The sequence below is a fragment of the Lonchura striata genome, chromosome 1, assembly GCF_046129695.1.
Source record: "Lonchura striata isolate bLonStr1 chromosome 1, bLonStr1.mat, whole genome shotgun sequence".
In the NCBI taxonomy this organism is placed as follows: domain Eukaryota; kingdom Metazoa; phylum Chordata; class Aves; order Passeriformes; family Estrildidae; genus Lonchura; species Lonchura striata.
The window spans coordinates 38,534,085-38,596,646 of NC_134603.1; the positions used below are offsets into that span (position 1 = coordinate 38,534,085).

The 62,562-nt window shown below is 39.1% G+C and overlaps 1 long non-coding RNA gene across 1 annotated transcript; it reads right to left on the bottom strand.

Moving 5' to 3' along the window:
* Positions 1-23,049: 23,049 nt before the first annotated feature.
* On the bottom strand, positions 23,050-49,471 carry LOC144247161 (uncharacterized). Its single transcript, XR_013340865.1, has 3 exons — positions 49,392-49,471; positions 24,832-24,926; positions 23,050-23,065 (listed from the first exon to the last, which is right to left on the bottom strand). It is a non-coding gene; the product is annotated as an uncharacterized LOC144247161 (long non-coding RNA).
* Positions 49,472-62,562: the final 13,091 nt, after the last annotated feature.

A 62,562-nucleotide genomic window follows, 5' to 3' on the forward strand; every position in this document is an offset into this window, starting at 1 on the left:
GTCGTGGGGCTGTTCAAGACTGAGATGGCAATTATAAACAGCAATTAGTGGAGTATGCTATCTGTTCACTTTGACAAAGCCTCTGTTATGAAGCTCTTCATATATGAAGAGAAAGTAATAATTTAGTATCTTTTGCGTGGCAGTGTTTCTGCAGTAATCCATTTCAGAAACAAAAATGGAAGTGGGATAAGTAGGCAGAGGAAAAAGCCCAACCCTGTTTGTTCATCCCTTCCCATGAGGCACCAAAAAGGCAGGTATTCTCACTATATCTATGCTTAGGTGTAACACAAAACTTCCCTTTCTATTAGAAATCTCTATTTTAAAAATCAATTTTAAAAAATTAATTGCAAAATGGTATTGCAGCTAAAATTAAAAAAAAAAAAAAATTGAAGATTCATTACACCACTCATTGCCCATTTCTTTCTGATAACTGCTCAAGGAACCAGGATGATTAATTCAGATGTAGAGATATGCACTGTAACTCACAGGCTTTCCACCTTCCAGTGAAATGGAAAAAATTGGACTGAGTTCATTGAAAGCAAACTGTCTTCTATTGTTCTCTGTTACTGACTGAACCAAGACTGTTCCACTAAGGCCTTCTGCTCACACTGAGAACTGGTGCAGTTTTGTTGATTTTTCTCTCTTTTTAAAGAATCCAATTTGTAAAGTAAGTCTCAGTTTGCTTGTAAACAGGTTTATTTATGTTTTTATCAATACCTTCTATCAGATTGTACTCTCCTAAGGGAACAGAAATATAATTTCTTTTCCAATCTGCTGTGCTAAACAGACTTTTTCCTTTACTCATTCAAGGTCAGGTCTAGATCCAGACATCTGTTTTCAACATCATGTTTTGCATGATGCTTCTCAGATTACACTCTGTGGTAGCAAGAGTGGGTGGGACACGAGCACTTTACAGAGTATTTAAAAAATCAGTTGCATCTTTCTTGCATATTGCTATGGCCAAGTTCCCAGAAATCTGTCCATGTCCAGCTTAAAGACCAGAAGCCACTCTCTTTGGAAATGTTTGACATATGGGTTACTTTGGTACTTTGCTCTTTACTGTGAATGTTTTCCTGATAAAATTTCACAGATTTTCCATGAATGCACATGAACTAGTGAACTCAACGCTTTCTTTTCGGGAGCCCTATTATCACGATTGCTTGATGGCAATAAATACGGACTTTTAAGTCCAAAATATTGCTTTGGAGTGATAAATATGTGATTTAGTGCTCACAGGAGATAAGTGGCTATAGCTCTGTGTCTGATTTTGTTGTCAGCCAATATGACACGCCTACTTCTGGGTTACAGGTATGGCACACATAAAAGGCCATCACCTTCCTCTTTGCTACTCCTCTATTAGTAAATACAGGACTGTTTAGCTAATACTGATACATTAATAGTGAGTTCCTTACAATGCTCTGCTGTTTAGGGATAATACTTTTGTGTTCTAAACCCCATCAGAAAGAATACTAAGCCTCACATCAAAAGCCTGAAAATTATCCTAATCTGGATAAATAATTCATCCCAAATTTGACTTGATTTCTTTGTTATACAAGTGATACCATTTTGTCTTGACCTGCAATCTTCTCTTCTGACCTTCAGAGCAGCCACTTGCAGTTCTGCCTCCAGCCTGGCTGCCTGCTCTGTGGGGCTGGGCATGATCCCCTAACTGTGGCCCTTCTGGACCAGGGCGCTGTACACTGTCCTGTACTCATCTGGCATTCATGCACCCCAATTCTCCTGCTGTGAGGCTCACATCATGATATTTCTATGTATAAATGACAAGGTAATACTTCTGGAGTTTGTTGCACAAAAGAGGCAGAAGACACAAGCCTCAGTGTGATTTGGCAACACAAATAGCCTATAGAGCCTTTATGAGGACTTAGAAACCCTGCAAGGCAGATCTGACTTACAATCCCTCTTTCCCATCCTGACATTTCCAGCTTGGTCACAGCAGTCATGAAATAATTATGAAGGGCAGAAGGACTCCTGTAAGAATTGATCTATATTTACATGAGATTGTGTTGCAGAAGAGGTTTTTCAGATTAGAAATCAACTGTACTCACAGTGAAACAAAATCATTTATTATTTAACCCTGAGATGACAGAGGCAAAGTAAGTTCATCATTATTATTTATCTTTAAGCTAAGAAAAATACATACTAATGTTGGAATTTAGTTTCTCTTCTGCTACATCTTCCCCCATTTGAATACTTTTTTTAACATGCCCGTCTTGATATCAGATCTTTTCTCTTCCTGTCCTATATCATCATTAACAAGAGCTGAATCAGAAAACCCCACTTGCTACACCGTATGCATATGCATTAGTATATCATATACACTCTATATACAATAATACATTATATAGACATTATATGCAATAATAATTGAGTGGCCTTCAGGGTTAATAAAAATGCCAACTTCTACGTCATTATTGGCAGTAGTATTTTTTCTATAAAAGGTTATGATGCTGTTTTGCAGCATCTATTTGGTCCTTGGAAGGAAGAAGGAAGGGAGGAGAAATGGACACTCAACAGCTTTTTGGGCATAGTCTCTAGCTGCCAATCATACACGACATCATCACTTTTGGGATGATAAATACATGGAAATACCCTCTCTGTGGTGTTTGTGGGTATTAGTGCAGTTGTCTGACTACTCTGTTCTGCTTCAGCCTCAGGTAGATACCTTTCACACCCTCCACTAATCAATAGCAATCACACATGCCATCTGCCAGCTGCACAGATGCACAGCAGGAATTGCACTTCCACCAGTGCTGGCTGAAGCACACATCGCTCGTGTGTCCGGAGATCAGGCTGCTCAGCACCCAACTCTTCCCTGAGCACAGTAAAACCCTGTAGCTTGCTGCAGTAGCTGCCATGTGGTGCTTCAGGCTTCTTGCCATCAGAGTGACCTGGCTTCCCAGAAGCTTTCCAAGTTTTTGCAGTGGCAGCGTCCTCCCACAGTATCTGGTGCTGCTCAGACATGCCACCGACAGAAATAAAAACAGGAATAATGGCATTTTTTGAATAGGTCTCTGTTTCCACAAATAAGGTGCAGAAGAGCTATCTGCTAACAGGATATTTGAAACTCCTAAAACTTCAACCTGACCTGCAAATAACCCGTGTGACATCCCCTTTTAAAGAATTACCGACGTCTCAAAACAATAAATATAATTTATGAATATATTTGAGACCAGAATTCATAAAGTTCATCCAAAGTCCTTTCAACCTTCAGCTTTTAATTTTTACCAATTTTACAAGACATTTATATTCCTGCACATTCTGCAGAGAGACAAGGATTTTTTGTTACGTGCTGTAATTTACAGGATCATTGTTCAACACACCTGTGTTTCCATAATTGTGAGAGTCCAGAATTTCTTGTTTAAAAATTTAATAACTTCATTTACTATGATACTCAAATTTTACAGTGCACATTATATGCAACTTCGAAGCACTGCATAAAATATTTATACCATGCCTAGATGTGGCAGCTACATTTGCGATTACATTTTTATTCCTGTTAATTATAAATCAAACATGAAGTGGTGATTGCTTTTTTTGTTCCCTTGGCAAGAATATTTGCAATAAAACTATCTCTGTGCAGAGTCCTTCTGACAGCTCACCAGCACATTAAACTCCAAATTACGAAGAAAATTCCTATATAAAATGCACAAGATATTATTCTGTGGAAGTTTTCAAGGTCTCCTTCAGGCCTCCTACTTGACTTTGGCTTTGCATAAATTGTAAAGCTTCATCTGAGTGGTGTTCATGACAGATAATGGCATCATAACTCTTTATCAGTACTTTTCTGGATCATCCAGTTTTCCTGCTAGAGGCTGCCTGCAGCTCAGCCATCAGCAATATTGCCTGTGTTCGTGCAAAGATACATTGAAACAGGCAGCAAACTTTTAGGTGAATGCTCTAATGGTATTCCACTGAAAACTAACCTGTTTGCTTTGCTGAATAAAGTAGGGATTGTGAAATCAGTAATCCTGATTCTCATTCTGCCAGCCCTGCCAGCTCAAACCCAGCCATTCCATCTCTTCCTCTAAGTATCTGAGGGGCATTTAGCCTTGTTAACACATATAAATAATTTTGTTTTGCTATCCTACAAGTTAAGAGTGGTATGCTCATGTAACTTTACAGTCTGTTCTCCAGTTATGACTGATTCAACTTAACAGAACTGCAAACTGCTCTATAAATTATAGAGAATGACATCTGTGGTAATGCTGGTGTACTTGTTATAAGTAAGTCGTCTGAATCCTTCTACACCAGCTTCAATCCTATTTCTCCTTGGTCTAACTGCATGCTCTCCATCTTCACACTTGTACAGCTGCAGAAGAAATTGTTTAGTCAGATTTTATTTTTTTTTAATAAATTTGTACAAATGGACCACCCTCTACTCACTGGTACTGAATAGCAAGTACATAATTACTGTAACAGTGCTAAAAGCCTTGATGGTACATGTATGTAGGACTGGATGTCATAATTTTAACAGCACACACTGTTTTATGCATCATTAACATTTCAGCTGAAATCCTCATGTCCTAGAGACCAGCTTAAAATTGTGTTCTTTGTAAGGTTGAATGTCCTATTATTTTAGGACATAATTCTATTTGAAAAATAAACTCCTAAGCTGAATTTTTAATTAGAGTTTCCATTTAATGACATGAATTTTGTTCCTAACTGGAATTTTTAGTAACTCATTTAATTACTGATATAGATCTCATTTCTTTCTTTTTTTTTTCCTAGTAGCAAATTCCACAAACATATTGATTTAAAAAATTCAATTAATGATTTTTACACACAAATCATTCATCAGCAATTCATTATAGGTGTTTGCTACTTCAAAATCAAGATAGCAGTAGCTTTGATTAGAAACATGAGCTTATGTACCATAAAATGCTTCCGAGCCTTGATAGGCTAAACTACATTGCTAATGCCATGTGTCATAAACAGATAGTAAATAAAAAGCTCATTAGCTTAATGGATTTTTTCTCCCCAAATGCTATTTTACTGTTACTGTAGGCAAGAGAAAGGGCAGTAAACAGGTGCCTAGTACAGGGATACTCCTTTCTGTATTCAAATAAATTCAAATGCTGAAATTCTATTTTTTATCCTTTTAAGGCTGAAGACAAAAGGCCTTGCACAGCAGACATCATCATACCAAAACCTTCACAAACCCCCACCTCCAGCCAGCAGTGATACAGTGAGAAATATTTGGACAATTCAAAGAGCAGTCTGCAGTGAAGCCAGCTCATGATGTAACTACAGCCTCACCCCTCTCCTTCATAGTTTTAGGCTGAGATTTCTAGAGTCCTAAATGACTGTGCAAATGGGAAGAGCAGACTCACTGCAAGCATTCGACCAAAATTCTCTAATGTAAATCAATGATCAAGGCTTTGCAGCTTGTTTTAGGAACAGGTTTTAGTCAGGCTCTAGAACAGACAAAAATCATTGAACCAACTTTGATCTTCTCAGTCTCTGAAATAATGAGTTGGTGTTGGACTGCAGATTTATGAGCAAGTAGCTGTTAGGCAGGTATGCCTGCAACAGAATATAAGCATTTATTCCTACAGAGAAAAAAAAAACCCAACTCATCAACGAAGTTTGCATAAAAAGAAAGGAAAGATTAAATAACCATGAATTAAAAATCATTTCCCAGAGGGAGCTCCTCAAACCCCCCTTTAAAAGCCTGATGTGTGATAGTATTTGATCATCAATAAAGGCAATAAAATGCAGAGTTTTGAGTCCTCAATCCCAAGTTCAATATTAATTTTTATAGAGAAATCTAGGTGTTACTTCTTGATTTGTAATGTCAATATTTTTACAGAAAAAAATACTCAGAAACAAAAGGAGATTAATTAAAAAACTCATGTTTGAAATAATATTTTGAAGTGTCAATCAAGGAAATTTGCAGATGAGACAATCACAGCTATCTGTGCAAGGAGTGCACCTCACATAATTTCTGGGATGCAATCAGAATGGAAAGGGTCCAGGAGGACTCCAGGCTACAACTTGTGCTTGTTCTTGTCCCACATTGATGGTTTTCATTAGGTCTCCTACTCAGACAGGCTGGGAGACAGAACTCCAAGCTTTCCCCAAGACTTTCCCCTTCCCCTTCCTGCCCCTGCCTATGCTGAGCAGTGCTATGGCCCAGAGGAGCACCTTAATAATGTGGATTTTACTGGGGAAAGGGGTACAGAGTTGTTTTAGAAAAAAAAATAAATTAGCATAATCCAGGAGGTGTTTCCTAGTTGTTGTGCTGTTGCTCAGCATGGGCAGAGATCACCTCCAGTGCTGTCTCCACTGAGGTCAGAGTTGGGCAGTTAAGTAGAGCAATCAATCAAGAATGTATTCTATACCTGGGAAACAAAATAGACCATGAAACTGAATTCACTGCTATTAAAAAGGACTCTTAGTACGGAATTGTCTTTGCATTTATTTCAGTTGGGAGTTTCTGCAGCTATGCTGTGAAAGGTCAGGGTAATTTCAACAGCATGGAGCTTTACCCTCTGCTCATGTTTCCAGCTACAGCTTTTGCCTATCAGCCACACTTGCAATGCTGAGAAAAGGTGAAACTGTACTTACACAGCTGAGGGAGGAGTGTTAGCTACAGAAAAGGATGCATTTTGCACAGTGGTTGCATATTATCTTGGATTAAATGCTTGAAGGGAAACTTGTACCCCAGGTGCCTGGGTGGGTAGAGAAATGACAACCACAGTTGTATGGGGTTCCAAGTGCATGTCATTCTAAGAAAACAGTCGTGAGTATTGTGACAGCTGCAGCACTGGAGAGCAAGGAAATCTTACAGTCAGGGTGACAAATGGAACTTCTACATTCCCTTGCAGAAGAGAATGTCTGTTCTTATGACAATTCCTGAATTTCTAAATAATAACTATATTACAGAAGAGAACAAAAAAGTCTCTTCAATGATTAAGTAATTAACATTTAAAGTATTGAGGGAAATAATAGAAGAATAGATTTCTGAGTCAGTTTTGATGACAATTATTCTGGTGGGAAAAGGAGGTGGATTCTCAGCTTTCAGGGAAGTTCCATTTGGGATTTCAGCATGATTGTTCCTGGTCCTCCACAATGGACAGCAAAAGATATGGCTCCAACAAAGGCTTTCCTTTTAATTGCAAATTCAGACATTAAATGTCTTCGTTCAGGAAGGCAAGATGAACAATCAAAAAACCTTGTGCTGTCTGGAAAAGGGTAAGTTCCCTACAGGAGGAGAAGTGAGGAGAAGACTCACCAGCACAATTCTGAGCTATGCCCCTGCTCTGCCCTCCCCCCAGGCCTCCATGGGTGTTTTCCACAGGACAACTCTAGGGCACAGTGTCCATTGACACCACAGGACAATGCAGAGTCCAAGCAGAGAAGGATTTGAAGTCTATCTGATCTGCTAAGACTTAAATAAAAGGACAACAGAGAACAACCACCAAAATAATCCCAAACTAAGTCAATCAAAGTCTCTTGACCTTGTAAGAGGTGAGGTATGGGTAAGGGGATAAAAGCAGAGCTTACTGGTACTTACCATCTACCAATATCTTTGCCAACAGGGTAATTTTGCCAGTGATTGCTACATTTATCATGAGTGTAAAGTGCTGGACCATATTCCTTTCATGGGGACATTTTGTTCCCCCCAGCTCTGGCTGTCAGTCACATTTTGGTTAAGCTGTTTCTTCTAACTGTCTTTCAGAAAGCTAAAACCCTAGCAGCAGCCATTAAAATTATGTGTGTTAGCATTTGAGAAAGGGAGGCCACATGTGAGCTCTTCAGCTCACAATTAGCCATCACTTCAGCCCCCAAAAGTCTTTTGTTATCCTACCCAGTGAGTCTGACCTCCTGGCACCCTGGTCAGCACATCCTGTCCTTTCCTCCAGCTTGTCTGTCCTCTTTTACATAAAAGAAGGATCTGCAGTGCTAGTGCTCTGCAGGATCATGGGGCTGAAAAGCCAAAGCTGCTCACTTCTGCAGCCCCCACACACCTCTCGGATCTGCATTCCAGACCCTCTGAAAAGGAGGCTAAGAGATAAAACAATGTCTTTGAGAACAGGCAGCACGCAGAGGCTGGTGTAATTTGCATGACTGTAAACACAGGAGTCTATTTTTCACACATTGCACAGAACAAATCCCTGAAAGGCAATGAAAACAAACACCTCCAAATAATATTTTTGTACTGTGTGGAAGCATCTCCATTGCAGCTGTTTTGATATATGAAACCATCAGCAATAAATATTTTTTTTTCAGAGAAAGAGTTTTTCAGGTCAATGTGGTTTTGTCTGCAATCTCAGAAAAAGGAGGGAGAGACCTCCCGATGCTTTTCCCGAGCACAGTATTCAGTGCTTATTAGTAAATCAAAATTAATTGTCCCATGATTTTGCCATTTCTATTATTTCACCTCAGAGGAAAGCAACTCCTGGATTTTTCTGTAGCACCCAGTTTTCCTACAGTACTGATGAATCAGACAGCAGTGATGAAAACTGGACAGAGAATAAACTGGAATGCTTGTCCTTACAAATACCTTGACATTCCCATGAAAAGCAGTGGCCTGCTCTAATATGTGTCATATCATCATACTCTTCTGAGTTTTGCATCTGTTACCCATGCTTGTCACTACTTCCATGAACAAAATTCATTTTCTACTGCAAGTCTGAGTAGGCAACAGGAACATCATAACTTTGCAATGGAAAGGGAATTTTTTTCATAGCTGATTGAATGATCCAAATAAAATGCCAAGTCAGTGTTTGGTTATCTACCTGTAATCATCTATTCCTAGTGCAAGGACCTGAGAGGGCAGCAGAAGACTAGCAGTCGAGGGAAGAAACAATCTTTGCTCTCTGATGCACTTTGTTACACAGAGGACTAACATCCTTTCTGGGAAGGGGCTTTCTAATAAAGGTAATGACTTATTTCAACTTGCTTTTATAAAGAAGAGGCATTGCTGGAATGGAAGGTACTTATCAATTTATGTTTATCTTCTGGAAATTTGCCCCAGGCAACAAGTTTCTTTGATGCTTATCATGAGCTTCCCTTTTACAGCACAAGTTGTTGACACCCATAATCCTAACACAGCCCTTTCAGAATTACTCCAGGCCTATTAATATTTTAAATGAAGAATGCAGGGTATACAAGAAGTTTTGCAACACCAGAATTTGAAAGTTCTGGTCCAATCTATTCAAAGTTAATTGAAAAAAAAAAAATCCAAAAACTGAGGAGCAACTGGCTGGGCTATCTAATCCTCTACTGTCTAGACTCAAGAATTGCTGTCCACCACATATTACAAGAATGTAAATTGCACATCTGAAAATGTAAATGGAATCTCAAAATATGTGAGTGTACAAAAGATGCCATGAGAAAAATTGAAGGAAACTGATTAACTGCAGAAGTATCAAAATGCAAACCTGTTCTCTAATGAAAGAAAAATAATTCAGTTCTTTCTGTCCTTTTCTACTGTGTGGCTTTAATAAACTCCAAGAAGCTGTTGGGGAGGGGGAGCTATCCATGTGCCCACACAGCTTCAAGCTTATCTTTCTGTAAAATAATGAATTGCTTTATATCCATCCCCTACAGCATGACCCAGCTGCCAAGTAACAAGGTAGTAGACTGAGTGGGTTTCCTGTGCTTGATTGCTTCTTAATCATATTCTGTGCACAAAATGCCTTAGAAATCTATTTTACTTTGTATTGTGTTCTCTGTTCAGAATGAGAATTAATTCAGCACCAAATTAGTACCTGAGAAAATCAGTCACAAAGCCCCCTGCATATAGCAGTGCAGACATACAAAGCAAAAAAACCAATCAACATATTTTGAATGTTTAATCCCACATAAGAATCTGGAACAAAAAGTCATTCATTATATTGTTTCAGAAGAACAAGTAGAAACTTACCTTTCAGGTTACTAATTCTTTGAAAAAAGGAAAAAAAAATCCAACTTCATTACCTCACATATCCTCTATTTGTATGGTTACAGTTTTAGCTCTTAATCTGTGGCTTTTCCAGATGCATTTCAAGAACAAATGTGAAGCATCAATCATCTGGCAGTTAGCTGTGGAAATCTTCCGCAAATTAAACAGTAACAGTAAGATAGATAAATCTCATCTGTGTAAATGTATGCAGGACACCAGGTGATTTAGGAGTGCTACCTTTCACAATATATCCATTCAAACAGTATTTCTTAGGTATATTGAGTGGCATTAATTTGCTTAAGAACTCGAGTTCCCTCAAGATCATAAAAAGCATCATTTCTTTTGCAAAAGGCTTAGTACACCATTAATAGAGTTTTCTTTTGCCTTGCTAGTTTAAGTAAACTGACTGGTGTTTTACAATTATTATACTTTTGTTTCTATTTAATTTTTTTTCTCTCAAATTTCAATCAGATTTGCCTTGCTTGCATGAAGATGCTGACAATAACCCATAGACTGGAAGAAATGGACAGTCTCCCATCAGGCACTCAAACTCCTCTCTAAACAGAGTAGAATTCCCAGGGTGACAGCATGTGGGTTATATCACTGTTCCACAGAAAAATGGAAAGGTATGATCTGTGCCTGGCATCAGAAATCCTGACTCTCAGAATGGCGTATGAGCATATCCTTTAACTCTGATTTTGGTCAAAAATTATACACCAGAGAGAGACTCACAAAAGCCTGCACTGTAAGTAGAATCCTAGGAATTTTCTCTAAAACATCCTAGGAGATTTCTCTGTAAAACCACTTCATCCCACTGGTTTTCCCAGCAGGAACCAAGCAGAAACAAGAGAAGACAGGTCACCTCTTGCCCCAGGGTTGCTGTTCTTCCTTTCTTGTGACAAACACCTGAAGGCCTCCAGTGACCATCCTGACAGGGGCAGCACTTTAAGAACAAATCTTGTCACTCTGCTTAAGGGAGCTCAAAAGATTAAGAGGGAATAAGAGTTAGAGGACAAAAGGGAGGAAAATGTTTTCAAGAGGGAAATACCTGGCTGGGTGTGGAGGAGGGCAAGGGAGCAGCTGCAGAGATGCTTCTGTAAAGCTCTACCTCAGTTTGGAGGATATTCAAGAGTATGGGAGGGATGCACATGGCACAGATGCTTTACATGATTGCACATCCATTTCTTAAAAAACAGAATTCAGGCAATTGCTGTGTGTCTTTCAGGTCCACAGGACATTTTCTTTAACTTCTCTTTTTCCCATGAGACTATGAACAGCTTACAGGAGTTTTAAACTGAGTCGAGCAGGACTTAGATGTAGAGAAAGTATCAAATTAACCTGAGCAAAAGAAAAGATTACACTTTAGATGGAGGATAAAAGTGTCATAAAAATATATCTGTGTGTGTGTGTGTGTGGTGCATGTTGCCTATCTATATTTACAGATATGTGGAGAACCATATTCATTTTGTAAGTGCTACAGTGAGCCTGGGAGGTTAACAACATTCTTATCCCAAAAAGCAGTCCAGGAGTTGTGGATGTCATTTACCCAACCTACTGAATATGGACTCAGTGATGATATCTGCGTTATCAACATAAAACAGTAACACACAGGATTAAAATAAACAAAAAAAACCAACCAAACAAACAAACAAACAAAAAAAAAACCAACAACAAAAAATGGAAAATTATATTAAAGAAAAAAAAAGAGAAACAAACTAGCCCACTGAATGATTGTATTCTGGAAGGAATGAGGAATGGAGGTAAAGTTACTGCTTGACTATAGCAAAAACACTTGCCAGATTTCCTCATGTATTTTATTTTAATAATAAATTTAACAATTTGTAGCCTATGATTTCTCATGTCAACTTCCTTATTGTCCTAAGGAGTTCCTGTACATAACTGACCCATCTCAAGACATATCTTTGTGTCAGCTGTCTGATTTCACTCACTGAGATGGCCAACTTAAACTTATAAGTTCTTGCCATTGTCCTTATCTGTGGTCATCTTCTTCTGACCAAATGCTGTAGTTTTGATTTTTCCTTTGATTTTCTGGTTACAGTCCATCTTCCTAAACATTCACTAAACCCAGTAAAAGCAGGACTTCAAGTAATTTCACATGGGGAGGAGGTAATCTTTGACATCAAGGTCAATATATGCATATATAACTGAATGCTCTTTTTGCCAAAGAAAAGGCATGTTAAACATGTCAATTATTAACCAAAGTGCCACACTTGTGCTGAAACATTCCCTCCTTACACCATACTGTAAAAATAAACATAACTGCATGCAGTACTAAGGGTTCAAGACATGCACTGATTCCTAGTTATCATAAATATGCAAAATTTGACAATCAAGTATGGCCAAGGCAACTGCAGGTCTTAAATCCTCTTACATATTCAACAGAGGCACTTTTGCTAAGTCGCTGCATGAAGTGGAACCCAGGCTTGGATTTTCTGCTTCTCGTGTCCTCTCACTATGTTAGGCAGTTAAGTGAGCACTCCACTCAGGAGGATTTCTGCATGGAGTTTCTGAGGCCCCTCCTGGACTGCAAACTCCCACCAGCATTCAGTCTAGAAGGCTTCTTCTGACTGAGCTCCTCTGGTCTTCATCTGCCTTAAAAACCCTGTGGTGGAAAAGGCAAAGAGATTTGCAGAGTGAGTGAGTGAGTGCAGAGGGCTTGGTGGGGCCAGTTGGAGTGCACGGGACTTCAGCCAGTCAGCAGCTGTTCCCTGATGGCTGTAAGGTGTTTTGGGGAATGTTGTAAAGCAGACCTCACAACATCTGATGCTGCCTTGTGAGAAATTTATATTGCAGTTTTGTTGGATTTTAAAACCCTTGTTGTTTTTCATAGAATTTTCATAGTCTCAATAAATGCATCTACTAATGCTGTTGTACCTTTATTTCATATCTTAATACAAAAACACAGGAAATTAAAAATGTTATTAGATGATACATCTTTTACTCTTTAATTACCAACAAAAATATAAGGACACTCTGGAATGTTGATTTTTAATGAGATGATAAAAATATTCAGGTTGCATCAGCCATTCCAATATTACAGCAATGAAAGCCAAACAACCTCCACTAACTTTTATATAATGTATAACTTGTACATAATGTATTAGGTGATATGAAGCCAAATTACCTACAGAAGACTTTTTTTTAAAGAGTGCACACACAGACTGAATCCCTGATGAACATTTTAAGAGTGCTACTCAGAAGAAACCAAAGGAATTGTGCTAAAACTCACAAAAAAATTCCCACTAAGTTTTCTGCAAGTTTATATTTATTACTGAAACCCTTCCACATTTAAATATTCTAACAGCCCCTGTGAAATAATGTCAAATCCATTGAAATAACATTGGGAACCTTTCTTACAAACCTTTACTGATAAGGAGGAATAGCATAGGAGCCTCTGGCCATCATGGCAATGGCATCAGTCAGGGACATGACTTTTTGCTAAAGTTCACAGATAACTGAACTCAAAGTAGCATTCACATGGGTACAGCAGTGCCTTCCAAGATCTGAAACAATAGACGTTCAAACTGTAAAATATTTTTCTGCAGAGAAAAGCTTTTAGGATCCAGGACTCAATGCAATCTGCTGTTTTCCTTGGAGAGGTGTATTATGGAGTCAAGGAGGAGAAAAAGGTTTCCTGTTTGGAGGAAGAAACCTGTATCCATTCATCTGCAGCTGCACTTGCTCACAAAACTAGATTACCTGCCACTAAGATAAATTCATGGACTGGTGTGCTGAGAAAAAAGGCAGTATTGTAAAATCCAAGATAAAAACATGGTATTAAAAGCATGTTATTATAAGGAAATTGATGCAAATGACATGGCTCTGAAATCTGCTGTGTTTAGAGAATGTCTTTTTGTAGCACAGCCACACTTTTATGTAGGTACTTGTGTCCACTCTTTCAAAGCTCTCACAGCTAGGAGCCAGATGAAGAGGTCTCAGCTTGGTGATGGGACAAATGTCCTGGTTTCAGCTGAGATAGATTTAGTTTTCTTCCTAGAAGTTGGTATAATGCTGTGTGTTTGGAATCAGTATGAGAATAACGCTGATATCACACTGATGGTTTAAGTTGTTGCTAAATAGCAATTACTTATCCTAAGTAATCATTATTATTGTTTTTATTATTATTATTATTAGTAGTAGTAGTAGTAGTAGTAATACTACCTTTAATGCAATTTTTAAGCTGTTCTTGTCCCAATCCATGGTTTTAACCTCCTTCTGATTCTTCTCCAAATCCCACTGTGGGGTGGGTGGGGAGCTGAGCAAGCACTTGTGAAGGGCTTAGTTGCTGGCTGCAGTTAAGCCAAAACAATATAGATTTAAAATTCTGGGGAAGGAGTCAGTAAAAGAAGCTGGGGTATACAGGCTCCATTCAGGCAGCAGTAAACCTTTTGTACTCTTAAATCCCATGTAAAATATTATCCTTTAAGGGACCTAAACTCCACAGCAGCCTCTGTCATGCTTCGGCACGTTCTCGTGTTAACAACAAGAGACACACAACTCTACTCAACCACCCATTTAACTGAAGTGCTGGATAATATATTAAAAATTACAAAATACCCTGCACTGTTGTGAAGGTGGAGGAAGAGCAGATCCTTCAGTAAATGCTAATTGTCCCAAAGAAACTTTCTAATGTCTCAAGGCAGGAAAGTTTACTAGCAGGTACAGTAAAATCTGGCAGGAGGCACTTTATTTCATGTTTCCATCTGCCAGTTATATTTCATGAAATGAAAGATTGTCCCTTCACCCCATAAATTCACCTTTTTTACTGCAGAAATTTTACATTAAATACCAATAACATTGTTTCAGAGGATCAACCAAAGGACATAACTGGCAATTAAAGAGCTCAAATTATATAATAATTTTCTGTGTTTACTTATTTCAAGAGTTTACTGAATTTCTATTGAAATGGTATTCCTAAGGGGCTTAGAAATGTTTTAAGCATATGTTCCAGAGCTACAGTCCCAGCACTGAATACTAATATCCCAGTTTGAGATGTGTGCTCTCATGTGTCACAGATATCATAGTTTCTGTTCATTTTCCATGAATTATTGAAATTAAGAATTATTTCCTGTTTTCTTTATCAAATCAACACTTACTACCAGCAGAGCTGGAAGGACTAAAATCCAGGAAATGTGCTGCAGTAGATAAGAATTGAAAGCAGTGTGTTGGGGATTGTACCTGTATTTACATATTTGTATATTATTAAGTAATTGAAAGAGCCTGCCCGTGTTGTATAATTCATGCATCATAAATAAACACAAACCAGATAACTGGAAGCAAAGGCTCACAGTAGCAACAATTCATTCCTCCCCTGCAGTGACTGTCTGGGCAATTCTCCACTTTGTGCTGCAAAATTCCCACTATCCAACCCTTTGAAAGATTGTTTCAGCTATATATGGGAAATACTATACAAGGTCTTCTTAGGATCAAGAAGTAAAAACAAGGGGTATGAGAGTGCACACAAATTCAAAAGTTAATCTTAGGAATTTGATTTGTGTACTGCATAGGTTTTGAATAGCAGGAATATGAAGAAAAAAGGAGTAAATAACGTCAGTGTAAGAGCTAGTGTAAATCAGATTGTACACAGGTCCAGAGGCATTATGTAGCTATTTAAAGGTGTTCACGGGTTTATATCACCTGTCAGTGACTTAAAAAGGCAGCCCAAAGCTAAGAGTCTAAAGCAATATGTAGCCACGTAAATCAGTGCCTTTCCCAGCTTAAGGCATGTTGAAGAATGTGGATGTATGCGTGCAGATTTATTTAAAAAAATGAAGAACAGAAAGAGTTCAGAACAAAACCTTGCACTTTCTATGCTGTTCTTGTAGGAGACAGCATGGAAGGTGCCAAGAGGTAACAATTATTGATCAAGTTGTCCAATACTTGCTCAAGACTCCTGTGTGACCTAGCAGGGGGTTTTGGATGGAGATGGACTTAAATTAGTCTGGAGCATTCCACAGCTCTCTCCAATATGCACCACAGTTTTTGAGCTCTCCATACTGTTAATACATAGGCAAAATACATTAAAATATGTCTTCAATTAAAAAGCTTGATCAAAACAGAACCTCACTTTTTCTTTTAATGTGGATTTGATGCAAATTAGTTTTGATATTACATGAGACCTGTCTATGACAGACTGCATATACTTAGAGAAAAGTTATATTGAAAATATCTAAATCTTCAGTCAAAATTTCAGAAGGCACCAAACTGGTGAAGAGCCAAGCTTAGAACCTGAAACCAAAGCATATTAAGGTGATAAAAGGTTTTTCAACAACAGCTTTCCTTTCCAACAGTTGTCTTTGTTTCAATTATTTAGTCTAGACTGGTGCTATAGCTACATCATATGATGTCCAGAAAAAAACAGCAAAGATAATTTGTTTTCCTCTTCCAATCTATCAATTAAAATAAGATACTAGAAGATGAGATACACTAAAATTCTGAAAGTTGTGGCAGAGGGACAAAATGCCTCAGCTCACTGAAGAGCAGTAAAATCTATTTAAGAAACAGAAATCATTAACTGCAAAACACGGCCTGATATACAGAAAAATTGATTTATTGCGTATATTTATTGTACTTATATCAATTATTTAGGTATATTTTTAAGAATTTTCTTTATATCTATATTTTTTTGTAAGCTTTATGGTCTTAGTGTCTAACAATTCTTAACTGTACCAATCATTTTCATATTGCAAAACTAAATAAGGTTTTGTTTTTTTTTTCCAGTGGGTATGAACAGTTAAATATCCCAGATCACAATCTTATCCAGGCAATCTAGATTAAATTAAAGATGTATGTTGATGAGAGAGAACAAATTTTAACAGTTTCTGGAGGCAAGAAGTATTTTTCCCAGGCTGGTCCACATCAGGATAAGAAAACTTCCTCTCAAGCTTTCATTTTTGTAGGCCTGACATACAGAATCTGTGATCCCTGCATTTTTTCTACAGTCAGTATTTTTAAAAGCAGGTTTGTTTCAAATGGTCTCTATGTCTGTTTTCTCTTTTTCTAAAAATATAATTCCCATTTTTCTCACCCCTTATTTACAAAACCTGACTTGCCATTTTGCATTCGTTCATAGCACAGCATGACAAAGAACTGCCAGCAGGAAACAAGGATTAAGGTCTTGACTTTTCTCAAGTTAGCAGAAAGTGAATATTTTATTCTTTTACTCAAAAACCCTGAGCATATGCTACATCTTTTCCAAGGACACCAAAATATTTCATTATGTATTTTAGACAGCTATAAATATATTTTACTTTCCAAAACCAGTGGATATTTCTTCTCCTAAAACCATCCTGGGCTCTTGGTTAAGTCTATATTCAGATATTCTTCAAAGAACTCCTTGGAGTCCCTTTTTTCAAAAAGGAAAACTTATTACAGACCCAACGTTTGTCCCAGTTGCTACAGTTAAGTGAGAATTGAGTTTGAGTACAAAAATCCATTTTAATACAACCTAGCAATTTATGTTTCAGGGGATATTTTTTGAAAATTATTATTATATTTGCATAAAGAAGCTGGGACAACTTTACAGACCTTGGGGCTTAGAAAGGCAAAAATAAATATGATTAGTAGAGAGAGAAAATGCCTTTTCTGAAAAATTAGAGAACACCTAGTTTGACTCACATCTCATAATACAGGGGTGCATAGAAGAAACTTCAATTAATCCTTCCTCTCTCTCACACGAGGGTGACACCACAGGAAATCCTGCACATGGTCTGGTACTACTGGCAGAGACAGTTGCCACAGGCAGAGGCTAACTGAGAAAAGTCCATGTCACACCAGTAAACCCCAGGGGCTTTGCTGTAGATTGGGGAACATCATGCATCATCTTAGGCCAGTGAAAGATCTCAATGAAATGATTGCTCAGACTCAATGCTCTCCAGCATTTTGCCATTTCTGTGCAACAGGAGCTAATGTGGCCAGATTTTGGATCATATAAAGCCAGTAATAAAAGAACAAATATTGAAGGTATTCTCACAAAAGCCCAATTTACCGGAGAGATTTTTGTGTAAAAATAGTTATTTATTAATATTCTGCAGCAGGGAGTTTAAGGTACATGCAATCTTTGCAAATAGGACTCATTTATTTTTCAGAGTGATTCTACTGGGCTTCACTGGAAATACGGAATAGCCTTTACCAAGTATATTTCTGGAATAGAACTAAAGATGACATTTGAAATTAAACTGGTGCCAAAAACCTATTTTCAGACATCCTGTAAGTCTTTCCTTGCAAAGTTTAATAATGCTCCTGTCTCTTTTCAGTACAGCTTTTGTGTGTAGATTCAAACTGTCTCCTGAGCACAAGAAGCAATATTCAATGTGTAGCACCTGAATATTCACTTCTCCATATCCCAAACACCTGAGCAACTCAAATAATCATTTCTCACAGTGATGTGAGAGGGGTGTCTTGGCAGAGTCTGTGGGACAAATAAGCACTCGAACACATTGCACCAGTGCTGTTATGATCTTGACTTCCTAAGTGCTGAGCTAACACAAACTGATAACACTGCCACTTCATCACTTGGCAGTATCTGCACACTTTATGTTCCACAATGCCATAAATGATACCTGTTACCAAAAATAACATTCACACAACCAGCCATGAAGACAACACATTTGACTACCATGCTCCTGACAATCCAAATAAGGTTTTGAATATTTCCCAACCTTGGAATCAGGTCTTGCTGTACAACCCTCTTTCTGTTTGATATTATCAGCCAGTGCCAAGCCAGTAGTCACTGCTGAACTACTGCACTATTTGATTGGTGAAATGTGGTTATCCTGGGCAATCCATTAGGATGGGCCACTGCAGTCTACCAGAGTTCTCAGAGAGCTTTAATATGTGAAATTACTTCATTTCCTGACCTGGATACCCAGGCTGCTGCCGACCCAGACAACGTGTTCTCTGGATACGCAGCTTCCCTGAGGTCCAAGACTGATAACGTCTCCAAGAGAGACGTCTCAGCAGCACAGCAAACCTAGATTTGCAGCTCAACAGCTTTTTTTTTTTTCTTTCATTTTCCAGGGTCAAGTTTCAACCTCAGCTGGCTTAGACTCCCAGATCTAACCCACAGCATCAGGAAGCCAGCAGGCTTGAAAACAGACTCTGAATAGGAACCTTGGATTTTTTTCCTCCTTTCCTAGCTCTTGCAGATGGACCCACTCCATTTGCTTACACAACAGGCTTCTTAATCCAGGAAGCATTAAGTCATTCCTGCTTCACCTTCAAGATGTAGAAGCTTGGTCCAATTTGTTTGGTCTGTTTTTATTTTTTATTTACTTTATGAGCTAACAAATTCTGCTTTACATCATCTCATTATTAGAAGTACATAGTAGTAATACATCCATAAACACAATTTTTATATATTATTAACAAAACACAGGCAGTTTGTAGTAAGTCTTACAAAAACCCCAAAAAGCTAAATGCCAGTGTCACATTGTTAATGAGAAAGACAATAATTTTTCTTCTTCCAATTTTTTCTCTTTTTGAAGGACTAATATACTAGAAAGAACTAACTGAAATGCCCGTCTAGGTAGCTATTAGGTTGTAAGACAACAAAAAAGCATTATGAAAACATTAGCTTAAGCAAACAATAATTATAACACAAATGAAAAGTTGTTTTAATTTCCTATACCCAGGAATAATATTGCTGGTCCTCATTTTTGGACAGAAAAATAGAAACATGTGGCTTCTCAGTACAGAAGGAAAAAAGGACTCTTCCAAATACAATATTAATTTCAGTTCTAGCCATACCAAATAAGTATGTTAGTGATTTATTGTCAGTTTGATTTATGGCATCAGCAAGGTCCTGCCAAATTACCAGTTCCTCAAACTGTGGTTTCCATTCAGCTCCTCCACAGTTCACAGGAAAGTACAGCTCAAAAGATGTGATATGGTGCCTAAAGGGACTTGATGTAAGAGAAACCAGGAGATAGCAGAGAGCAATCTGCTAAGGAAAATGTAGCTTGGCAGGAAATGCCCGGAAAATGTGAAGCAAAGGAAGACTGAATCAGACTGGAAGCCAAGGCTGTTATTTATGAAATCAAGCCTAAATTACTGCATAATGTTGTATCTTCCAAACCGAAGGAACAGCACACGCAAGAAAACTTGCTCAAAATAACCTTGCTGTCTTGTTAGAGACTTCCTCTCCTGAATCACCTACTATCCTGAGCTAGTGGGTAACCTGAGGTATTAAACACACACCCATGCACCATAATTTAGAGCCATGGTTGCATTCCTTTGAAGATTTAAAACTGTTTGACGGGAGAAAGATCTGCAATTAAAATCTGAGTCAACAAGTAGAAGTCAAAATACAAGATAAGGTCACACAGATAGAAGAAAACAGCTGCTTTATACACTTTAAAGAACATAATGATACCATGTCTTGGAGAAAACAACTGTTTCATTTTAATTTTAGAAAATAAAATAAATAATGATGACTGAAAAGATGCAGCATGATTTATAACACAAAGACAGGAAAGAAGAAACTGTTTCTAAGGCAGTATTAGGACAATACTTTGCCTGAAGCCCATGATCCACTTTCACAAATTTGCTGTTGTGAAAATGTATTTAAAAGTAAATAAATTTTATGTGGTGTTTGGAATCTGAGCAGATAAAAGCTGATAAACAAAGACTATATCACCAATATTTGAATCTTGATAAATCTTACAATCAAGATGCCAGGGGTCTTAATTATAAATAATGGTGGGGTCCTAATTATAAGTAATTTTAGTTCTCCTTCATGTATCAGCCACAAATAAGCTGCAAGAAAATCTAGTTTCTAATTGTATAAGCACATTTTTGTCGTTGTGCTGCTTGAAGTCAGCAGTGGGGTTATGAGAACACTCAGCAGTCGTAAGGGACCTTCTCCTGCAAGAGTGAAAAAGGTGGCAGAAGTCACTCAGCAGAAGTGACAATGGCAGCAGATTGGGAACCCTGTTAGGACAGGTCCAGAGGGCCATGATGGTAAACTGAGGGCTGGAGCACCTCTCCTGTGAGGGCAGGCTGAGACTGCTGGGACTGAGGACATTTTGTAGCAACCTTCCAGTACCTAAATAAGGCCTATAAAAAGGGAAAGAGAGAATTTTTACGCAGACATATAGTGCTAAGATGAATGGTTAAGGCTTTAAACTCAAAGAAGGCAGTTTAGATAGATATTAGGAAGAAATTCTTTACTGTGAGGGTGGTGAGGCACTGAAACAGGTTGCCCAGAGAAGTTGTAGGTACCCCACCCCTGGAAGTGTTCAAGGGCCTCTGAGTAACCTGGTCTAGTGGAAGGTGTCCCTGTCAATGACAGGGGTATTGGAACTAGGTGATCTTTGAACTAGATGATCTTTAAAGTCCCTTCAAATCCAAACCCTTCCATGGTTATATGAACCTAAAACCAAGAACAAACCTAGACACAGCTCTCTATGAAAAGCTAACAGCCTGATGTAGACTTACCCATGGTTCAGCCAGAGTTGAACAAACAGCCCTTCCCTGACAGATAGCATAAACTGGCAAGGGATCTGGCAGAAAGTGCAGCAGCAGCATCTGCCTTTCTTTGAACTAAATTTACAAATGGGTTTCTCATTTCCTTACTATACATGTAATTTACAACCCCAACAGCTTTGTCCCTCTTACCCTACTTAGTTTTTCAGGTTTGGGGGTTTTTTTTTGTTGTTTGTTTGTTTGTTTTTTTCTCTTTGGTTAAGGAATGAGTTGTCCATGTTTTTTTCTCTTTGGTTAAGGAATGAGTTGTCCATTTCCTCTTTCAGTTTTTAGTTCCCTCATACCCTTCTTGCACCATAATTTAGCTATGATTTATTTTATGATCCTGTTCCAAACAGGTGTCTGTTTTCTGGCTGCCCCTGCAAACGTAGTTCCAGAGACCAGATGGTAATAGTTAGCTGCCTTCTGCACCTGCATGGATGAGAGCAGATCTGAAGAACCTCTGCTGTATGTTGAGAGCTCAGAGCAATATTTAAATAATCCTGTGGTTAAAATAAGAAGCCAACTGTATCTGTTTTGGCACTGAAACTGTGGTGATCATTAGTGGAGCTGAATTTAAGACAGAAAATGGGTTTGGGAAACTTAGATAAAGGCAGGAAATTTTGACATATCATCAGCCAAAAGGGCACCTCAGGAAAACAGTACGAATGAACAATGCCTGCCCGCATCCCTTCTGTCACAGGGTCTCTTACTGCAATCACACAAATTAACTCAGTTACTGTATTTCAGACCAAATCCAGATGTTAATGTTCAGCTAAGGGTTTAGGGACTTCTTAATTAAGTACAGTAGAGCAGTGTTAATTTTCCAAACACACAACCGCTTCAATTGGTTCCTGGACCAATTTAACCTACAATGCTCTGACAGAGGATAAGAAAGGTGTGGGAGAGAGATTTGAAGCCTGAGGTTTTTGAAAGAGATAATCAGCCTGAGAACTAGTGAGCTAAAAAGAGTGGGGGAGAGAAAGAGAAGCGAGGATTATAAAGGAAACTAAGGAACATTCTTCAAATCCATGCAGCATAAATGTGGGAGACAGTTACTGAAAGAAACAAGTAAGAGGTTGGATGGTTGGATAGGGCTTTGAGCCACCCAAAAAAAAAAAAAAAAGAAAAAGAAAAAAAAAAGTAAAAAAAAAAGCCAAATCAGTGAAGAGTAAAAAAAAATCTGGAAGTAATCATTAGAAATTTCAGTCCAGGGAAAATCTGTACACTGGAATTACATTTCCAGACACAAACTGAAGGAAGATATTTGTCTCTAATTCATGCAGAACAACAGCAGTTCTAGGCACCAGGTCAGCTATTCGGCTGCACAGCAGAGGAGTCAGGTTCAAGGAGTAGAAAGTCCCATCTCTAAACCAGATCAACAAGGTTCACAGGAAAAGACTCCTACCTCCACAGGCACTTATCAACAAGGTTCACAGGAAAAGACTCCTACCTCCACAGGCACTTCTCCATGGAAACCTTTGCCAGCTCTTCTGTGCTGAACATTCAGGAGGTTAATTTCTTGGTGGGATTCAGGGAACTACCTTCTTGGTGGGATTTCTGCTCCTGGGTGTTTTTCACCACATTGTAGAGCTCCCTGGGAGCTAGCAGCAATGTTGGGTACCTCACTGGGTTCTCCAAGTCAATGATTAGAGGCTTCAGGTACTTTTCCTGGAGGAATAACAAGACACCAGCATGTCAGTAGCTCTCTGCACAGAACAAGGACACTTCCTCTCTGGCATATATTTTTTTGTAATTAAAAAGAAGAATGCAGCATAAAAAAACCCCCAAACTGTCACATAAATAAAAATATATGATCTTTCTAAGACACTACAAAACACCAGTAGCATACACTGGCAAAAGTGTGCACAGATTCATTAATGCAGTGTTGAACTTTATATTTCAAAGGGCAATTCCATAAAAGCAGGTAGTTTCTCCTGACTGCTACACTTTAGAAATTCACTGCCAAAGTAATCACTCTTTAGATTTGAGACTCATATTATTCAGTGGGAGAAAATAAATCTCTCTAAGAGTTCTGTTAGCAGAGAGGAATTATAAGTCTTTAGAGGTATTACTGATTTCAATATTAATAACACTATTCCACAAATCTAGTTTTCTAATAATTTTCTGAATCTGTGATCAAAATTTTCAGTCAGGTATTTCTTTTTAGACCCCATAGTTTTCTAATTCCAGGGAGAGAAGATTATAATAACATTTCTTCAAATCCCTGTTAAGAATCACCTCACGTACAGAAAAAATAAGTGCCTTGTAAAGATTGATAGGTTTAAGTAGTTTTTCCTCTATTAGAGTTGAATAATATTTAAGACTTCCTTATCTTGAAATTACTCTATTTAATAGAAAATCTCAAAACTCATCAGTGCAATTCTATTTTGGTGGAAACAAGCAATTTTGCTCAAAATTTTCTCACATGCTCTAAAACCTATGCATTTTTCCATGTTTGTTATATATAAAATTAATAGTCATTTTTAACCTGCCAATCACTTTATTGGCACATTTGCATTATAGGACTCCTGTTTTGGGTTTTTTTAAATGTTATTTTTATGCCAGAAAGCATGGCTTGAAGGTAGACACTGCTCAAGAGTGATTTGATCCTCATGGAATTTATGAAAAATGTTATTAGAAAGGACAGGATACTAATTATAAGAATCTGTATAGACTGGTAATAGAACTGGTAAATATGTTAAGTCTCAGACTCTTGGGAAGGACCAAAGTCAAAACAATTTATTCCTTTTAATTATTAAGAAACTTCTTTAAATATTTTTTTTCTCCTTTGCCTTGTGTTGCCAAGAAATCTTGTGATGTTATACACCAAACTAAATCAGAGGATTCATGTTGTCATGGGAAATACACAACTATGAGACAGACTATGCATTTGGTCATGGGTTAAACCAAAGGTCTATTTTGAAAAGTGAATCTTGGAAATAGTCAGCAGACACTTTTGGAAGGACTACGGGGGTGAGTGAAAGGTCTGTCATGCATCTGCAGTAGATGCATTCAAGAGGAATCCAGAAATGTCTCTTTAAGAGCCCCCCATTATTAGTCATGATTAATTTAATGAACTTTTGAATAAACTGATCTCTAATGTAGAGTAGCTTTTTATCATGCATTGTGGGAAATACTAAATAATAATATCATGCAAGATAATACCTCTTATATATTTGCAATAAGTCCACTAATCTCTAGCTCTGTATTGTTATGCCTTCTCTGTGTGTGACTCTTACATAAAATGGTCAAATACAATTTTTAGCTCTTTATCATTTGCTTCCATTTTGGATTAGCAGGCAATATAAAGGTGTGTGTGATTGTCTCTCTTTTGCAGGGCTACTCATATAAGAGAACAATCAGATCATCAATTGCCAAAAGAGGTACAGAGTAGAGGGGAAGAAAAGTGTAATGATTCTTGGAAGAGTCCTTACCTTTCAGAAAGCAGTTCTTCCAAGGACTATTTTCTTCTTCTCCTTCAGCATTATGCACTCTTTTTTCCTCTCTTCCGCATCATAATCATGAAGATCTGTATACCAAGGATTCAATATTTACAAGCAGGATGAAGCAGAAGTTATTTATTCCTCTTATTTCAAAGGGCAGAGGGGAGGTTGGACCAAAAGCCAGAGGCACACTTGCCAGAGTTATCTTAGGTCAATACTTTAGGGAGCCAAGGGACATTAGAGGCACTGGCACATGCCCCTACCCCTTCCCTCCCTACAGGCTTCTCCTGGCCAAGGGACATTTTCCCACCTGTTTCAGATGAGATCTTACTAGCCATCAGTCTTTTGCCCCCACTACTACAGCCCATTTCTCAGCCAACGGGCTCCTGAATCCCAGCTATTCCTCACTCCAGTTATCACCATGTTTCAGCTATGAGGGAAAACATTCCTCTGAAAAACGAGGCACTAGAGGTGGGTGAGAGCACTTAAAGTGCTATAAAGTGTTTGGACAAAACACAGACCAAAATGCATTTTTCCCATGGTGCTTTCAGCCCAAAGATTACTTTTGGCTGAACCAATATCGAATGAGAGCTATTCAGCTCATATCTGCAGAGCTGCTCTAGGCTGACACTGGTAGAACCAGAAGCAAAATGCTTACTTTTCTGGTTGAAATTATTAATTATTTAGAAACAAATCTATCATAGGCAGAGCATTTCAGTAATAAGACTATCACAGGCAGAGCATTTCCTTCAATTATTTCAAATTAACATTTTGTTTATAGCACAGAGTAGGCCTTTTCCTTTCCATAGTTCAAAGTGAACCCTGGGAGTTCTAAATATGCCTCCCGGTGATTTAATTAAAAGATAAATATTCATTCAAAAAAAAAAAAAAAAAAAAAAGAAAATATGGAAAGAAGTAAAGCTACAATTAAAAAAGTGGCAGCTGTCAGGAAAGAAGTTCACTGAATAAGAAGTGAAAAGGAAAACAGAAGTGACTAACAAAAGTGTATGAATTCAGACAAAGAAGAAATGAAAGAAAAGAAGTTCTGAATGTGAATGGGAGGTAAAGAGTAAACAATGCACAGGGAATATACTGTTTTGTACACACAGGTGACCAAGTGAGGGACAGATCCACCAGGGCTTGCTTCGCTTTGCAGGGCGGAGGAGCAGAGCTATGGTTCCCCAAAAGGTTGTTGTTCCCCACAACACAAGACTTACAGCATACAACAAATCCCACCCTATTCTGGGGTAAAAGGCTAACCAAAGGAGGGTTCATTACAGGAGTCAGGATCCTATCTGAAGAGCCTTTGGAAGCCAGTGCCAGATGCTGAGGGGGAGCAGGAAAGCAGCCAAGTCTGATGCATGCTGTGTGCATGAAAGCCTTATGCACTGATGGCCTCTACCACACTATGAGAGCAGTAGAAGTGGAGTATGAAGTGAAGTGGGTGTAGATTGCCAAAGACAGGAGATGGGATGGAATCTTAACTGAGTTAGAGGGTATGTCCTGATGCCAAGGTCTGTCCCAGTGCAAAGGTGCATTGCACATGCACAAGTTAATCAAAGACCACCACAGTGCTTCACAGCCTACCAGCATGCTGAGCTCCACATGCTTTTGAGGAAGCAGAAATGATGAGCAGCACCAGCCTCACACTGGTGTGCTGAGATAAAGCTGCTGTTGTGCTGCCTGAAAAGCTTGCCCGCAGCCTGTACCCGCAACAGCATGGGGGGAGAATCCCTCCACTTCAGCCTCTGCTTCCTGGAGAGCTTCAGGTGCTCCATCATGATGCATTTTCCTGCTGTCAGAGCTCCACCACTACACTGATGCTGCCAATGAGTCAGCCAGCCTTCAGTTCTCTCAGGCATGTAATTATAATTGCCTGTAATTTCAAATGACTACAGAAAATTGTGTTTCTGTTGATGATACAGTTATGAAGTAAGTGTTCTCCTAGCTCACATTCTTTTAACTGCTTAGTTTAAAGATTTTCATCTCTTAAAAACCACATCAGATGTTCTATTATTTCATATTGACCACTGAGTGTTCACAAAAACCTGTTCTATTTCACAGCTTTCTGGTGATACAACTCCCTGATATCCTTTTTGTCTGTCTCCTTTTTGTTCAGTCTCCAGATTGTAGTCTTTTCAACTTAAACATGGAGACATTATACTGGCCTAAAAAGGAAAATTTTAAAGCACCACTGGTAGAATCAACTATACACTTAGTTCCAGAAATCATGACTGAAATACATTTTGCCTTTCTGTATGGTATTTTCTACTGGTTGAATCAAACAATGAATTGTAATTAAAAAAAAAAAAAAAAAAAAAAAAAGGAAGAGAACAGATTTACTGTCAATATTAAATTGCAGCAGTGAACCTGAAATTTAAGTTCCTGCCATTTAATACAGTCACTAATTTTTAAGGATGGCGGTATTCCATCCATCACCATGTCTATGGATGTCACTGACCAGGTCCAGTGCATGATGCTAAGCTCTGCTGTTCATGCTCCCTTTTCAGAGTAGCTGTGTTAAAAACAGTGTGAGTAAAACAAATGGGTCCTATGGATGTAGAAAGCTGAGGTATTTCTGGTCCTATCCAGTGAGTATACACTCCATAACCGGTTTTGGATTAAGTCAGCAAGCAAGCTGATTTTCTCATTGTTTCTCAGAGTAAGAAAGGTTTATTCTAGAAAACAATAAAAGTGTTAAAAGGAAGACCCCACCTAGCTGAACATTCCCTTCTCAAAAACTTTCTTCCACAAGGACATTTCCACATAGCTTCCATTAACATCAGGGGAAGGTAAGCACACATGGAAACAAACTATACAGCCTGAAGAATTGTAACATGCACATACACTTGCACAAGAATATACACTCTTCACATCTCCACCCAGAAAGTGGAAATCTAGCAGAACAAGGATATTAAAAAGCCTAACTGATCTTGTCAGGAACTCCAGACAATTTTTAATTCTCCATCTCTTGGAGGAGAAGATTAGGAAACAGTTTTATAACTTGGGTGGGGAGAAACTGTTGGATTGCAATAAAGATTCTGGGCTGATGCAACAGCTCAGCATTTCTGAGTTCCTGTCTCTCTGGTTATGATGAGGTTCTGCTCATGAGTATCCCAGCTGAAGCTCAGGAAGGCAGCAATAAGTTTCAAAGCCTTGGGGTTGTTGCCAAGAGAGTGGAGTGTTCTCAGAGAGAAAAATGAGAGAACATAGCTGTCTCTATGTTCATATCTTCAGTATTACTGCTGTGACTGCAGGAGCTGGTGGTATAGCTGTACCTGAGAAAGCCAAAGGCTGGGCCCTACTTTGAAAATGTTGCTTTGGGCATGAAGAATTGATATAAATGTAAGGTTCAGATGTATCTGATAAAAAATTAGTCCCTGAACAAACCAAACCTGAGTTTCCAATACATAAGGAATTATTTTAATTTTTTTTTCCACAGAAACTGTCACTTTTTCATCAAAAAAAAAAAAATTAAAACCTGGATATTTTAATATAAAATGAATTTAATACAAGAAAATCACAGTTCCAGTAATTCAACCTTTTATTTGCCTAGATGAGTCTAAATCTTCAGTTGAAATATGTTTCTCAGACATCCTGTGAGATTCGCTTGAAACATATGCTTCTTTTCCCTCTAAACAAGACTGTGTTGCATCAAATAATTTTTCTTCTAAAATTTTGATCTGTGGGAGGTAGAATAAGCTTTTAGGTATCTGAAACAGAACTCTGATAAGCCCCATCAAAATCTTTTATCTTTCTACCAGAAGGCTGGATGATCAGCTATACAGCACCTTGGAACTGTTCAAAGGCTTTTGCTAACTGGTAATATAAAGATCAGAGCCCGTTTGCCTACAATCATATTCAAAAGAGGAGATACACATCAAATCCAGAGAGCTGGAAAAAAATCTCTAGGCTGTATAAGTGGAAGCCACAATGCCTGAAGCAGCTTTTCATCTCTTTCACCTCTACAAAATTTTCTCGTCTTCAAAACTCCCATATGCTGCAGCCCCATGGAACCATTTACTTTCAAATACATATTTATATACCTACCCTGCCAAGGGTAATGTTAGGACTCCAAAAGAAATGGATAATCATACAAGTTTGAATTCATTGCCAGTCTGCTGCAAGCATGAAAAAGCAGCTTACTCTTTTTTTGCCACTGATGTTCTGGTTTTGTCTGGGGTAGAGTTAACTTTCTTCCCAGTGGCTGTATGGAGCTGTATTTTGGGTTTGTGATGTAACAGAATTTGTTATTGCTGAGCAGGGCTTGCACACAGCCAAGGCCTTTTCAGATCCTCACCCCACCAGTGAGGGGGCTGGGGCTGCACAAGGACCTGGGGGGTGCACAGCTGGGGCAGGTGACCCCAGGTGACAAGAGGGATATCCCAGACCGTATGGCATCATGCTCCGCATATAGAGCTGGACAAAGAAGGATGAAGGGGGCATGCTCAGAGTGTTGGCATTTCCCTTCCCAAGTTGCCTGTACATATGAGGAAGCAGAGGTTTCCTGGGGATGGCTGAACACCTGCCTACCCAGGGGAAATGGTGAATGCACTCCTTGTTCAATTTAGCTGGTGTGCAAGGATTTTGCTTTCCCTATTCATCTCAACTCAGGAGATCTCTCACTTTTACCCTTCTGATTTTCTCCCCTATCCCACAAAGAGGGAGTGACCAGTGGCTGTATGGAGCTTAGTTGCCAGCTGAGGTTAAACTGCAACAATTTTGTAGATCTTCATCAGAACAATGGTATTTATCCTGAAGAATCAAGGCATCACAAAATATTACCCTTGTCTTCATTTCACATTCACTTCCCTGAAAAAACTATGGGATTAGACATAAGGAAAAGTACAAGGAATCTTCAGAATACGTCAGTGATTTAAAACACCTATAATGTACTTTTGATGGTAGAAGTGAATGCTGCTAAAAATTAAATGCACATGATGTGTGAGGATACTGCTGAGTTTTGTTCGTCTGTGACGGCAATGCAAAGTATTCAAACTGCCTGACTCCTCTCAAAATGATTCACTCTATTTAACTAAATCTGAAAGAAATTGTGTGGCAGTACATGCATAATAGATGCTTGTGCATTCAAAAAAATCATGCATATACATTACCTAAAAGGCAAACACACATCAGCCAAGCAAGGCTCACAATGATTAATCATATTCTCATTTCCATCTATCTTCCAACTTAATATGGTGGCAACATTGTTATTATCTGAAACTGAGCTAAAGTCCACAGCAGTGCCAGCTGTGATTATTGATAAACTGTGGCTTGATAAATATTTTAACTCTTGATAAAGCCCAGTGCACTATGCATTTTAATAGCACTCAACCTTTCTCAAATCTTCATATGGGCAAGAAACTGCAGCTCATGAGACAAAGTCTGATCTACTGGTCAGACACAGCCAAAGCAGTGCAGGGCAGAAATCTGCTTCACAGAAATGTCACAGTCTCCTCCAAAGATAATGTAATTGGTAGTATTTGAAAAGGACTACTTTTATCACTATGCACAAATCTTTGTCTAAGTGCTCTGAACATCCTGTAGATGTAGATTTCTGCATCCTGTTGATGTAGAGGTAGATTTCTGCAGATTGCCAGCCAAGGACCATCATATTCCTAGCCCTGGTGCTGATGTCACGGACCACTCAGTAGCCTGAGGAAATTCCTTGTTGCAGCTCCACTTCCAGTCATCTCTGTAGAGTGGTATGGTGAAAGAAAACAAACTGAACAGCTCTGGGGAAGTTTGGAAACATGTTTATGCCTAGTTGTGGCAGATACTGCTGACCAGGTCTCCTTTCAGACTCCCACAGCTCTTGAGTAACATGTTTTGTGCTGACCACATAACATGCTGCAGGCACCTCCTTCCCCTATGAAACCCTGTGAAACCCTTAGCAAATTTCAGAATTCCCTTCTTTACTTCCTGCCTCTGCAAGCAATGTCAGAGGCCACGTAAATAACTTGCCATGGGTCAGGGACTATGACTTTACACAGTGAGTCTGCATACCTAAATATAAAATAACAAGCAGCCTATGTATGTGCTCAAGATGCATCAGACCAGAACTGATTTCCAAAGGTGGGAATTGCCCTGAGGCAATGCAGGTTACTTCTGGAACTCAAAAGTATTGTGGGAAAGTATTATATCCTTTCAATAGTTTTGCATTTTTTTTTCTGAGGCCTTTCAAAATGATGGGATAATGAACAAGACTGGCCTGATGAAACATTTCATCCATCACTGAAGGCTGGGGATGGGTGATCACCTCTGGCTCTCCTATGGGAAAGGACTAGATGATCATTGTAGGCCCCTTCCTACTGAAATAGTTCTATTCTATTCTATTCTATTCTATTCTATTCTATTCTATTCTATTCTATTCTATTCTATTCCATTCCATTCCATTCCATTCCATTCCATTCCATTCCAAAAAGGTGCCTAGTCTGCAAATTGGTGCTTGTCTGTGATTCCCCTGGCTGATTTTCTCACAGTCCCAGATCCTCCAAACTTTGTCACCACATAGCAGGGCACTATTCATGCCTCTTCTTTCTCCTGGAAAGGAAACTTAGTCTCCAAATCTATGTATTTTCAGGCCAAGGTCCCTCAATTTCAAAAACTAGTACTGAACATTCATCAAAAATGAAAATGTGGAGATGCAAAAATCCTACATAGTATGCAGCCCCAAGATCAGATGGCAGCCTTGAACATCCATTCTTGGCACATGAGTTTTGTAGTGTCAACCAGAATTCATAAGAAACATTCAAATTGTCATAACACTTCCTCTTTTTTTTTTCTTTGTTTTTTCCCAGGGGAGTTTGGGTTTCACCCCACTAAAAATTCAGCTTGTAATACTTCAAAGCATTTAATCTTCCCTGTTTTACAGGAACAAACAGAGTATGCCACATTTCCCAGTAATATAAACAAACTCCATCTAGCAAAATGAAGTATGTCTTCAGTAAAAATAGGAATTTCCCTTTGCTCTTCATTAATTATCTCAATCCTAACCAAATAATCCAGTGGCTTGTGTAAAGTGGGGTAATGATTGTGATTTGAACTCTATTTCCACACAGCTGGAGAACATCTCTTTACCTCATCCAAAATTAAAAATCAGAATTGCCATCTCTGTTCCCCTGTTTGTTTCAGCAGTTATTCCCATTTGTGTTAATTCTAGCTGACTTCTTCAGCAGGGTTCAAACAATGCAGCTCTGGCTAATTTCATTATTCAAAATGCACTTATAAACTCCACTTTATTCAGATGACAGGATGGGGTTGCTACAGAGTATTTATTTAACCTTCTAACATCCATAATGCCATGGTGGCATAGAAACATCAGGGATAAATCTATGTGACTCCAGTTGCTGGCACAAGAGGAAAAACTGTCAGGAAAAAAGTGTTGCCAGATTCCACTGCTCTCCAATAAAGAGACCTAGTCAGCAGGTTGTTGTTTTTTTTTGGTTTGTTTTTTTTTTTTTTTTTTTTTGTAGAAGTGTCTCTGAAGAGAAAATATCTTCCTGAAAATGACTGGAGAGAAGTAATACTAATTTTTCTATAACTTTTTGATCTACCACTAAGAAGGTATTTAGTCCCTAATTTTCCATTTGTGCTCAGCATTGTGGTTTAGATTGATTAAAAAATAGCATGTACCTGCATGAGCTACTGTGGTACACAACAGGGACAGAAATCTAGATCCCTTTATAGTTCCCTTTTCTCAAAAGCACAGTGTTCAGGGGAGGATGCAGCATAGATTGCTTGGTCCACCAAGAGTAGAATGGTCATGAAGAACCTGAGCTACAGTGACTATGCCAAAACTCAGGTGCAAATACTTAAAAAATAGTCTAAATTCAAAGCAGATGTTTAAATGCAATTTTTAAATGTTTTTTAAGACAACTGCCTTTTTATAATTTTTTTACAGAATTTTTTACTTAACTGATGCTTTTACAGCTAATTTTTGCATTTTTCACAACTCAGGGTTGCATAGGTATGCTGAAGTATGAGGGGGTTTTGTTTCTTTCAGAAATATCCAGTTTGCAGAAATATCCAGTTTCCATTGGAAAGCCCCAGCTTCCTTACAGTCACTAAAGAGGATTGTATTTTACTTAGGTCACAAATTATATTCCTTTAGCAGCTGTTGAAATTAGGAGAGCATCTAAGTCAGTCAAAGATACCCTCCTAAGGTAAATTTTCTGTACAGAGCAGAACTGAATAGAATTTTAATGAGTATAATATAACATGAAAAAGAATAAATCCTACTGACTTTTTTCCCCCATAAATATGCATATGATAGCAACACATTTCTCCTAGTCTAGCTGTTTTCCAAAAATAAATAAACAGTTTGACACTGAATCTGCTTTGAATTTCAAAGGTAGTGATGGAAAAGAGAGGAGAGGACTAGATACCATGTGGTTTTGCACAGAATTGGTTGAACACTCTCGAAGAAAAATAAAGCTATGTCATTAGGGATTTCTGCCCTTGAAAAAGATATACATTTCCAGCCATTTCTAAATTTTGCTTATGTCCCAGACAGCTCCAAGCCTTAATATGCTGATTTTGCTGGAAAAAAGGTTTTTTAAACATGGTTTAGTAATGCCAATAAGTATCCTGATAGGCAAATAAAGCTATAGGAACAAATTCATAGACTGGGATAAGACAAGAGTTTTGAATCTGAGTAAATATTTCCACACAGCCAAATCATTTAAATCACCAGAATTCACATTTCCCCTGTCTCTGGAACAGTTAATGGTGTGGCTAATTCAAAATTATTTTCACCAACCATAGGAACACTTTGATTTGCCTTCAGAATAACTTGAGTGAGTGTCCAAACTAGAAAACCATGTTCACATGAGGCAATTGCCTTGTGTTGAACTGGATAGAGTCATCATATAAGATATTATGAACCACAGCTGAAAGTAATGATATTAATATAAACCTAAACAAGAAACCAGATATCATGCCATTTAAACTTATTTTCTTTCCTGTAAGATAACAATGCCACAAGAGAATGCAAGAGTTTTTCACTGACGTGACATTAGTGGTATGTGGGAGTTCAGATTTCAGCCTTCTCATCATTACTTTCCTAGATTTATTTACATCATGGGAAAATGATGACCACTGAAGGTCACTTAGTTCATCTTCCTCCTCAAGCAGTGTCAGTTATGAGTTTAATCAAGCCAGGTCACTCATGTGTTTATTGTGTTCAACATTAAATAAATACTGTGTATAAGCTTAAAGAAAAAGAAAAATTAATTGAATTGAAAAATCAGCTTCTAAGGAACTAAAAGAGCCTCAAACCCAACAAATCATGCCAAAAATTTTAAATCATTGATTTCTACTAAACGGCGTGTTCTTTAATGGCTGTTGCCTCTGAAATAATTTTGTGGTAATGCCAATTGCCATTGCTTTACTGGCAGTGATGACAGATTCTTTGCTGTCTGAGGCTTGAGGTGAAGACTTAAGTTACTTTTTTTCTACGCTGTCCAGGATCAGCCACAAATAAGATGCAGCTGAGTGGTGTTTCTTGGGAAAACAGCTTGAACTGTGCTTACAGAACAAGAATGAAATGAGAAAATTGCATCAGAAATGCAGCACTTCAAAAACATCTGATAGCATTAATTCAGTTTATGTGAGTCCTGATACTGCTCAACTCTGTGCTGACTAGGAATGGACAAGAAGCAAAACACAGATTCCCCACCAAGCTCATTCTGTAGAGAATGTGAATCTGAACTATGAACTTGCTCTGATTTGGCACTTGAGGGGTTTCTAGGAGGTGCCCCCTTTCCTGCTTTGGTCAGAACTGACCAGGGTTGGCCAGCGTTGCAAAATCAACAACATAAATGTTTAACTTCTGGCACTGTGCTCTGAGAAGTTACCAGGCTTACTGCTGGGATATCAGAAACCTAATTCAAAACCTGAATTTCCAGTTTTAGTTCTCATTTGTTCTCAGCTTAAAGCCAAATGCCTGTTCAACTCTAATCTTTCTGAAAGCTTTAGCTCTCCCAAATCTTTCAGTATTCTATCCACTCCTGAAATACAAGTTCTAGCTTCCTCAACTTGCAGCAATGATATTGGTTAAAATGTATGTTAGGCATTTGCCATTCAATCCTTCAGGGTAAGAAGATCCTGCAGCATTCACCCTGAGTTTTACAAACACAGCTTTCTTCTGTCTGCCCTTAATACAATCCTGCTGCTTTTTGAGGCTCCAGCAAGGATGCAGCATGTGGTAGATAATGGCTTCCCCTTTCCCACTGTGTGTGGGAAATATGTAAGTCTCCTTACTGAAAAAATGTTGTTTTGTACTGTCACAGGGGATAGAAGTAAATCTCATTTCAGCCTGAAGCATTTCTTTCAGTCAAAAATCTGAAAGTCAGAATTTCAGAGTGGGCCAAAAAGCATCTTTGTGCTTACTACTGATGTCTTTCACTGGCTACAGATGCACAGTTAGTCCTGACTGTCCACACACCAGGCATTGAAATGCCACCCTCTTGCCTTGGGGACACAGTGTGCATCACCCAATCTGGATTCTGCTGGTGAGTCTGACCAGTGAGAGTCACCCACTCTGTCACTGAGCCAGCAGACAAAATCTCATCCTGCCTCTTTGCCTTGTCCTCCTGAGCAGGAGCACCCAGACATGGGAAGCTCAGCAGAAAGTCTCAGCACAGATGATAATATTAGCAGAGAGTGGTTCTCAAGCCATCCAGCTGTGGACTTTCTGAAGCATCAAGAACTTACTTCTGTGGTGAGAGGTGAGAAGAACAAGTGCCATATTTTTCTCTGCTGCACATTGATATAATAGAGGAAGGGATTTTTCTGTTAGCTCTCACTTCACTTTCTTGACAGGCTGCAGCTGCAGCTTGAGTTGATTTCAAGGTGAAAGAGGTGTCTAAGAGCTTTTGAAAGTCTCAGTGAACCCTTATCTGCCTACCCTTAAAAATGTAGCCCAAGGTCATGGAGCCACCAAGCTGGCAGACTTCCTCTGGGGGTCACCTCTGAACCACACTCATCAGGGCCTTTTCTGGGGAGGTATGTGAGTGAGTGTTGTGCTGTTAGGGTGAAACCATGGTGATCCTGGAAAAAGCTCTGTCCTACAGCAGCTGCCAGCTCTTCAATTCACTTTGTATTAGAAAACACATATTCTTCTAGCTGGGGAAAATAGTTCTGAAGTAGTGTGGTAGTAGAAATGAATAATAAATTGTGTGCATTTGTCAAAAAGCAGAGCTTTCAGTTTCCTTGGAAACAGAGCATTTTGTGGGTTTATGGTACTGCACTCAGCAGCTGAGTCCTGAGTGAGTATATACATGGCTACAAAGGCCAGGCTCTCTTGGCTGAAAGTTTCAGTGTCTATTACATGTTTGGCAAAACACAGCTAAAGACTTCTCTGACTGGGCAACTCAGAAACCATAATGATGGGAAAAACTTTTTCATCAAAAATAAGTGCAGTTAAAGGAAGAGAACATTATTTGAAATCTTCTCTGCTTAGTTACTGATGAAATTTGTATTTTATTTTGTTGCAGAATGAAACTGTGGTCAGAATCTAGGTTTGATAGTTCTGTGATCCTCCTCTAAGCAGCCAAAATACTAGCCAAACCCACTCCTTTTGTCTCTGGACAGAAACAAAAACTAAGACAGTAATTACAGCATAACCATACCATAAGTAAGACAAAAAGTTATTCTCATTAAAACAATATTTAAGAAACTAGCAAATAGTAGAGTCCTCACAGTCAGAGACAGAATCCCAAAGGCCCACAGAAAAAAATCACCCTTCATCTCCTCAAGGCATCCAGACTGACACCATTTTTCCTTATAAATCCCCTTCACTTCCAGTTATCCAACAAGAGGAATCTAGCCTGAGGATTAAGCATTTACTCAGAACTACTTCTCCTTCTAAGGCTGTAACACCTAAAAGCTGTCAGCAACACTTGTCACCAAATATTCGCTTTACTCAGAGCCAGAAATCCAATCAGTTTTAACAGTGGCCAGCAGCAATTTGGGAATATTTCTCTGGGCACAAAAGCACTTTTCCCCAGCAGCTCTGCAGCCCATGGTGTCAAATAGTTTTTCCAGGCACCATGTTAGAGCCTGAAAAATACAATTTTCTTTTTCCATTTGTCTTGGTCCATTGCTCTGCCATGCTGTATTTCAGTCCAATCTGCAAGAAGATTGTGAACTGGAGGTTTCAGTAAAATGAGGATTTGTAAGCCTGAGGAGCAAAGCATATAGTTAAAGGATGTGACAAGGGAATCATATCACAGAATCACAGAATATGCAGATTTGGAAGGGACCCACAAGGATCACAATGCAACTCCTGCCCTGCACAGCACCATCCCCAAGTCACACCATGTCCAAATGCTTCTTGAACTCTGTCAGGCTTGAGGTTGTGACCACCTCCCTGGAGAGCCTGTTCCAATGCCCAAATACCCTCGGGTGAAGAATCTTTTCCTAATATCCAACCCAAACTTCCCCTGACACAAACTTCAGGCCTTTTCCTTTAATTCTGTCACTGGACACCTCAGACTCACCAAAGAGGAAAAAGGCCAAAACAAAATTAATTTCTCTTCTCCTTTTCACTAAGATATGGATGTCTCAATCCTTAGCACAATATTTTTTCTGGTTTTGGCAGTATGTCCCTGCTCCCTAAGGAGTATATTGGATATCTGTTCATGATGGCTGCAACAGCCCTGGAGTAAAAATCTTAGAGAAAATATAATGAGAATTCTCTCACACCCAATCCAAACATACATGACACCTTTTCCACCACATTTAGGAGAGACAGTGAGGGACTCCAGCTTCCAGCTGCAAAGCTGGAGAACAGATGTTTCAGCTGCATTGTGGACACAGGTGTGAGGATGTACAAATGTAAAACAATGAAGTTTAAAGGGAATATTTATCCAATTGAGTAGGAGGTGTGGTGATTGGTAGATAGCAGATTTCTGACATCCTGGAAAATTTTTGCAAATTATCAGGGCTGTAAGATTACTGCTAGTTTATGCTAGCTAACCTAGAAGTACCACATGACTTACTAAAAGCTGTCACCAGGGGCAGTGCTCTGGGATGATTGCACAGCTCTGCCAGCTCAGCCAAACCCATCAGGTTCATACAGCTACAATTCTCCTACTTCTGGACAGAAGTCACATGAGTGGTGTCATCAGGTGTCAGGAGCTGTGTGAGAGAGGACGTGGTGACAGCTCTTATGGCTGAGAATAAGAAATCCCTGAAGCTTTTCACACCATCCTCACTTCCACCAAAAACCAGTCAGAGCACAGCTGGGAGGAATGGGGACTATCTTTTGCAGAAAAACAATCGCTTTCAGCTGTGTTTCATTTCTAGCGCTGCCCTCTCGAGGGACTTAACCAGAAACATGAATGAAAATCAAAGCCAAATGTCTTGTGCAAGTCCCTGTAATGTCAGGGAAGGTGTCACCCAGCCCCAGAAGTGGAGCAGTGCTTGGAGGTGCTCCTCACACGGCAGGGGCAGTGATGGCAGCGGTGCTCACCCGAAGCCATTCACACTGCTGTTCTAGTCCTTCTCTCGCCAGAAAGCATTGCCAGAGCAAGAGAGGCTCTGCCACCCGCTGCCACAGACAGAGGAAGAGGCTTCCCTGGGCGTTTCACAGTGCTCCAAACTGAAAAAGGCACAGGAATAAAATCCTACAAAGTGCTTTAGAACAAATAAATTGACCAGGATCTGAAGAAAAGATAGGCTTGCTTTTTTGTTCTCCAGGAGAGCATTTAAATGATCCCCTGGACCAAATAACTAAATTTCCCTCTCCTCAATATGCAGCATTGAATTTCATGATATAAAACTTCAAATTTTTTTCCTTCCTGTGGTTAAACCTGTATGGCATATAATTGGTTAACAGTTCCTGACAGAAATCTTTGCACTGCAGTTGGCACAGAAATGTCAATTTTAATTCAGCATTTTACATTCAATAGAAATTCTAAGCTCATATATAGGAGAATTTTTTCTTGTGGAAAGAATCAGCAAAGCTTGTATGTGGTAGAGTAGTGTCAAGATGTGCACTATGGCTGTGAAAATTAGTCTTTACGGTAGATGTGTGATGTGTATGTATGAATATTACATATGTATATACATGCACACACAAAATTTATTTCCAGCATTAAGGTCATCATGTTAGAGTCATTTACACTTCCAAGACTGATTTAATCCTCTTGATGCTGTTTTTGTCAAGCATCACAATGAACTTCAGAAGCCATCAGTGCCAGCTGAACGATGTTGTTGAACCAGTTTCTAAGATTAATTCATATATTCATGTGCAAGAAGAAAACTGAGATTCAAAGACAGTTCCTAAATTACAACATGATAGATGTTTCTTTTCATAAATAGTCGGGACATTACTGCTAGAGAAGAAAGCCAAAGGGGAGCTGATAACCTCTGTTAGCATTTTGGACCTTCCTTTGATGCCACATTTGACTGAGGATGATAATCAGAATTGCAAGGTGGATTGAGTCAAGTTTCCACTACACAGGCAGTCTTTTTCCTAAAGCACTGCAGGTCAGAAGCCTCTTTAGTAGGTGGTTTTAGACCAACCCAGAGCTGAAATGCAGAGCACTGTAGAAAATCAGACTCAACACTTGACCTCAGGAATCCAAACCTGCATGCTCCTCAGCACCTCTAGGTGCTGGTGCAACTGTGAAATGAGTAATGAATTTTCTTTAATGCACGGAACAGGATTTTCCCCATCAGTTTAAGTGGTTTATTCATGTGCATTGGACATTTTGTCTAGCAGTGCAGTCAATAACAGTAATATTGAAGCATGCTGCCTGCTGTGTGAAATGATGTGGTTTGAGCTTTGCCTGCCACCACAAGCTTACCTGAACTCTGGGCTGCCAGGAGCATCTCTTTCAGTCCTGCCTTTTCTATTCCTAGCATTCGATTTTCTTTTATCAACTTGTCTAAAAGAGCAAATGGCTTTGCTTCCTCTTCACACTGCTCCTTCTTACTGATGTCTCCTCTCTTGACTCAAGGGCCTCCCATGAGCACTGACAGAAATTCACATATACTAAGAATTATTGCCACAGCTTTTCTGCTTCCTCAGTCTTCAAGGGTGCAGTGGGCAGGGTGTGTGGTACGAGGCTGTGTGGGTGCTGTACCCAGTGTACCCAGAACACTGGGTGAAAGTTTTCCAGATCCGTCTTCCCTCTTTTACTGGGCAAACAGGGAGCAACTCCAGCCCTGGTTTTAGCTTCACATGACTGAATAACACAATCTATGTGAAGGCTTGCAATCTATGTCAGTCTTGCACACCTCTTCCCTTTCTCCTTTCAGCTATAAACCCGGATTCATTCTTTTGAGCAATGAATTTACAAAAGCTCTTTTCTTTTCTTTTTCCTGACAGTAATTCAGCCCTAGAAAAACAAAATATACAAGTAAACATTGAAAATTAATTTTCAAAGATCTCTAAAAACATGATGCGCAGCAGATTTTTGGCAAATTTTTATTGATTGTTGTGTGCTACTCCGCCATTGTCTTTACAGGGTAAAAGACTTGATTTACAAGTGAAATACATGTCTGCAAACTTAGCATGCTCAGCTGGGAAACTTCCAGATGCGAGTCTTGGGGCTGCTCCAGAAGGTCCATTTCTGAATGTTCTACTAGGCTTGGAAGGCTTCATAGCATGTTAGAAATATTAAACAATGAAGAGTTCACTTATGCCTTGCTGAAGGCATCTCTGACTTACAACCTGCAGAGTGAGGCTGGCAGAGTTTATTGAGTCATTTTGTAAAGTGGATAGGCATCCTGTTTTAGCTTTTCAGTTTGTTGCTTCTGTATGGGTACAAAATGTCAGGTGGACCTGGAAGTGGGGAAGAAAAAAATTCACATGCCCTCCTGCAATTTAAGTGCAGGCAGCATCTGATAACAACAATTACAGCTTAATATAACATTTGCCATGAACTCATATCTGTGAGTGTTTCAGCTTAGGGCTTGAGCATCAAACCAGTGACTCAAAATTACACAAACAAACAGACCGTATTCATAAACATGGTTTATAATCCCATTGTGTGAAGTGATTACTATATTACACAGATAACCAGATGCTTTCATGAGTGAGCATCCCAGATGAGACAATTCCCTCCTCCACAGAGCAAACTGACAGGCCTAATTCTGAGCTCAGGTTGATTTAGATGTATATTTTTCAGTGCATGTCCCAATCAATGTCACTGACACCAGAATGAAGTTCTAGGTTATTTTCTTTCTAATGCTTTAAAAAGTCTTGTATAATGTGGTTGCAGAATAAGCAGGCAAGATTATGACTTGGGAATCATTAAAAATGTGCACCCCAGTTCTGAAGCTCCAGGGAGACTGTGTATGGACCACCAAAGTTTGTGACTGACTGTGAAACAGGATGATACAGAGTGGTCACAGGAAGAAACAACCATCTTCCATTCTGGTATTCACCTTCTTTAAAAGAGCAGCAAGAGCTAGAAGGCCTGCTTGTTGAAAGCCAGACCAGGGTGTCTCTTTTTAAACTGGTACATTCAAAATCAAGACCTTTCAGCCCAGAACAAATGAACCCTGCAGCAGCCTGAACTGTAAACTACGTTATTGGGTGCCTGGGGAGAAATGTTCATTCCCTGCTGGAATAAGTTGGTCTAACTCTAGCAAAGCAGCAAACATGACAAAAGGAAAAACCTTTTTCCCTCTGAAATTGCAGTCTGAACACCAAACAAAAATCCACTGGAAGTTAAAGCTCTGACGAAAATGGGTTTCATGTGGACTTTAACAAAATGTCTTCCTGAACACAACAAAATGAACATCACAATACTAGCAGTAACTGTTTCTTTAAAGACTTTATCCTAAGTAAAGGCCAAGAAAGTCAGCTGGACAAACGGATGTGCTGGATGAGAACTGCTGCCATCACTTACACAATGCTGCGCCTAAGGTGGTTGTTAAAAAGAACAGCATTAAGAAGAATCAGGTAGACACATGGAGCAGATTTCAATAGACTGGAAAGCAAAAAATGCAACAGCTGTGGCATTATATTTGATATTTATTATGCTCTATTAGGCTTTGTTTTAATACTGCCTTATTTTACAAAGCACAGCACGCGTTTTGCTCCTTCAGCAGGCACGGACAGACGCCCGGGCACGGCGCTGTGTGAAGGCGCGTTCAGCGCTGTGTCTCGGCTCCTCCCGCCGAGCATCCCTCGGGCTCCTCCCCGCGGGCGCCTCCGGGGCAGGACGCTGCTCCTGTGCTCACCTTCTACACATGGCTTTTTACTTTTATAGCCAAAGAATCGTAGAATAGTTTGGGTAAGAAGGGACTTTTAAAGGCCGTCTAGTCCAACCCCCCTGCAAGGAGCAGGATCATCTTTCACGATCGGGTGGCTCAGAGCCCCATCCAACCTGGCCGTGGATGTTTTCAAGGATGCCGCATCCACCGCCTCTCTGGGCAGCCCGTGCCGGTATTTTGCCGCCCTCATTGAAAGCAAAACTTCCTTCTGTCTTCTATCTTAGGGCTTTAGTAAGGGCTGGATTAGGTAGTGAGCAAACCTCGTATATTTGTGCCATTGTGCCACTGCTGTGCTGACAAGGACTTGGAGGTGAAACACACTTTACAGTCATAGATAAACAAAGGTGGAAAAAGGAGGTGGGTAGGTGCAGGTATGGCTGGTTTCCTTTCCCTCATCTCCCAGGGGTGTTCTCAGGGGTCTATGTTGGGGGGTTGCAGAGATGGGTCATCCTCTGTGGGTGGTGGAGCACTCATCTTCCACCCCAGGAACTGCAGTAATTCACAAACCTTATTTAAAATTTAAAGTTGCTTTTAACATTTTTAGCAGAATTCTCAGAAAATTTGGATAAGGATGCATAAATTTGGACAAATTTGGCACTCAAAATAAGGAGATACACTGATTTCTTAAGGTTCAAAAACAAAATTCAGGCAGATTCACTGACAATTCTGGGGGCACAAAGGATTTTACTCTCCCCACACTGAAAATGTATGGAGAATAAACAGTAATCTATGCAACTGAAACAACCCCCCTCCATACACACAGGCTGCTGAATGTACAAACCCTGGTCCTGTTTTGGAAAGGGGACCTGCATTTTTAACTGTATTGGTGAAACACAATATTCTTTCTTCCCACTACAGTTCTTGATTTGTTTATACCTTTAGGCTATGTCAGCTACCTGAACCCTGATGTAAATAACATCAAATAAGTTGCCAGTCACCTAAAGACACAGGATCTACAAAGGTTTATGCTTTGGCAGATCTTTATACCTTGGCTGATTAATCACTTGAAAGCAGAGTGGCAGAGGCCAGTGCATGATGCCAAGCTTAAGCATCAGTTTTTATTAGAGTGGGACCTAGGATGATCAGGAACATTATATAAATGTACTAAACAACCTTTCAGTCCACTGAGATGGAAATTTAACAGCACTGTTTGACTGAACACATACACAGTGCTTTGCAATAGATGACAATAGCATACTGGTGAAAAAGAGGAAGGCATTGACCTTAAGTGTCTGTGAGAATCTGTAGATAATTCCATGACCTGCAGCTTCTGAAGAAAACAGTATTTCAAACATAGGGCAAAATAAGCTGAACTCTGGCATCAGCAAAACAGAGATTAAATGCTTGGAAAGACAAAAAGCCTGTGCTGGTTGTTCAAAGGAAATAAGCTGGACAATAATCAAAATTCAGCTTGGCTGAATAAAAAAAAAAAAACATTACTGGAGTCCGGTACAACCTCTAAGAGGCAAGTTTTCCAATTCCCTTTTTTAAGAATTAGGGGGATCCAGGAGTCATATAAGAGCTGATCAGGTTTTTTTTCAGGTGAGGCCAATAGAGGAATGTTAACATTCACATTGTTTGCAGCTTCATTGCTAAGTGAGTAGTTAACAAACAGTGAACTTTGCAAATTCAAGCATCTGCGCACTATTGTGCTAACTAGATAGTATTTTCCAAATTGCTTAACTGCATGAGTGACTCCAAAGCAAGCTTGTGTTAAAGAGAATCACCTGGAATTTTTTTTCTTTAGACAATGCTAGGCATTCATATTAATTCATTTGGTGGTCCTCAGTTAATGTCTCATCCCTTCTTCATGAGTAACACTCCTGGCCCAAACTTGCTCATGCTCTCTATGAGACTTATGTAACTACAGATAAAAGCCCTTCCTCACACCAAAGTCACCATGGACAAAAATAAAGTTGTGCACCATCAGCACAAAGTGATGAGTACAAACAAGGGAAAGGAGACAGCTCGGAAGAATAGTTCAAAAAGGGAAGAAAACAAAAGCCATCAAATAGATGCTCATGGAAACCAGACTGAATTAGTGAGACAAAGGATGTCTCCACAGTTATGGACTTCAGGGCATTTGTTTAGATGAGAGCATAAATCACCCAAGGCCCCCCCAACACCCTCAGGCTGAGATGCTTGTGGTCCATTTCACAATGCAGTACAGTTACCCTGCTGAAATAAGCCAAATAGACATAAATATTTCTGATCTATTAAGGGAATTTACAGTTCTGAAGATCCTCCCTTCAAACAGTCATGTCTCGCTATCTTATTCACACTGGCTGGTTCCTTTCTCTGGACAGCAGAGGTAGAAAAGCAGTGTTCCTGGATGTGATTTTAATGATTATGGTAGTCTCGTTATTGTAACTACTGAAGTGTAATCACAAATGCTCTTCAGTTTCATGTGATTAGCAATAGCTGTTCAAAGAGTACAGGCTGCCATATTAAGGTAATCCACGACAAGAAGAAAAGAAATTTCCACAAGGAACAGTGAGAACTGAAATCTCTAGATGGTCACTAAACCTACAGCTATATGAAAGCTCCACCTAAGGGAACACAGAGAGAAATAAAATAGAGATATATTCAGGTCATGCTTAGCTGAGGAAGTAAGCATTGCTTTGTAACATGATGAAAAGGTCAGTATCAGATCTGAGTTATGTACTCTGTTACTTCACATGGCAAGTACAGGTAGTTTTCTCTGGAATACATGCTACCTGCCTTCTCCAATGTTCCCCATAATGGGAAAAGCATTACTAGCCTCTGAAAAGAAACAGATTTTTAATTATATTTATAGCTACATCTGTGGGCTATTTATAACTCAAGTGTAGACTTCTGCTTTTCACTTCTAGCCACAGATGCGACTCTGCTGAGTGCCACTGCATGGGAAATTGGTTGAGAAAATGGATTATTAGAGACTGAGCACTTTGCAAGGCTTTAATGAAAGCACAGATGATGAATAAATATCAATTAAGGGCTGTCTTATTTCTTGACACTCTGTCAGTTACACCAAGAACTGGACAAGGAAATGTATTAGCCCAACTGGATTGATGGGTGGGAGTGGGAAGGAAGATAGAGACCAATACTGAAAGAAGGAAAAATACAGCAGAGTATCCTGTTTTCTTTCTTAAATTGCCATATACCAAAAAGAACAACAAACCCAAATTCCAGATAAACTTTTTTTAGGTCAGCCTTCAAGGTTTTTTTCAGGCAAAAGAAAAATCAATGTTTCAGTTTCGTTGTTCTCTTGTTACCATTGCTTTTAGAGGCAGATCAATTTTAAATGAAAACAGTGCTCTCTTGAAATGAAAATTAGAAACTTTTCATCTAGAATATGTCAAGATAAATAGGCTGATGTTTTTAATTTTTAAAATTTCTAATGAATGCTTTTGCTCTTTGGTATCTTCCCCTATATTTTTTTTTCATTTTTTGACTAAAATTATTGACTTAGGTTCAGAAAAAATAATGTGATTATGATATGCCTACAATATGTGCACTTCTTTTTGCCAGGACAAAAGCAGTACATGACAGACCCTGAGGGTCACAAGAGCTCATAGCCAGCTGCTGAGGCCATCCCAGCTAATGGGAGCTGCCCACCAGCAGAAATCTCTGCACATGAAGCTACTGCGACCCTCTGACTCGGTAAGAAAAAAAGAAAGTGACTGGGGGAAACAAAACGCAGCTGCTTTTGAACCCTTTTTCTCTTTTTAAAGCTATCATTAAATGGAAGGAAGGAACATAAAAATTCCTACCTTTGTCTACAGGGTTTCTAAAATAACTTTGGCTAATAAGGTGTTAGGGTAAGAATTCTTTTTAATTCTCTCTTTTGCCTAACCCTTCATTTCAACTTCCACAATACCTGCAGTAAGGTTTTCTCTCACTATCAGATCAACAGTGCTGCTTCTCCCTGTGTGCTGAGGGGCCCAAAGTAGCACACATGGGTCAAATCACCTGCCGTAGATCACATCACCTGGCCCTTTTTAACCAATGGAATTACTGGCTACCTCCCAACTCCTACAGGATAAGGAGCTTCCTAGATGTCTTATGGAGGCAATAAACCAAAAAACCTGATGAGAAAGGGGAGGAGGCTTACCAAAGCAGACTTCTGCTACTTCTGCAAGCAACCTGAGGGATCATTCTTTGTTAACTCATGTGTGCTAAGTTCCTCAAGCTCCTTTCCCACTCTCCTCTGTCTAAACTCAATGTTTCAAACCCTTTCTGAAGGGTTGACTTTGGTAGCAATGACTCAATTTTGCTTCATGGACCATGCACCACACTTGTGAATTTCTGCAACTTTATTTCTTCACTTTAAAAAAAGAAGGTTCAAATCACAGACTTGTACACTAACTGAGCCTTTAATTCTGACATTCACTTAATGCTGCCAAATTAGTTGAGTTCTTGCAATTTACATGAGGTCTCATCAGAATATAGTCCAATATTCAATTTAGAACATTGAGGCATCATGCAGAACTTTGAACACTGTGATCAATATATTAAAGAACAGCGAGCCTTTGAAGCAGAGCTGCTTTAATTAATCTACTTTATTTTGCATTTTGCTTGTCTCAGAAAAATATTCTTTCTCTTCCAGTCTGCTCCCAGAATTAATAACTGATCCTGTCCCAGCATGCAAGGACTGGATGAGCAACTCTCCCAGATGATACACAACTCTCCATTTCTGATACACAACTCTCCATTTCTAAGATACTCTACTGAATGAACTAACCTTTGAACAGCAACTTGCAAACAAAACCAAAGCATATTGTCTCTTTGCAAATGCATCCTGGTTATTCTACATTTATAGGCATAAGCAATCTTGTCTGCTTTTTCTAAAGCACTTACTGATGTTGTACCAGCCAGGCCTTGATCTACTACAACATGCCAGACTGAGAATCCATTACAACACAACCACTAAATATATGCTAGTAGCAGATGTGCTCAGTGGCTTGGGAAAAATAGATGTTATATTTAATTATGTGACATAGTAAAACAAAGCAGAAACAGCATCACATGTGCACCTAACGAAGGGCAGAAAACTTAGATTATTAGATTTATTCATAAATTATTATAGATTTACTTACTAATTATTCAATTTAAGAACAAAACACTAAGAAAGTATTTTGCTCAGATGAGAAAATTTGCTGAATTCAAGTCGTGCTAAACTTGAACAGTCTGTCTGGATCCTACTATTCCTAATACCAAGAATCAGAGTGTAGAACATTAGGGTCACAGTATCTGAGCTCAGATTCAGATATCTCTAGAAAGAAGTATAAATAAATGGTTTAAACTTGACGCCATTTGTGGTGAGAATTATCATCCCTTGACTCTAAAGAGAGAGCAATTACCAGTAGTCCTCAGCAATCATGAAATGCAGGGTGATGTTACTTTACCACTGCAGGCTTCAGATACCATTACATATACCTACATCACACTACAATTATGGGATCCCCAAATTGTGTCCTATGCTGCACTGGCAGCCCTCAAACTCTTCCTGTGCAGCCTGCAAAAGGATGGCAATATATGAGGCATGGCAGGAAGGGAGCATACACAGATCCACCACTTTCCTCCCTTCCACTCTCCACCCTGTACAGGGGCTGGGCACACCAGCAATGCACAGGTCACAGTTGTGAGGACAAGAAATGGTGCCCTGTTCACAAATAATGCATTGTCACTGCTTTCTGTACAAAGCCCAAGGGATGCTTCTCCAGGGCATCAGTTCAGGCAGGACACTGAAGTGTGGGCTAAATGAAATGGGCACATCAGCATTTCTGCCTCACCATCAGCACAGATGGCAGAGGGTTTGTCCTGGTAGAAACTTCACAGGGATATATTGTGCTTAGCATGGGCCATAGAAATAAAATGGTGCTCCCCATTCATCTCACTCACTGTTTTCCCCACCTTTCCCTGATTTTCCCTGGCCTGCATGTTTGAGAGCTGCGCAACTGGATACAAAGCTAAGGGGGTTAAAATGATTGCTGGATAACATGTTGAGCTTAGAGCATGACTAATTTTGTCCCTCTTTATAAGACTGAGTGATTTGAGATAAAGCCAGAGTGTGATTATGCCATTATTTGAAAGACTGTAGTGCAGCCTCAAAAATGCAAAGTGCAAGTCTGATTGTACAAGCAAACCTACCTTTGGCACTACATACAAGTGCTTTACCTTGCAGATCTACCACTCATTCAGTGGAGGTTTTGATGAAATCCTATTTAACATGAAAAAATATTGGTACCTGAGGACAGATAGATCAACAAATATTACTGAAGTAAAAAAAAAAAAAAAAGCTATTAGTAAGAATAATACTTCACTGTCCTTCACCTTCAGGGCATCATTGCATTTACTATATTTGCAGCCCAGTATCCAGTTGCAGGATTTTGCTAATAATTGACAACAGCTAATACAATACAGAAAATTATCAGTAAGATTTATGGAGATTGTAAGGCTTAAAGTAGAACAGAAGTCATCTTCAACTGAAGAAAAATTCCCAGGACAAGAGAGTAAGCTAAAGTTAGAGTGGAATTTCAACTAGCTCTCATTGTAATTTGCAAACATAAACTGAAGTGGTTACTGTATATTCTATGGTAATAATTTACTTTTAGAGATATCTAGCACTAAGCAATTGTCCAGGAGCACTGTAATGTATTGATGATGAATTATCTGTGAGCAGCACTTTGCATCTAGATTATGCTAGTGTACTTTCTACATTAAGTACCTGGCTCTTGTAACCTCACTGCAGCTGGAGTGATTTCAGAGAATCCACACTTGTCCACTTGAGTGAAGGATGCAATAATATTTTTGTTTTTATGCACATTGACATTCAGCTATTGGCGAACAGCTGTCTATTAGCTAACAACACTGCTTCATGTGACCTCAGATAATAGTGCTATAAATGAAAGCTGCAGGGAAATGAGACAGACCCAAATCATCAACTGAGAGGTTTGCATCTCAATAAATCTGCTGGGGCCCAATTAGCAGCACTATTATTGATTCACATGCTGGAACGCATAAGACAATTATTCAGTTCTTGATTTTTCCCCTATAAATCTGTCCAGAACAGACATTTTTGTATACAGACTTGTTGAGTCCTTTTGTTACCTAATCACTCCCATTCCCATCACCAAACACTTCATGGTGGCAGTGAGATTCCCCCAATGTAGTTTCTTTTCACATCAAAGGCCTCATATTCCTTCCACATGTGGTAAAAATCCCACATGAATTCAGGTAAAAGTAAAAATAAGTGACTCAGAACCTTGTGATTAACCTTCAAGCAATTTATCTAGGATTGATCAGCTAGCTCAAGTCAAATATTAATTACTCACATCTGTTCCTGAGGTAGGTAGGCCTGCCAAAGCCCTCCAACACTTGGATCCAGAAGGCAACTTTCCCACGTCCATGGGTGTTTTGGCTGGGGTTTTGCCATCTCTCCTTTCTCTGACAGAATGCTGTGGTATTATAAATAAAAAACTCCACCTGCTGTATGGAAAGCCAAATTGCAGCTTTGTAACATCCCTGTATTTCTCTTGCCCGTGCTCAGGGAGGGGACTGCCATCCAGGCAGCACTGTGCAGATCCAGACAGGCTGTCTGTGGGTCTTAGACTCCCCTCCACTAATATGTAGTAACAACAGAAGAAAAATAGTTCTGACAGGGGCAAGGTGGAGTTTTTTCCATACAAGTAACCCATTGGGATGACCCCAGAGTTGAGAGGCCAAGCACAGGAGGGGAGGGACTCCCATTCATTTCAGGAAGCTCTGGATCAGGTCTGAGTGCCCTGCCCCACCTTTCCATGCCCCGTTTTTCCACGGCTGGCACAGCTCCAGTGCTCCCACAGATGCACCTGCGGGCTCTCAGCCTGCAGCAGGCTCCTGCAAAGCCTCAAGCAGAGGAAGGGCAAACCCTGCAGGAAGGCACGGGGCTCCTGAGCAGCGGCTGGAGGAGACAGACCACTGCAGAACATCATTAGGGTGTTTAAGAGATGGGACTACAAAAGCTTAGAGGTTTGCACTTCAAATAGCCACTTCCCTGGTGCAACCTTTTACCCCGTAACAGCATCTCATAGCAACTCCTCAATAATTTGTCTAAATATGTTTCCTTTAATGGACTCCCAGCCTTTCTGACTCCTCTCACTTCTATACACCTACCCAGAGCCATTCCTGCAGAGGCAGGCGTGATGGAGCAGGCAAGGCAAGTAGCAAGAAGCAAGGTGGCTGTGACCACACAGCAGAGCAGGATAGACTGCTTCTTGCCCCAGGCAGCCAGGGGTGAATAGCACAGGGGGCCAAAGAACCAGGAGAAAGTGATATATTAGGAGTCCTTGGGATGTCAACAGCATGTTGGGGCATCTGGAACAAAACTGTGACATTGCAGGCATCATATTCCCTCAATAAATCTGTTGATAAAAAAAAAAAAAACAAACACCACAAAGTTTTGGTATTAAAATACAGAACTACAGAAAGATACCACAGTAGCAATTCCAGAAAAAATTAAAGAAATTTGTAACTCTAGTCAAGAAAAAGATCTTAACGTGTGGTGAAGAGGGAACCTGAATCTCACATCTTATTTTGCTCTGGGGTTTAAGAAACCTACCTGACATTTGAAACATACAAAACTTAAGAGATTTCAGAAACAGCAAAATACAATCAATGGACTTTATCCAGCTGTCAAAATGTCAAAGTTGTTTTTTACTTAATTCCCCACACTTTAGCATTTGCTTCAACCTTCCAGTGGTTTAATATCTACTCCTGATACTTTTCTTCTGGTACATATTAAGGAGGGCACCAGGATAACTGTACTTGCATCACCAGTTTGGAATGTTGTGATCCCAAATGAAAAAGCATTGCTTATTGTACTGAGTTCATAAAGGCTGTTCTTGTATTTTACATATGTCTGAATTCTCTTATTTGATATCAATGTACACAGCCTGTAATCTGATCAAACTCATGGTAAAAGGTCACAGTGTGACACCTTCAGAGTCATCATGGCAACCCACTGGGCTACTGTGAGCTCACTACTCTTCAAAGGTCTGTCTAAATATCCAGCTACAAGACTGTGAGACACACTCATTAAGCACTTTATATTTTTCTAGGAAAGTAGTTTGTCAAGTGCCATTCAAGCTCTATGGCTTTTTGTTGGTCACTGTTCCAGAATTCATTGTCAGGAGACAGCACATGAGAATTCAGAATTTCCAAAGATATATAAAGCAACCTGGGAAAAAAAGCCAACAGAACTAACTAATAAAAGCATTTAAAATAGATTCCAGAAAAAAATACTGCCCTGCTAAAATAATAACATCTCCAAAGTATTTTTATACACAGGATCCACCCCTGCCAATTAGACTGTGTTAGATAATCTGGAGAAAAAAATTGTTTTGTGATAATTTAAGATTAATATCTTATACAGAGCTATGCTTTTATGTCTGCTCTTATGTCAAGCTGTCAGATAAAGTGCTAAAGTACAAAAAAACAAGTACCAGATTTCCTTTTTTGTCTGGCTTTAAGAAAAGTATACTGAGTGCCCCAAATAAATGCTTATTATGTTACTTTTCTTAAAATAAGATTAGTGAGAAAATAGTGTAGCACATAAAAAATTCCTCTGCTATCTTGGGTTAGTTGGCAGGCCCTGAGAGAGAGATAGTAGACATTCCTTTTATCTGATGGAATAAAATCATTCTTCCTGGACTGAGCTATGGCAGATTTATTCATTAGTATTTTCTTTTTTTCATTTTCTTTTTTTCTTTTTCTTTTCTTTTTTTTTTTTTTTTTTTTTTTTTTTTTTTTTCTGTAGAAAAACGCTGGTGGATGAAGGAAGCAGACTATCTTCGGTAGGAAATTATTAACCTAGACTTTGGGAAGTTGCAGTTTTCAGATTTTCCCTGCAGGCTGGGAAAATCACTGAAATCTGCACTGAAGTAAATTCCCTGAAGGAGCTGGGACATTATTTCTCCATGCCACTGTTCACAATCTGGAAAATAAGGGTCAAGTGTTTTGTCACTTTAAAGAAGACATGAAAGAATGACACTGTTTGACTTACAGGCAGTCTGGATACAGATATCCACGAGCAAATGATAAAAAAGTATTCATCTGTGAATTTCATCTCTTCAGCTGAACAAAAGTGTCACCTGTAATAAGTAGAACATTTACCATCTTGTACTGAAAAATATTCTAGCACATGCATAGTGAGACATAAGGAGACCGAAACCTGTGCTTGGAGGGTTAACTTCTCTAGGATGAATGGAGGTTGGTGCCTTTGTGATCTACAGGATTCAGGATCACAAATCACCTTCCTGTTTGGGGTTTGTGCAGTCATCAAAAAAGTGCAGTAAGTGTCCTGATTGGTGACAGGTGCTCACAGGCTCTGCAGTGCCACAAACAACACTGACAAAGAATAGGCTCAGAAACAACTTGAACAACCACTAATCTTCCTTGGGTTCAGAGAGATCAGAGATTTAGGGATATGCACATAATACATTGCAGGGCTTCGAGTTCTTTTCAAATTGCAAGGCTAGGCAATGTCAGTCCCTGAGTCTTTAAAAGTATGATCAAAATAAGCACACACGGAGCAGAGGAATGCAGCACATTTGTTAAGTGGGGTATCATGATGTCTCCAGGAAGACACTTCTGCCAGTTATGGAAGATTCCTGAACACTGGTAATATCATTTTATTAGAAATATTACCAGGAAAAAACAAACAAACAAACAAAAACAACAACAAAAAAACCCTTAAAATTGGGACCAAAACTATTAACGGAACATTTGAAAATTAGTGCTTTCTACAAGCCAAGCAGCACAGATTTGTCCATTGTTCAGCAAGGCTGATTCACAAATCAAGGCATCAGAAATTATGTAATATTGTAGCAAATGTCACTTCTGACTTCTGTGTTGAGAAACTGTGGAGAAAGAATTTTCTTTGGCAAGGCAAATCAATGTCTACTTTAAACTACAGCCTACCTGAGTCCTCGATGATAGATTCTAGCACCTTCTTACTTTGGTTTCTGCACTAGCAATGAGAATATCCCACAATGTGTGGTTCTCACTACCAACACCTTCCCACCAAGGGCAAGACCATGGCAGATTCACCCAACAGATATTCCTTGCACCATCTTCATATCTGTTTCAATAGCTCATGATCAAAACAGCCTGGGAAATCTGGATACAGTGCAAGTTGTCAACGCATACATAACTTGAACAGTAACCATGGCATTGCTCTGCCACCGCTGTGCTTTTAAGCATCCAGCCTGGGCAAAACACATGTGAAATCTCCAGATGTGAAACATAGTGCTCTGCTGAGCTTCTTGACCAAAACCGCCAAATTAACACCCTATTAATGATTTAATCTGGCATTTGCACACTGAACTGAAATTGCATAGCTTATGAGGAAAACTAGATCAAGACTAATGTCTCAAATTTCTTATTTAGGGAAACCTTCCACAATTTTTTTAAATGATAGGTTGAAAATTTCCTTCTTTTTTCCATGTGAGGAGAGGCTGAAAGAGACAGGACTCCTCAGGTGAAAGAAGACTTAGAGGCACCTGATCACTGTACATTGATTAGAAACACCTCATGGGAACAAACAACGGTGGGGAAGCCAGACTATTCTTAGTACTGGCCACTGATGGGACAAGAGGTAACAGACACAAATTTGAACACGATATTCCAACTGCACACAAGAAAACATTTTTTTTTTTACCATAAGGGCTGTCAAAATATGGCATAAGTTACCCAAGGAAGTTGTTGAGTCTCCATCCTTGGAGGAATTCAAAACCTGATTGGACATGATCCTGGGCAACCTTCTGTTAAGTGACCCTGTTAGGTGACCCCTGTTGAACTGGGGAGTGGAGCTAGAGGGCTGGTATCAACACAGACTGAGGATGGACAGGTCAAAAGAAGCCCTGCTGAGAAGGACGTGGGGGTGCTGGTGGATGAGAGGCTGGACATGACCCAGCAATGTTCGTTTGCATTTCAGAAAGCCAAATGTATCCTGGGCTACATCCAAAGCAGCCTGGCCAGCAGGGACAGGGAGGGGATTCTGCCCCTCTGCCCCCCTGCTCCACTCTAATGAGACCCCACCTGGAGCACTGCATCCAGCTCTGGAATCCCCAGCACAGGAAGGCAGGAAGGACATGGACCTGTTGGAGCAAGCCTGGAGGAAGCCATCAAGATAATTAGAGGGATGGAACACCTCTCCTCTGAGGAAAGGTTGGACAGCTGGGATTTTTCAGCCTGGAAAAGAGAAGGCTTCAGGCTGACCTAATTGTGACCTTTCAGTACCGGAAGGGAGCCTTGAAGAATGACAGAAAAGGGCTTTTTACAAGGGCATGTAAAGAGAGGATGAGGGATTTGGTTTTCAACTGAAAGAAAGTAGGTTTAGATAACATATTAAGTAAAAGTTCCTTATTCTGGGAGTGGTGAGGGATTTGAACAGTCTGCCCAAAGAAATGGTAGATGCTCTTCCCTGGAAGCATTCAAGGCCAGGCTGGATGGGGCTTTGAGCAACCTGGTCTAGTTGACAGTGGCCCTGCCCACAGCAGGTGGTTTGGAAGTGGATCATACTGAAGGTTCCTTCCAAACCAAGACATTCTATGGTCCTATGATGAACTTCAAAAGTCCCTTCTGACCCTAACCATTCTGTGTTTCTTTGATTCTGTTTTACTCATAAAGCACTGCATTTCAGACATTATGTGCACTGTAAAAGTTTTTGAGACAATGGATGATCCCAAACTTCTCTAGTAGGATTCATTGAAGCTAAATCCTATGTATTCCAGAATATTTTATGGCAGCCACAGTCAGTCACCAACAAACATCTGAAACATAAGAAAGAAATACAGCGCCATTCTGAACCCAAAGTACAAATGATGGGTCATGGAAATTGGTATCTCTTGTAGGTGTTGATTGAAGTATTTTAAATCTGTTCTAGGGTTATAGCAGTTGGTCTTGGAAATCTAACTCTCTCTGCATTCTCACATTTAGGAATATCAAGAAATTATTTTGCTTCTCAGACCCAGAAAGTGTTGTGGTTCCCCTTTAAAAATCAGATAATTTTCTGCAAAAGGATGTAATAGACCACTGAATGGTCAGGAACAAGACTAGTAATGTATCTAAGGATTTGGGGCTCTGTTGCTGCAAATACTTCAGCTGGTAATTAGTTTCCTTCTAATAGATTAATTACCACTAGTTGAACTAATTATTTGCATGACTGGAAACATAAGTCAAGTTCCAGTCTATTAGTAAGGTGACCATGAAGGCACAGATTCACCAAACAGGGATGGGGACCAAGATGGAATTTAGTTAATGTGATTTGAATCTTCATTATATAATTAAGTAAAATGAATAAAGAATATATCTTCATTATACAGTTCACATTAAAATGTGAAACTACCACCAATAAATGTAGTTCATTTGAAAATTTATGTCTTACCAAGCCTGATTACAGTGTAAGGCTAAGTTCACATCTTCTTAATGTTCTCTCCATCACATCATCAAATCCACAGGACTTTTTTCTTTTTTTAAAAAAACAACACTTCATAGTCTTAGCTAACTTCATAATATCATAATTACAACCACCAATCCTTTGAGCTAGAACTGCAGCTTGGGAAGAGAATATACACATTTTATGAGAAAAATGAAATGGAAACAGGTTAAATTTAAAAAATAAAAAAAATATCCTCAAAGAGTACTTCTTTACTTTTGCTGTTTCAGTTGTGTAATAAAAGATTTGCAAATGGTAAGAGAAATGTGGCATCTGGCTGTGAACTAAAGAGTGTTTTTAATAGATCTCAGAAACATATCTGTTGCAAAGTGAGACCCTCAACTCTCTTATCTAACTGAATAATTAGCCTCAGTAGTGATAAACTGCTTCCAAATGAATAAGCTTTTGATAGGAAATGATCAAATTTCAGTGAAAATCTGATAATGGGAAAATTGCTCATGGAAAAAAATGGCTTGACACCTGATGCATCCCTTAAAAACAAGGACTCCTTGGTATTATCTCATTTGGTAGAGATATTGCAAAGAATAGAATCCCCAAATATTACTCATACTAAGCAGTTTTCATCTGATTAAAATATATTAAAATTGAAATTTAAGTTTATCTAGAGTTAGAACTTTATTCCATGGTGGTTGCTTTTGTATTTTTGTTTTTTGTTTTTTATATTGCCACCTGGTTTTGTACTTCAAATTCATATTTAAATCTACGCTAGGCAATAAATGACAGGCCTAGGAAAAACTGAAAGCTAATAATTATTTTGTTTTGTTTTACATTAAACACCTGTCTTTTTAATATTTTCTCCACTGTGCAATTTATTTCTTCTCCTGTCTTAATCATAGGTAGTTAGTGATGGGACCTTTTCTATGCAGGCAACCAGCGGAGGTCTCATCATTTTGCAATATACAGCAGCTACCATTGCTTTTAATGGGTAAGAGTTAGAGTTAAGCACTTTTGCAGCTCTGGTCATTTCCGTTAGTTATTTAATTGCCAAAATAACTCTTTGCAAAGGCCTGCACTTCTCAGAGTGAGTAGAAAAGGAAACATTGATGAAAAGCTAGGAGTATTGATGGGATGCATGAAGGTAATTGAAATGGAAATGCCTTCTAATTAAATATCTGATTTAGGATTTGGAAAATGTACATTGTCCTAGATAGACCATTGATCTAAAACTATTGCTACTGCAGAGCACTGTGTTCTGCAGGACAAGTTCTTGGGACAGGAAAGAAATCATTTATTCATTAAAGATTTCAAATTGCTAGGCTATAAGGAATCCATTCCTCATTCTCCTCCTGCCTTCTTCAGTGCCCAGCATCCACTGCTGTCACACACTCACCCCCGCCTAAAAGCTTCACACAGTAACAAATGATATTAATAGGTCTAAATCCCCAGAACATTTTCAAAAAACATAAATAAAAATCCCAGAGATATTTCATACACTGTCCAAAAGGGATGAGGTTACCCTTGTTGACCTCTTTCCTTTCTCACCTATAGAAGACATCCTATTGCACTATAAAAAACACTGAGGCTCTTGGCCATGATTGCCAGACTCCAGGCTTGGCATCTGCCTTTTAGACATGGTGGAAGAGGGCATGCCAGACAGGAAGGAAAACAGAGAAAATTTCCCTGGGAAAATTGTCTTGCTTCTCTTGAGCTGATCCACAAACTGACACAATTCTACAGGATGTTTGGATTTCTTTCGGACTGACATTTCTTGACAGAAATCAAAGTTTAAAAAAAAAAAAAAAAAAGAGAGAAAGAAGAAACAAGAAATTTTCACTTCCATGTGACTGTATTCCAGATCTCATACACTAGCATGTTTTCTTGTTAAATCCAAAGAGTTAAATGGAAGAGCTCTAAACAGCACAGTGATCAACAGTTTATGTTTGGCTGATGTTAAAATAGGTTCTGGAGATCTCTGGACAGTTTTGCCCAACCATACTGTGAATTGCTATAAATATCTTCACTGACATAAGGCAGTGTTGCTGCAGTGTGGGAGCTCAAAGTAAGCCCTCTGTGCTTAGCAAGCTCACCCTTCAATCACAAGCATCAATTACCACATCACCCACTTCTCTGCATCCCTCCTTCTGTGGGGGGACAAGCCCTCACCCCCAGGCACAGGTTACCTATACATGCCCTTTACCTGGAGTTGAGCAGATGAAAAAAGGTTTTATCTAGGATCTGCCATATTCACTAAATAATTCAACAAACTAGTTTTTCTTAAGATTGCTGCCTGAAGGTATATGTATTCTGAGTTTGAGCACAGCACTGTTTATTTGGGCTCATTATGTTCCTACTGTTCAGCTGAGCTTGTCACAGGGTTTTTGTTCTTTTTTTTTTTTTTTTTTTAATTTGTTGTTTTGGGGTTTGTTTTATTTTCTTGGTCGGGGTTTGTTTGTTTTTGGTTTGTATTTTGATTTATTTGGGGGATTTTTGAGAAACAGCAGCATGATGAACATTTTTTTCCCCAGTTAATATAAAGAAAGTCTCAAATGTTTAAATACAGGCCTGGGTCCATCAAGACTGCTTTAAGGAAATAAGCTGTTATTTTATTTCCTAGTGGGATTAGTTAAATACATTTTTAATATACTTCTGGTATCTAATGAATTATGTAGCATGCCCCTTCTTCTGTCAAATGAGTTTTGGAAGAAATCAGGTCAAGTCCAATGGCAAAAAAATGATATAGTATTCTGAAATAACCCCTAATCAGAGTGAAAGAATCATTTTGGTAGAAATTAATTCCAGATGAAGAAAAGGAAAATACTACAAACAAAAGCCTGGCCTCCCTATTTTTGTGGCCACCCCTCCCCCCAAAATTTCTTGCAATAGGGCAGAGATCAGGTACAATTTTCACAGGCCTTAAAAAAAAAATAGTGAAAACCAGGTTTGAAATTATCAAAAGAATGCTATTTGTCCATCAGTGTGTAGCAGGCCCATGGCACCCCTAAAGGGAAGAGGTTTCTCTGGGTATAAGTAGAGCCTGGATACAACTTTGAAGAGAATCCTTGCCAGTTTTAAATAGAACAATCCTGGAATTCCCTTGAAATGCCTGAGCTCAGAAAGTTCTGATGCATGAAGAGCAGTAGGTAAAAAGTCATATGAGCTTGTCCTGTTCCACCTCCTTCCTGGACACCCATTGTCATCACTGTTATGACTATTGTGTTCCCATCATTATTAAAGGGTAAAATCTTAGAACAAAAGAAAAATGGCCAAAGTAATTTTAGCTGTTTGGTCATATTTTTTTGTGATTTAATCCCAGCCAGCAACAAAGTACCCCACAGCTGCTCCCCCACTGCCTTCCATCCCACTGATGCCAGTGGGCTGGAGAATGAGAAAGAAAAGATAAATCTTGTGGGCTGAAATAAGAGCAATTACATAATTGAAACAAAATATAATAATAATAATAGTAATAATAAATATTCTCATAATAATCACAATAATGGTACAATACAGTAATAGAAAGGATAAGAAGAAGGTGAAAGTAACAGAACCCAAGAGAAGCAAGGGGTGCCAAACACAGTTGCTCACCATCTGCTGATCAATGGCCAAAGCATCCCTCAACAGTGATCTACTTTCCAGGTAACTCCCCCAGTTCATACACTGAAAATAACTTCTGTCGTATGGGATTCACATTTGGCCAGATCAAGTCTCCTGTCCTGGTCATGTTCCCTCCTGGAACCTTGTACAACTCCTCATCGGCAAATCACAAGACACTGAAAATTCCTTGTCTTAGGGTAGCCACCACTTAGGAACAGCCAAGACACCAGTATGTTATCAACATTATTCTCATATTAAGCACAAAAACCACAGCATTGTATCCGCTACCAAGAACAAAATGAATTCTGTTCCAGGCAAAGCCAGGACATACATCCAAACTCAAAACCTGTTCTTTTTAAAAAAGGGTTGACTGTTATTTCCATGGAATAACACTGCTAATGTAGGAAGGGCATGTGTTTTTCAACATGAGGTGTGGGGATGACTCCTAACATCTCGCTCCCTTAGGTTTGCTTCCTTAATGCTGACACACTGATCCACTCCAGGAGGAGTGATGGAATCTCTGGCTAGGACTGAAACTAAACATGTGTATTCAGTAAAGCCATTCTACTTATGTCAAATATCTGAGGTTTCTCAGCTCTTATTTGTTCTTTTTTTTTTTTTCCTAGACTACAACATTTTGGTTATTGTCATCAAAAACAAAGCAGGTACATAATTTCTAATTAAACTTTGACCACTACCTCATTTGTTCAATTTTTTTTTTTAAATTGCATATTTGTAATTTTCCTGACAAGAATCAAATTAACAATTTTGAATTGCCTTGAGCTAATACCATTCTCAAAGTCCTGCACTCCTATGTGCTCTAATTTGATTGGGATAACTGGCCTTTCCAGATCAGACTTGGAATATTGTTTTTCATGTGGGTTTTACACCTTATTAGATATCTGTTACCTTGCTTTTTGACTGAAGCAATTTGAACTCAAATACTCTCTAGGGATTCTGAAGCAGAAAATCATTCTTCTACCTCCCACTTTCACTATGTTGATTTATTTTCCAAAATTTCAGTTCCTAAGGTAGCTAATGTCACATAAACCTTAAAAGAAGGAAAAAAGTTCTTTCAAACACAGGGCTTTTACTTTTTATCTCCTCAACAAATACTATTGGCTTTCAATTTCACTTTTCATTTTCCTGAAAAGTTGTCATTAATCACTGCTGAGAAAGGCTTTAGTTAATCAAAACCTACTTTGACGCAAATGTCTGAAATTTATGTGTATGTGTAATTGTTATGTGTAATTGTTAGTATGCAATCTCCTACAGTTACTCTGTCCTTCTTACATCCATTCAAATTCCCTCTGTGTGACTCAAAACTGGAACAATCACTTGGCTTATCCGCCTCTCTCAAAAGTAGTTTTGTCAGCAGTTTAGACCATCTGAAACGGGTTTCTCTCAATTTCTTCTTTTGGAGCTCTTCCCTTGGATACATTTAATTAAATATTAATTGTACCCAGAGAGAAAAAAAAAAAAAATGGGGAGAGGGTGACTTCTGCTGGGTGGAAATGGGAAAGCCACCTTGCAGTCCCTGCTCTGAAAAGTATGTAATTATACATACAAAGCAGAGCAGAAGGGGTTTTTTAGAGGGAAAAAAACCCTTCTGGGCCACCCATAGGTGCAATAATTTATCTTTTTGCCAGTTTGTCTCTCACTGAAAATGTTTTCAACAGTGAAAGAACTGGGAGGTAGAGATGCAGCATTAATAGCATGTCTCCCTGGGCTTTGTTGCAGGACTAAGCACATCCTGAGACTGTCTTGAGACAGCCTTGTCACAAGATGAGTGTACACAAGGTGTGTGCTAAGCCAGAAGCTAGCAAAACTGGAGTAGTTTTTACATGTACACAATTGGTGAGCAGCACAGTCAAGGTCCCAGGCACATATGACTTTATCACCCTGTGCGAGCAGCAGCCCTTCACCACCACTGAGTAAAGGACACAGGGAACGTGGAAATTAGACAGGGAATTTCATGTGTGACAAATGAGATGGGGTTTCCCCACCAGCACTACAGGCAAAGGCATGGATGTCTTCATCATATTTGACCTTAGCCTCTCTGAAGGGGCGATGAGAATTGCAAGACATCTGGACAACAGATGTGAAATGCAATCCACCCTTGCCTACTTGCTTGTACCAATATATTCTGAGCAGAGCTCAGGGACTTGTATCATCATTGTAAGTGACTACACAAGGTGAAGGATAACTGGGACTCTGGAAATCCACCTCCAGATGGGCACAGAGATGTGCGGGATCAGAATAATCAGGCAAACAAAAGGAGGTAGGAGTGAGACTGATAATTAATATATGAGAAGAAAAAAATTGTTTCTGTAGTAAGAAGTAAATTGAGTGCCTTTGGATGAACCTTCCTGAGGTGATCACTGTCCATGCTGTTTGTACTCTTGTGTGTTTCTTGGCTTCTTGATTCCCCTTTTGGCATAGGTGCAAAACTCTGGTGACCAGAGATTGTTTTTGGATGCTTGGAATTTTATGCAGTGATATGACTGGGAGGAAGAACTGTTGCCTCTCACATGGGGTTGGCTGGGAGTGATAACAAATTCAGTAATGCAGCATGGGAAACTGTAGTGCTTTAGCAAGCTAAACTGAACACAGTGTGTAAAAATTTGGACCATAAATAGGGCATTTCTAACACTGGGCTGGAAATCCTAGTCTTTGTTTCTTTTTAGGTAGGCACAAAAGCCCCAGTAAGAAAACAATTACCCCATCATTCTGTCTGCTATCTAACCATGTATAGAGAGCTCTGCTTCAAAGAGATAAATGATGGATAACAGAAAGTGCACCAATGAACTCCAGCTGACTCATATTTTCCATAGAGCACTTTTCACACTGGAAAGTATATAGAAAGACTGATTTCAAACAGTCTTATGTTGAGTTTATCTGATTGGCTTGGCCTCCCTAGAACTGAAATACAACTTCAAAACAAGTTAGAATGTGCCAATCTGTCATTTTGAATTTTTCCCACTTTTTAAATTCTGAAATACTTTGTTTATTTTTTCTTAGACATTAAAATTGTTTAAGGGAACAAAAGCCCCTTTCATCATTGTCCTCCTGGAATAACCTGAAAATCCTTTTTCAGACAGAAATTGAGTTTTGTTTCTCTTTGTTTAGAACAATTAGACTGCTGTGTTTTTTTCTTTTCATTTTCCTTTCTTTTTAATAAATTAATCTATGAAACTCAAAACACAGCTGCTTACAGAGCTAAAAACCAAGGTGACCACACTTCTACACTCCACAAACCACCAGCAACAGACCATTAGTGTTGATTGCTTAGTAGGTATCAGAGAAGAAATTAGCTTTCAAGAAATCTTAGAAGCAAAGTCCAGTGACTACTGAAATTTTGGCATGGAAAACCATAAGAGAACTGGATGGAGCTTTAAGAGCCAGCATGATAGTCAGGAAAACAGAGAAAAGGGGGAAGTTACAGGATATAAATTGGCTGTTGAAGGCTGTCTCTG